This window comes from Caretta caretta, chromosome 17 (assembly GCF_965140235.1).
Source record: "Caretta caretta isolate rCarCar2 chromosome 17, rCarCar1.hap1, whole genome shotgun sequence".
In the NCBI taxonomy this organism is placed as follows: Eukaryota; Metazoa; Chordata; order Testudines; family Cheloniidae; genus Caretta; species Caretta caretta.
Genome location: NC_134222.1, coordinates 3,036,873 through 3,107,150, shown reverse-complemented (window position 1 = coordinate 3,107,150; position 70,278 = coordinate 3,036,873). Strand labels below are relative to the sequence as shown.

The following is a 70,278-nucleotide window of genomic DNA, read 5'->3' as shown; positions in this document are numbered from 1 at the left end:
AGCCCTAGGTAAAGAGGGTAAGAGCAGAATTTCTGTGAGGGGTGAATTGTTGCATAGAAAAGCCCCTAGGGAAAGGAATCCTCATGGAGTTTTTGCAAGCAGTTTACTGCAACTGAAGGGTGTGAAAATTATTTAATCAAGAAAGTTTCAGTTCCTAACAGCCAGAAATTTTCTGTTGTGAATGGATCCACTGACTTTCCTGTTGAAAGATCCAGTGTGGATAGCTTTGAGAAGGTCTCAGATGGAGTGAAAGCTGTTAAGAAAGGTATACCGTCCTATAACCAAGTGGCTGTGTTTGGCCAGCTTGTTGGGGAGACAAGGTTGTGGAGAAAGGGATGTCTCCATGCTAGTTCTGTAAGTGAACAGTATGTGGCCCAGGTCAAGATGGGGGCCCTTGACCAAGAGAGCCCGAATTGCAGCCCTCCAGACTGGAGCTCTGGGAGAAAACCCAATCCCAGTTTGACCCCCTGGGGTTTTGGGGTGGCCAAAGGGCATGGGCTGCAGAAACCTTCCCACATGCAGCCTGCTAGTGCTATCGACCACCCCCGACCTAAGGGAGGGCGTGAAACTGGAAGGGCCTGGTGTAACTCCTACCAAGGAATGGGAGAGATGCTGGGGCATCCATGGGAACATTGGTGGCTTCGAACTTCCCCAGGTCACCGGGTTAAGTGACCCCGCTCATTTCGATCTCGAAGGGGGGAGAGATGTGACGAAGTGGGCCTGTTCTTAATGTTTCCTCCGAATATTGTGGGGGTGCCTCAGTTTTCCCTATGCAGTTCTTAAGTATCTAGGTGGTGGGGTAAGGGTGTATGATCATTGCAGAGCCCTAGAGGGCAGGTGTGTGCAGGGGTCTGGACACAGAGAATGGCCGACACCCTGTTTCCTGGCAACTGATGGCCTGGGCCCTTCCCCCCCCTGCAAGGTGAAAGCTGAAGGGTTGGAGAACAAAGGAATCAGGTACCCTCCTGGCCCGGGAAAGGAACAAAGCCCAGAGGAGGAGGGGCTGGAGGGAGTTTCAGTTTGGGGCTGGCTGGGACATGGAGTGAAGGGCAGACGTGGTTGTCTGGCTCACTGCCCCCAAAATGGACCCAGCTGAGGGGTCCCGTTCTCTGCACCTGCAAGCTCTGTTTTAGACCATGTTCCTGTCGTCTAATAAACCTTCTGTTTTACTGGCTGGCTGAGAGTCACGTCTGACTGCGAAGTTGGGGTGCAGGACCCTCTGGCTTCCCCAGGAGCCCCGCCTGAGCGGACTCGCTGCGGGAAGCGCACGGAGGGGCAGAGGATGCTGAATGCTCTGAGGTCAGACCCAGGAAGGTGGAAGCTGTGTGAGCTGTGTGTCCTGAAGACAGGCTGCTCACAGAAAGGCGACTGCCCCAGAGTCCTGACTGGCTTCATGGGGAGCAGTTCCAGAGCATCGCCCAGGGACTCCGTGACAACGTGGTCACCAGGGGAGATGAGACACCCCCCACTTGGATTTTTCCTACCCCGCTGCCTGAGCAATGGCGGAACTGAAGAAAACAGCAGTACTTGCCTGAGCCCTGCCCACAGGCCAGGTCACAGTGAGAGGCCACAGCACAGCATCACGAGGCACCATCCATGGAACAACATGCTCATCTCCACACAATGACTGTCCCGCTCCTGTGCTTGGATCAACTAACAAAGCTGGCATTGAGGTCTCGTCAACAGGCTTCTGAGTTAACGATCCCCCCGCCCCCGCAACACACGGGAGCAGTTCACACCTCCCGCAGGGTTGTTTTCAGTGGGCTGCAGGCTCAGATGAAGACTTCCTACCCAGCCCTAGGATCTGGAGACTACTGACTGAAAGGAGGGTTCCGAGACAGCAGCCACGAGGGACAGCCCTATGGTTGCCAAATTACTGCAAGCCAGCCGCATGTAAATTGTGGTTGGTAACTACAGGGGTACTGGAAGATATGAGTTACCAGTAGTGATCCATTGCTTAAGTTTGGGGGAGGGAAACAATAGGAAAATACACTGATACTTTGCAATCTTGACTAGTTTGTTAAATGAAGGGTGGGAGTTCTTGCCTTTTGGATACGAGTCTCAGATTTAACTTGCCCATGTAAAGAAACCCCCAAAACTGAACACAAAGATTAGGAACCGATTCCCATTGCCTGCTTTCAATAAGAATAGCTAGCAAGTCTTAGAACAACAGAAAACTTGGCATCTACAGCGACCCCTAACAGCCCAGCATCCACCTTTGCCTCCCACATTGCGATGTCCTGAGGATTTCTGGCACTCTGTTAAACTCAGAACCCTGTGTGTTTAAACTCCACGAGAGCTACCAGGCACTGCTGCTCCCTGATTTGCACATGCAAATGATTCTGGTTAGCAAACTGCGACCTGAGGAGATTAGGGGGTTAAAACTAGACCCAGCGGATGCGACAGAGATTCTTACACTCCTGCTGAAGTGTCACCCTGAGCCACATCTGCACACGGCCTCACACCCTGCATGAACTTGAGATCACCCTCCATATGGTAATTGCTACTCTCCAATTGCCACACAGCTGGCTTTGGGGGCTGAGAGAACACTCCCGTGGGGCATTCCACCCCACTGAGCCTGACTGACAGCAGAAGGGGACAGTCTCCCCATATAGTGACCCTGACGAGAAGCCCCAAGTGAACAGGTTCCCCTCCCACAAGTGAGGAGTGTTCACCCATCACCACTGCTGAAAGTGGGAAGTCTATTGACGTAAGCTGGGACCGTATAGATCATTGTTGCAACCAAGTTCCTGTAGTGGCACCAAATCTTGTATAAAGGGGGTCCAAGAAGGTGTCTAAGACCAGGTGATGGTTGGCTGGTTCGGATGATGCTGTCTGTTTGCATGTGTCATTTTTGTATTTCAAGATATAAGTATTGGCTCTAGACTGTCTGTAGTTCAAACTTGTGCTCTGCTTCTGGGGGACACCCCAGACGAGTTGGTGTCAGCTCTGCCTAGCCTGCTGGACGGCCCATTAAGGACCATCAGCTATAACACTGACCCACTGAGAGAAGGCAGACGGGACTCAGCAAGGCATGCAAGGACCTGCCTATGGACAGAACTCTGAGGTGTTTCCATGCCTTGTGATGGGCAGCTGGTCTCTGGGACAAAGAAAGCAGAGACCACACAGCAAGAGACTATAAAAAGCTGCTGCAGCTCCTCCATCTTGTCTTCAGTCCTGCTTCATACCTCTGGAGGGACTTTGCTACAAACGGAAGCTCTACACAAAGGACTGACAGACCCATCCCAGCTGGGGATGTTCTCCAGAGACTTGATTTGAACCTGCCGTTTATTCCATCACTGCTACAAGCCTGAACCAAGAACTTTGCCATTGCTGTATGTCAGTGATTCCATTTCACCAATTCTAGCTCTCATTGATATCTTTTTCCTCTTACAAATAAACCTTTCGATTTTAGATTCTAAAGGATTGGCAACAGCGTGATTTGTGGGTAAGATCTGTTTGTATATTGACCTGGGTCTGGGGCTTAGTCCTTTGGGATGGAGAGAACCATTTTTCTTTTACTGGGGTATTGGTTTTCATAAACATTCGTCCCCATAACAAGTGGCCCTGGTGGTGATACTGGGAAACTGGAGTTCCCTGGAAACAAGGGAATTGCTTGTGTGACTTGTGGTTAGCCAGTGCGGTAAAACCAAAGTCCTCTCTGGCTGGCTGGTTTGGTTTGCCTTTGAGGTGGAAAAACCCCAGCCTTGGGATGTAACTGCCCTGCTTTAAGCAATTTGTCCTGAATTGGCACTCTCAGTTGGATCCTGCCAGGACCCGCATTGTTACGGGGGGGCTGTGCTCTGGCAGAGCAGCGGGACAGCTGGCACAGTATGGAGCAGACCAGGCCCTCCAGCCCTGCTGGGAGCAGCATCGCTGTCGAAGCCGAGGGCTGGAAGATAAAATGGCCGGTGTAGCCCAGCAGGAGCCTTATGACAGGATGAGGGGTAGAGAGGCGACAAATGAGTGATGGTCCAGGGAAGGATCTTGCTAGGCGAGAACCCAAAACCCTAAGCTCTGCTGGGATGCACGTTGCAAACGAAGGGAAATTCTGCTTCCCTTCAGTGATCAGGCAAGCGGTTCTCATGCACGCTATGGGACCACCGACCCTCCCCTTCACAGCCCTGCTGCTGCTTTGTGCTGGGGGCATTATGGGACAACGGCTGCCTTCCACTCCAGCACCCAGTGCTGGCTGTTGTTGGAGGGAGGACACCAGTCTAGCGGGGCTGCCGGCCTGGTCAGTGACACCAGCCTGCGCGCGGGGCCCTCAGGGCGGCACATACATTCTGCGGCACCAAAGCAGAGCCCACGGCCGACGTTGCTGCTTAGTGTTTATTAGAGGACGACTCTGCTGTGGGGGCCAAGAACCGCCAGCTGAAGTCACTCAGCCAAGCCCCCTGGAGCTTGGCCCACCAAATAACCAAGAGCACTGGTTTTCAGCAAAGGCGGCTGCTGCCCCCGCCCCATGAGGAGGATGCTAGGCAACCTCAGTCCCACAGCATCAGGAGTGGAAATCAAGTCAAAGCGATGGAGCTCCCTTCCTTGGACACCAGCACAAACTCGGCACAGGAATCGCAGAGCACCGACCCTGCAGCAGAACAGGAAGGGACAGAGGGCAACCACTGCACCGCGGCAAGGCCCTCTCACCCTCCAACAGCTTTCTGTGGTTTGCGGCCAAGTGGCATTTTCCGTGCTGACACCTGACTGGGCAGGCGGCTATTTATACCCCATCAATCCCCACTAAATTACCTGGAGTCCAAGTCAGAGTTAGCTCGGTCAATGGAGGGAGACAGCTCTGTTTCTGCAGCCCCTGGCCTCTGATCAGGGGTGTGACATTGCACTCCATAAGGCTTTATAGAAATATGCTTATGAATGTATATATATATGACATAACTGGAATAAGTTTTATGCTACATATGCCATGTAACATATCTATGCAAAGGTTACGCTCTACTGAATATATTCATCCTATTTGTATGCATGTGTCATTGTTGTATTCGAAGTTATGAATATTGGCTGTATACTTGTTTGATTTTAAATAGTCTTAGTAAGGCATTTGGTCAGTTTCTTTAGAAAGGAATTTGCAAGTTAAGTGCCCAATCAAGAAGCACTTAAAGGACAATGGATCTTGGAAGGCTCCAATCTACATAAGAAGTTTACATGAGGACGTTCAAGGTAGCATGTGAACCATGGCTGCTACCTGTAAGTTTTGAGTCATGCATGGACATGTGACTTGCCCTTGTGACTCCAAAACTCCATCCTGTAGCTGGAATTCTACACAGGAGGAGGGAGGGGTATCCACCCACAAAAGAAAAACCCCTGGAAGACACCTCCATTTTGTCTTCAGTTGGCTCAAGAGATAGCATCTCCACCCCAAAGGATACCTGAAAGAAACTGGAACAAAGGACAGTAACCACAGGGGGTGTGAGTGAGTGCTGGACCCAGACTAGAAGGAGACTAGTCTGTAAAAGGAAGCTTACTGGAACACCTCTGACGGTGAGGTTTTATCTGTATTCAGTTTTCTTACTGTATTAGGCATAGACTTGCGTGTTTTATTTTATTTTGTTTGGTAATTCACTTTGTTCTGTCTGCTATTACTTGGAACCACTTAAATCCTACTTTCTGTATTTAATAAAATCACTTTTTACTTATTAATTAACCCAGAGTATGTAATAATACCGGGGGGGGGGGGGCAAACAGCTGTGCATATCTCTCTATCAGTGTTATAGAGGGCGAACAATTTATGAGTTTACCCTGTATAAAGCTTAAAGGTAAAACGGATTTATTTGGAGTTTGGATCCCACTGGGAGCTGGGCATCTGAGTGTTAGAGACAGGAACACTTCTTAAGCTGCTTTCATTTAAGCTTGCAGTTTGTGGGACATGGTTCAGACCTGGGTCTGTGTTTGTGACCAGCAAGCATGTCTGGCACATCCAGGCAGGGTGCTGGAGTCTCAAGCTGGCAGGGAAAGCAGGGGCAGAAGTAATCTTGGCATATCAGTTGGCAGCCCAAAGGGGGTTTATGTGATCCAACCCGTCACAGGGGGCCGGGCCCATTGGGTGGCATTTGTCCATTCAGAACTGAGAACCATCAACTCACCATACAACCTACTCACAACTGCCAACCCAGGATCGACTGGAACTGGGCACTTGACAACAGCCAGCTCCCTATTTCATTACTGATCCCCCAACCCGCGCAGTCCCCCACCCAGATCTCTCCTTACCACGCAGCCCACAACAGCCAGAGACACCCTAGCCAACTCCTTCAACCAGAGGAGCCATCAGGAAAGCTGGGGAGGTGGGCTAGTGTCGCGGCTGAATCCCCTCCTTGCAGCTTTGAGTGAGTGAGTTACTCGTCCCTGAAAAAACGTTAATTCCGTGGACATCTTTGATCCCCAAGTGCTTTGCGAGCTGGGCAAGCACAGCCACTGAAATGCAGCCACCTCAGGGCGACAGCTGAACCGCACACAGCATTCTGCACAACAGGGATGAGAGGGCACATTATGGCCAAGGAGCCTCGGAAAAAAACCCTAGGGCCCTGGGATTTCCAGTGTCTGCCCACAGCAGACAGGCCCTGGGTGTTGTAATCCTGCTGGAGGAAGAGAGGGAAATTTCACAACTCGGGTTAAACAATGGAACGCGTGGGCTGGGACGCGCTGCCTTCCTTTGGAAGCCTGGGTTGTCACAAGCTCTCAGACACACACACACACGGACCCGACAGCCCGAGCCTAACAGTGCAGGCCTGGCCAAAGCTGATATGTGCAATGCCAAGCAACAAAGGAATTGCCTCGTTCCCTGCATGATGCTCACACCCCAATGAGCAATACAGACACTGTTCCACACAGCCAGGCTCTGGAAATGGGGCAAACTAGGGGAAGTCAGAGGAAGTTACATCCCTCCATCAAAAGGGGAACAAGGACACCCAGAGCTACCACTTTCCAAGCAGACTATAACTTCTGCCATCTGTTCTACTCTACACAGGGTCCTAAACTGCCCTCGTCAGGTAGTTTCTGAGCACCTCTCAGTCATGCATTAAATGGCATCACGTGACTGACATCTGTCTGATGTGGATGATTTCCTTTCTTCTTCTCCCCAGGGAGAGAGCTGTGTGAGCGGCGGAGCAGCTTGCTCCTCCCCTCCCGGTACGGCCCCCCTGCTCTGGGTTTGTGTCAGAGAAGGCCGGTGGGAGCAGGGCCCCTGGGAAGGTTTGGGGTGGCTCTGAGTTCCTGGGGGGTTGTTCCGCGGTCTGGGACCGGCCCCGCAGGACACTCTGTTTGCTGCCCAGCTGGGCTCTGCCCAGGTGGTAGAAAGTTCCAAGGGACCGAGGAGTTATGGACCTCGGTGCCCAGCCCGGAGCCGTAGGCCCTTCTAGATACGCTGAGCCCAGGCCGCTGAGCGCCTCGAAGATCGGGCCCGAGACCCCTTGACTCTCTTCTGTGGGAGGCCAGCGCAGAGAGCAGGGGACGGGCCCGGGTGCTGCTGAGAAGAGCACCATCACACCATCCCAGAACACGGCTCTGCCATTGCCCCCTGGAGCCCTTTATCCCTGACACACATGCCCCAGCCTGGCTGTGGGAATGAGACAGGGGCTGAGATGCAGCCACTGCAAGATGGCAATCACTGGCCTGGAGCACCTGGCCCGGACGGCCGTTCCAGCCTAGAGCAGCAGAGTCTGATGTGGTCTTCAGCGGGGAAATGCCCCGGAGCCTATTTCTGCAGCAACACAAAGCAGCTCCAATAGCCAGCATTTGTTTCCTTGACATAGAAGCTGCTTGCACACAGGGACACTTCTGCTCAGAGCTTTCCCCCCACCCATGCATCTAGTCTTCACCCTTTCTGGAGGGGAGGACAGCAGGAGCCCCTGGCCCCGCTGAACCCCTTTACCGCTGGCCTCCAGCAGCCTCCTACCCCACACTGGCAGATTGGAGGGGAGAGCCACACTAGCAAGTTCTCTGTAACACTCCCATCACAGGCTTCAGAGTGAGCAGCCGTGTCAGTCTGTATCCGCGAAAAGGACAGGAGGACTTGTGGCACCTTCGAGATTAACCCATTTATTTGGGCATGAGCTTTCGTGAGCGACCGCTCACTTCGTCGCAGGGTTTGCTCAGAGAAATACCACCTTTCTGTTCCCAGGGCCTCCCGGTTTCCAAGCAGGCATGAAGCCGTTTCAAAGGCCCCAGAGGGGATTGAGACCGAGAGTGTGGTTTTGTTCTTTCCTGGAAGTGCTTTAATTAAAACACTACAGCTGTCTGTGTCCTCCATGGAGACAGCTACAACGGCATTAAAGGGGGAACTGTCCACAAGCTTAGACTCAGAGAGGCTTCTTCCGAACCAGAAGGCAAATCCCATTCACAGTCAGGAGGTGTACATATCATAGCCTGGAGTGAGAATCCCTCAGGCTCCCAGCAGCTCTCCACCCAAGGATCTCAGTGTGTTTCACAAACATTCCTACCACTCTGAGGTAGGTATCATCCCCATCTTACAGGTGGGGAAACCGAGGCAACTCGCCCAAGGCCAGACTGCTAGTCAGTGGCAGAACTGGGGGGAAAAGCCACAAAACGTCAATTCCATGAGACTCATCCTTCCCTGGGTCCTTCTGCTGTGTGAGGTACTCAGGAGATACACAGAAGCCCTTTTGTGTATTTAAGATTTTGTGAACTGGATTTTCTGGCCCTCCTTTTACTGAGGCCACGGGGAACTTTGCAAGGATGGGCACACCCAGGGGAGGACAATCAGGGGGCAAAGGGTAGCTCGGCATAGGGAATATGCAGAGAGCATTTCCTGATATTCAGCCAGAGTGACATCTAGGAGGCTGTGGAACGGTCCCGCTAAAGGTAGACGCCCCATCGCTTGGGCTGTTCAAACTGGCCCAAGCCCTGCACAAGGTCCTGGGACTGGTGCTCAGAAAGCAGGGGAGCAGGAGTAGGGACAACTGGTACTTGGATTCTAATGATTACTTTGTAGGGCTACTCGCAGCCCACACATGCTGCATGCAGCACTGGGCCCCAGAAAACATGGCACACAACACACGGAGCTCTCCAGCTGCATCGAGGAAGGGAGGGTTGTGGAGACTCACAACGAACCTGGGCGCCCGAGTACATTAGCAAAGGGAGCTGCATGGCGCGTGTTCACTGTCTCGCCGCACCCTCTGCAGAACTAGACGCGCTCCCAGGCTCAGCAGGGCTCCGATGCGGGCCGACTTCGCTGCGGTCAGCGGGAGCTCGGGTTGGAGTTTTCGAGGTGCTGACCAACCCGGCGCAGTCCTGCCCCAGGCTACCAGGCAGCCACGTGACCCAAAGGCGGAACGTTTCCATTACAGAAACTGGCGCTGTAGCTAGACCCAGGGCTGCGGGTTCAGCTTACCGCTTGGCCTGCTGTAACTGGATATTCTGGCCAGCACCATCTTGGATTACTATTGCCATTGCCCGATGGCCCCCACCCCCAGCCTCTCCAGAGCAGGGGTATGCGCTGCGGAGGGATTTTGTTTCAAGAACAGAAATGTTCAGAAGCCTGTGGCTCGTGCGTCGCAGCGCCCCCCGACGAGAGACGGTACCCGAGACGCGCCCCCTCTCCAAAGAGGGCGGGCGGCTCGGGCCACCGGCAGCCAACCCAGCCAGCAGCCGTGCCTGCTGCCACCCCTCTAGCTCAGCGGCAGAGTTGCTCGCAATGGGCATATCCCAAAAGGGGTTCAGAGCAACACTGTACACCACTCCGAGATCACTGTGTGCGCAGGGGGGGCCGTTCCACGATGCCTCACCCAATGCACGGCGCGGCGAGAGGGGGCAGCCGCCTGCAGCGGTCCCTCCTCTCTGGCCCTCGATCTCCTTTTACCTGGTGTAACTCCACTGGCATCAGCGGCGTCATTCCCGAGTGACACCCGAGGGGGGCCTGCAGTCAGCATCTCCTACTGCCCTGAGTACGTCTCATGAGACCAGGCAGCCCAGATGTGTTGGCAAAGTGCCAGCCTGGAGAGGACGGTCATCACTCCAGGGGCTCTCTCAATGGGGTCACCAACTCATAGGCATTGCACTGAGCCTCTCACACCCACTGCATAAAGCTTGTTTCCCCATTTCTAATGATCAGCCCTCCCCCCACCCCAGCCTTCCAGGAGACTGCCTCTGCCAGCCAATCAGATGATAACAGGACAGGGAAGCATGTAATAATCCCGTTCTCCCGTAGCTAAGCCGCAGGGCATTTGCCTCACTTTGTATCTGGTTCTGTTAGAGGGTGTCCCTATAGCAGATGGAGGCGAGGTCTTCCCAAAGCAGAGGAAACCCCAGCAGCGGTCAGGCTCCCGAAGCGGGTCCCTGGCAGATTGACCGCAGCACCACTGCCATTCCCCGCATGCCACTCGTCTCCACCGAGGGCAGGGCGAGAGCCCACACCCTCCGCTGCACCCAGACCGCCTGTCGGCTGCACAATGCAAGGCACCAGATTCAGCTGTGAAGGCAGCTGTTTATTTCACAGCACTGATGGGTGGAGGAGAAAGAGAGAGGTCAGGGAGGGTAAAGATGAAGGCCAGCCTGGCTCCTTGTTCTAACCATCTGTTTGCTGACACCAGGATCTTGTCAGTCAGCATGGTCAGAGCTGACACGTGTGTTACCCAAGATGCTGTGTGGATCATATGACGGTCACACGCATTTCACCCAAGCGATAGCTGGGAACAGAGACGTTTTACAGACATCCTCATTTACAAACAAGCTAAGTTTGTGATTAATCCGATTTCAGCAAAACCTTTCATTTCCTCCACTAGCCTCCATCAGGACAATATATGCCAAAGCTTCTTCCATTGTTTGCAGTGTTGTTCTAGCCAGGCTGGTCCCAGGAGAGGAGACCCAAGGTGAGTGAAGTCAGAGCTTTCATTGAACCAGCTCCTTGTGGTGGAAGGGAGACGTTTCCGAGCTTCACAGAGCAATTCCTCAGGTCTGGGAAGCTCAAAAGCTTGGACCTTCCACACAGAATCAGGGAGCCAGAAGGGACCGCAAGGGTCATCTCCTCTAACAGGAGTCAGTCCAGTAAAAGACAGGACTGACCTAGCTCCTCTCAAAGCTTCTTCCTGCAGACTCCTCTCTTCCCAGCCAGGCGGCACTCCAGAACTGATCTGCGACACAGGGATGTATTGCCGTGAAGTCGTATTAGCAGGATGGCTGCAGATTTACTGTGCTCAGATCCACTCAGCACTGATATTAAAGTAGAGCCGCATTAAGCTCAGAGCTTCGCATTAAAATAACGAGGGCTGCCAAGCCAGGGCTACTATTAACAAAGCGACAAATCATCCCAATTGGCTCATTGGTGAGAGAATGAAGCAGCATCAGTGTCTGGAATACTCCGTGCATGTGACAAGACAAAGAGACATGACAGAGGTCTCTAAAGAAGAATGATACACTATCAGGGTTGGAAGGGAACTCAGAAGGCCATCTAGTCCAACCCCCTGCTCAAAGCAGGACCAATCCCCAACTAAATCATCCCACCCAGGGCTTTGTCAAGCCTGACCTTAAAAACCTCTAAGGAAGGAGATTCTACCACCTCCCTAGGTAACGCATTCCAGTGCTTCACCACCCTCCTAGTGAAAAAGTTTTTCCTAATATCCAATCTAAACCTCCCCCATTGCAACTTGAGACCATTACTCCTCGTTCTGTCATCTGCTACCACTGAGAACAGTCTAGAGCCATCCTCTTTGGAACCCCCTTTCAGGTAGTTGAAAGCAGCTATCAAATCCACCCTCATTCTTCTCTTCCGCAGACTAAACAATCCCAGTTCCCTCAGCCTCTCCTCATAAGTCATGTGTTCCAGTCCCCTAATCATTTTTGTTGCCCTCTGCTGGATTCTTTCCAATTTTTCCACATCCTTCTTGTAGTGTGGGGCCCAAAACTGGACACAGCACTCCAGATGAGGCCTCTGGGCAGCACAGAAGTGAAGCAGCTGTAAGTGAAAAGGGGATCTAGACACCCAGCTTTATTGTACTCTCAGCTTCTGCTTTTAAATGTCACCCTCTCTCGACTGCGTGCGTTGCCGTCAACACACAGGCTGGCCCGCTGGGTGTGACAAAGGGAACGGCTGATGCAGGAAGGAAACATTCAGGCCAAATCTGGACCAAGCGAATCATCATCATCTGACATCTCTACGGTTCCTTTCAATTGAAGGGCTTTGCAAATCATATGCACAGAGGAAACCGTTCACACATAGCTCTAATGCAACCACATCTAAGGTGAAAGGCAGCAATTCGCTGCTCAACTGGAGGAAGAGGAGATGTTTTAGCTAAGGATACCGTGACAAACATCTTCCTTTACAAAAAACAGTGCCATGAGATCTGTAACTGAGCAGACAGGGCCTTGGGCTTTCAAGGTCTTGCCTGAAAGAACCACACACAAGGAGAGAGGAAACCCAGTTTAGCTCACATGGAAAAAGGAAGAGCTGGGCTGGATTCGACACTGCGAACCCAGGACTATGCCATGGAACCCCAATGGACCAGCCTTGATTTGAGGAAATTCCCTTTGAGGAAATCCAAGTAGGCTTTGGTGCCTCCATTGCACAGTCCCCAGTAGTTTGAAAGTCTGAGGAGCCAAGGCACAGACCAAACACCCACTTAAGGGGTTTTCCAACACACAGGCCAGGTGTCAAGCCGCTGATCAGCCCACCAAAAACTTACAAGGAGCTAATCACAACCGGGAGAAGAGCCCAAGGATTCAGTGCAGCACTGAGAGGACCCTTGCACACACCCCCTCTCCTAGCATGCAGCCTCTCAGCTAGGGACGCTCCAGTCCAGCCCTTCTACATGGGGGCCGCAGAGGCATTCTCCAAAGGCGAGGGAGGCTCCAGGCTGGAGGCAGAAGGGGAGGGATGTGGAAGACACAAGCCATTAAAAGCCGCAGTCTGTTAATGAAAGTAGATGGTTGCAGAGCTTTGGGAGCAAACACCACCTGGCAGACAGCTCATGCATTGGAGGCCAGCCTGGCCTTTTGCTTCCTTAGTAGAATGCAGTAAACTAGATGAGGTTTATTTCAAGCAATAGTAACACACCTTGCCCATGCAAGAGCTCTAGGCACCCTGACAATCATAGAATCATAGAATCATAGAATATAAGGGTTGGAAGGGACCCCAGAAGGTCATCTAGTCCAACCCCCTGCTCGAAGCAGGACCAATTCCCAGTTAAATCATCCCAGCCAGGGCTTTGTCAAGCCTGACCTTAAAAACCTCTAAGGAAGGAGATTCTACCACCTCCCTAGGTAACGCATTCCAGTGTTTCACCACCCTCCTAGTGAAAAAGTTTTTCCTAATATCCAATCTAAACCTCCCCCACTGCAGCTTGAGACCATTACTCCTCGTTCTGTCATCTGATACCATTGAGAACAGTCTAGAGCCATCCTCTTTGGAACCCCCTTTCAGGTAGTTGAAAGCAGATATCAAATCCCCCCTCATTCTTCTTTTCTGCAGGCTAAACAATCCCAGCTCCCTCAGCCTCTCCTCATAACTCATGTGTTCCAGACCCCTAATCATTTTTGTTGCCCTTCGCTGGACTCTCTCCAATTTATCCACATCCTTCTTGAAGTGTGGGGCCCAAAACTGGACACAGTACTCCAGATGAGGCCTCACTAATGTCGAATAGAGGGGAACGATCACGTCCCTCGATCTGCTCGCTATGCCCCTACTTATACATCCCAAAATGCCATTGGCCTTCTTGGCAACAAGGGCACACTGCTGACTCATATCCAGCTTCTCGTCCACTGTCACCCCTAGGTCCTTTTCCGCAGAACTGCTGCCTAGCCATTCGGTCCCTAGTCTGTAGCTGTGCATTGGGTTCTTCCGTCCTAAGTGCAGGACCCTGCACTTATCCTTATTGAACCTCATCAGATTTCTTTTGGCCCAATCCTCCAATTTGTCTAGGTCCTTCTGTATCCTATCCCTCCCCTCCAGCGTATCTACCACTCCTCCCAGTTTAGTATCATCCGCAAATTTGCTGAGAGTGCAATCCACACCATCCTCCAGATCATTTATGAAGATATTGAACAAAACCGGCCCCAGGACCGACCCTTGGGGCACTCCACTTGATACCGGCTGCCAACTAGACATGGAGCCATTGATAACTACCCGTTGAGCCCGACAATCTAGCCAGCTTTCTACCCACCTTGTAGTGCATCTACCCACCTTGCAGTGCCACAGCACACTACACCCAGAAGCATTGAAAAACAAACACTCCAACAGGAACAAATTAATTCAGTGCAGCCAGACAATGAATCAGCAACAAAAAGGTGAGTAAATTAGTAAATTATGTTCTTTTAACTGTCCCAGTCATGCTAACGCAGGATTAAAGCACACTGACAGACACAGTGAGAACTTCAAGGCATCTGGAATGACAGACCTTGCAAAGAAATAGGGCAACATGACACAGAATAGCTATTAGCCAATTGCATCTTTAACACCGTAAGACGTCTCGTAGCATCCTCTCTGTTAGACTTGCAAACTAACATTCTGCCAAACCACTAGGAGACACACAAGCTCAGCATTAATATCTGCCACTTGTCACGCTAATGTGGAGCACGGCCACCCCACAGCGTCTCTTCACTGGTTAAAAGCTGTCTTGGTCACACCTCTCACAGTCACCGCCAGGCTCCAAGGGTCCTTCCGCATCCAGTTACCACATTCCTCTACGATAAAGTGCTCAGTAACAGAAGTGACCTTTGAACACGGAGCTCATCCCCTAAGCTGTGAGCCTGCGTATTGGGCGGAGTCCCAGCACTCACAGGCCAGGAACATGACTCCCCAAGGAGTATTTATCCCCATCGTTGCCAGTGCCACACAGACTAGCCCCAGAGAGAGTGCCAAGGAATTAACATCACCTGTGGCCAAAGCAGCCCCTTTCTGAGCAGGGCACTGATCCAGTGTCCTGGTACACATATGGAGTGGAAGGATATTAGACTATAAATAATGCACACTCAGGTGATCTAATAACGGAGATTTTGGAAAACTCCCAGAGCCATCTCTGCAGCTTTGGGGCATCTCTGGCAGGTAACACAGGGCCAGCACCGAATGGCCGTTTGGGGCAATTCCCCTAGCAGTTTTAGGAGATGCTGAGACCAGAGCCAATCATGCTGACCAACACTGCCTCCCTCGACTCCCCATATGTCCTCTCTCGTCTTGCACTCGGATTGTGAGCTGTCTGGCCCAGGGACCATCTTTTTGCTCTGTCTGTACAGCGCCTGGCACAACAGGCCTGGTCCAGGACTAGGCCTCCTAGGTGCTATGGTAACACAAATCCTTTCTCCCCACCACAACCTGCCCCAGTGCGACACAACCCCCCACAGCCCAGGCAGCAATGCCTGTGACTTGCACTCCCGTACCAACCACAGGAGCAAGGTGGCCCAGCCTGCACCCCCTTCACCAGGGAGACGCAGGCCAGGGGCGGCACGGACAGGGAGGGGGGCCACGCAGAGGAAGGGCTGCCACCCGCCTACCTCCCGAGGAGCCGTCCTCGTGGTCGGAACTGTGGTAGCTGCAGTCGCTGCCTCTCTCCGGGGAGCTGCAGCTGGAGGAGTCCCGGCCAGGCGCATCCAAGTGCCGCTTGCGCCTCCAGGGCAGGGGGGGCTGCTCTTCGTGCTGCACGGGGGAGCTGCGCCCATTCGTCCCACTCAGCGAGTCCAGATCCCGGCGGCACTTGGGCCACCTGCCCCGTAAGGGGGGCAGCCGGTGGTGGGGCCTGTCCAGCTCCTCCCCAGACCCCCGGGGTAGGGTCCTGAAGCCTAAGAAGATGGGGTTCGGGAGGAACTTCTCACTCAGGTCCACCTCCTCATCGTCGTGGTCAGCGCTGCCCTCCCCGGGGCCAGGCATGTTCTTGGCGTAGGGCTGCCGGCCGCGGACCTCCCTTAAGATGGGCATAGGGCCTCTATGGGCCTCACCAGAGGAAGGAGGATGCTGAGCAGGGGGCTCACTGCCATGGGCCTCGCCAGCGATGGGGACCGGGGGCTCACCGCCATGGGGCTCACCGCCATGGGGGCGCCCAGTAGGGGGCTCGCTACCATGGGCCTGGGAAGGGATGGGGAGGGGGGGCTCGCTGCCATGGGCCTGGGAAGGGATGGGGAGGGGGGGCTCGCTGCCATGGGCCTGGGAAGGGATGGGGAGGGGGGGCTCGCTGCCATGGGCCTGGGAAGGGATGGGGAGGGGGGGCTCGCTGCCATGGGCCTGGGAAGGGATGGGGAGGGGGGGCTCGCTGCCATGGGCCTCCCAGGGGACGGGGATGGGGGGCTCGCTGCCAAGGCTCTCCCTGGGGACGGGCATGGGGGGCTCGCTGCCATGGCCCTCCCTGGGGACGGGCATGGGGGGCTCGCTGCCATGGCCCTCCCTGGGGACGGGCATGGGGGGCTCGCTGCCATGGCCCTCCCTGGGGACGGGCATGGGGGGCTCGCTGCCATGGCCCTCCCTGGGGACGGGCATGGGGGGCTCGCTGCCATGGGTCTGGCCAGGCGGGTGCCCAGCTGGAGCATCGCTGCCCTGCTCAGTGGCCGGGCCATCTGGCCCCCCCTCGGTGCTCCTGCCCACAGGGTGCTCATGCCCGGGGGGCTGCCGCCTGCCCTGCCTCCGGGCCCGCGGGGCTGCCTTGTGCTGCTGCAGCTGGTGCTGGATGGCTGCGGCCAAGCTGTGCACCGCGTGCCCCGCTGCGCCCCTCTTGCCAGGGGGCATGTCCGGGAGGGGGGCGGGCTCCTCTGCCTGCCCCTTCGGGGAGGGGGCCGGGGGCTCCCGGGCCAGCGCCGCCTCCAGGTAAATGACTTTGAACTTCTCCTCGGCCAGCGCCTGCTGCAGCAGCCTCAGGTTCCCCCGGCAGCGCTCCAGCTCCAGCTCCATGTCCCGCACCGAGCCCAGCTGCATGCGGGGCGCCGGCTCCCCAGGGAACTCGGCCTGCCAGTGCCGCGCGAACTCCGCCGGCTCCCACATGCTGCCCGCGCAGCAGCCCCGAGCCCCCGGGGATGGGCGGCGGGGCTGGGTGCGCGCGGGGAGCGATCCGATGCCCCGGGGATGGGCGGCGGGGCTGGGTGCGCGCGGGGAGCGATCCGATGCCCCGGGGATGGGCGGCGGGGCTGGGTGCGCGCGGGGAGCGATCCGAGCCCCCGGGGATGGGCGGCGGGGCTGGGTGCGCGCGGGGAGCGATCCGATGCCCCGGGGATGGGCGGCGGGGCTGGGTGCGCGCGGGGATCGGAAAGTTTCTCTCTCTCCCCCGGCAGCTTCCGCTCCGGAGTCCTGCTGGGGCCCTGACGTCGCGGCCCGGCCCGGCCCGGCCCCTCTCCCGCACAGACCCGCCTCCCCCTGGCCGAGCAGGCGGGGCCCGCGGGGAGCGCCCCGCCCGGCGCAGGAGGCGGCTCCTGGGGCTGGGGCTTCCCGGGGACCGCGGCGGAGCGGAGCCGGGCTTTGCCCGGGGAAGCGGCCGCACCGTGGGGTGCCAGGCCTCCAGCTTGGCTGCTGGGCTGGGGGCGCAGGGGAGGGCTGCAGCATCAGGTGTCAGGTCCCTTTTGCAGATGGGGAAACTGAGGCACAGAGCAGCTAAGTGACTTGCCCGTGGTCACCCAGCAGACCTGTGCCAGGTCTCCTGGGTCCCCTCGTTATCCGTCCATTAGGCCACTCTGCCGGAAACGGCCAGGAGCTATTAACCGGCGCCCTGCCCAGGGAGAGGCTGTGTGGATGCTAAGCCAGGAGCGCACTGGGGCCCAGTTCTGATGCCCCAACACGCGTTGATTGCGATGGGTCTGCCATGGAGCACAGGCAGCAGAGTCTGGCTCCAAGCCACCACCGTGCAGGGAACTGTCTGCAGATCCTTTGGCTGTAACCCTTGTGGGCCAGCGGAGAACCCAGAGCAGAGTTCGCACCTGGTGTTTGTTTCCCCTCCCTTCCAGCCCTGCTGTCGGGACTTTGCTTCTCCAAACGTAGGAACATTCAAAGCGGTGTCACTCTTTAACCTGACGCCAGTTACCCGAACGGCGAGGGGAACGGTGGAAGGCACTTGGACTGTCACCCCGGTATCTGGGCGCTGCATGCGCTGTCATGGATCTCTGCTCAGAGCCCCCCGGCAGGCAGGGCTCTGCGACACTAACTCACTTGTCCAAGGTCACACAGGAAGTCTGTGGTGGATCAGAGAGCTGGGGGCTCACAGGCCCAGCCTGGTAACCTGACCACACACCACTCCGCTGGAGTAGGCAATGAAAGAGCCTCATGATCTTTCATGTTTGGCACCTTCCAATACCCCCGCTGTCTTGCTTGTACCCCCTGGCGGCACTGTATCCAACCCAGGGAGAAGCCCCCCAGGGCAGGAGTTCCATGCATGCCTATGGTTCTGCAAAAGCAATAAACTCAGCTGGCCCTGGGCACCAATCAATCCCTCCCCCAGCCCATCCTAACGGTTGGAGAATAACCTCCATTCTCATCGTCCAAGATCAAGCAACTGTTTGGCACAAAAGACGAGTTTTGCACCACACCCTGAAGGCTGGCTAGCCCACAGATTCCCAGAGCAGGGGTAATGGTACTGGACAGCTGCAGTCAGGGTCTGTGCTGTATGTCTTGGAAGCGGCATTTTCCACTGGCTTCATTGCCCGCAACCAGAGCCACTGTTTGTAAAGCATTGTTGTGACGACGCGGGACTGTTCTTAATGTTTCCTCTGAATCGTGTGGGGGTGCCTCAGTTTCCCCTAGGCAGTTCTTAAGTGTCTAGGGGGGGGGGTAAGGGTGTATGATCGTTGCAGAGCCCTAGAGGGCAGGTGTGTGCAGGGGTCTGGACACAGAGAGTGGCCGACACCCTGTTTCCTGGCCATTGATGGCCTGGCCCTTCCCCGCTGCAAGGTGAGAGCTAAAGGGTTGGAGAACAAAGGAATTCGGTGACCTCCTGGCCCGGGAAAGGGACAAAGCCCAGAGGAGGAGGGGCTGGAGGGAGTTTCAGTTTGGGGCTGGCTGGGGACATGGAGTGAAGTGCAGACGTGGTTGTCTGGCTCACTGCCCCCCAAAATGGACCCAGCTGAGGGGTCCTGTTCTCTGCACGTACAAGCTCTGTTTTAGACCATGTTCCTGTCATCTAATAAACCTCTGTTTTACTGGATGGCTGAGAGTCACGTCTGACTGCGGAGTTGGGGTGCAGGACCCTCTGACTCCCCAAAGACCCCGCCTGGGCGGACTCGCTGTGGAAAGCGCACGGAGGGGCAGAGGACGCTGAATGCTTCGAGGCCAGACCCAGGAAGGTGGAAGCTGGGTGAGCTGTGTGTCCTGCAGACAGGCTGCTCACAGAAAGGAGACTTCCCCAGAGTCCTGCCTGGCTTCGTAGGGAGCAGTTCCAGAGCATCACCCGGGGACGCCGTGACAATTGTCACGGGGTAGCTGGCTCTTCACGGAGAGCTGGGAGCAGGTGGTTATGAATGACAGCAAGTGGCTCAGCTGCAGGTCGGGCTGGTGAGAGAGGGTTGGTGATCAGGCTCTGTGGGCTGCCGGCTGGAGAAGGCTTTGGCCAGGCAGAGTGAGATGGAAGAAATAATAAATGATCCTGGAACCAGGCTAGGAAATGCATGGAGGAAGACTTTATGCAAACAAAGAAAAAGAAAGGGGTAGATTCTCTGGAACGAGAAGACCCAGCAAGTAGGAGGGCAGGAAAGGGAACCAGGGGAAATCACATGCTAGTAAATTCCCTAGGTAAGGACAGAAAGATGGGGGAGATCTAAGGATTGCAGAGTAGATCAAAAAAGTGCTGGAGATACAGTAAGAGCTAGGGCACTGGCTGGCAGGGACGTGTTAGTGGAATGTAAAAATACAGACCAAGCAGGGAAGTGCCAAAAGACAAGGGTGGTAGGTCAACTAAAAATAAGCTCTCGGCTACCCAAATTCCTCCCAGAGACTGCAGTGGAGGTATGTAGTATGCCAGAAGAAATGTCAGAAGAGGAAAACAAGCAAGACAGAAGTGAAGATAAGGTGATTGCTGCTAAGAGGCTACTTAGCAGAAGAGGAAGTGATAGCCAGCACTTGACACCTGTGCTGTCACCTTTAAAGGAAGGATGCCACCAGGCAGGATAATTTTAGGGTATCTGATGTTCTGGACTAAGCCCTGGATTCCTCCACCCGTGAGATGCTACAGGTGCCAAAGGTAGCACATAATTGCAAAGGGAAAATATGGTGCAGTAAGCGTGGAGGTAAAGAGTCATTCTGTGATAACTGGGAGGAAGGGACAAAACAAAAACGGTGCAGCTGTGGAGGAAAACACAGCTCAGCACGTGGGGGATGCACTGAGGCAAAGTGTGCTAGAGAAATACAACCCCCCAAATTACTCATAACTTCTCATATGCAAGAGCTGCTCGGAGATACATAGATATGGGGAAAGGGAATAGCCCGCAACAAATGAACGGGAGAGAAGTGACGAGTGACACTGGGGTAAGGAGAAGACATAGTACTTATACAAACAGAGTCATTGTGTTTCTGATTGAAGTAATAAATTGTACATCTCAAGCAGGGAAGAAAACAGAAAATTCAAATAATTAAAGCTGTGAAAAAGGACTTCTGGGTTAGCAACCTATCAGTGGAATGACTTCCTACCTTCCTAGGTGAAGGAAATCTTGAACATTAAAAGAATGGTGGTGACGTCTTTCAGCTGGAATGCCCAGAGCCTAATAGTGCCTGGGCAGGAATTAGAGCAAAATATTGTTATGAAAATAAAGCCTGATACAATATGCACGCAAGAGACTTGGCTAATAGGAAAACTAAGCCATAAAATCCCAGGATATGGCAGAGCTAGAGAAACAGAAAAGGGTGGGGGTGTTCGCCCCTTCATTAAGGAGAGCCTGAACTACCTTGAAGTAGAGGTTAAAACCCTAACTACTGAGTACAAAACAATTCTGTGCCTTTAACACTTCGTAGTATGTAGAACCCATGCTGGAAGTAGAGGCTATGGACCTGGAAGCATTCACTGCAGATGGCACCTACCCGTTTGTTAAGTGTGATGATCTGAACAGTCACAACAGATTGTGGGGAGATAAGAAAAATGATAAAAATGGAAAATATTGAGAGCAATTCTTGGAAGAGGAAAAAGAACAGGAGGACTTGTGGCACCTTAGAGACTAACAAATTTATTTGAGCATAAGCTTTCGTGAGCTACAGCTCACTTCATCGGATGCAACTGATAGCTCACGAAAGTGTATGCTCAAATAAATTTGTTGGTCTCTAAGGTGCCACAAGTACTCCTTTTCTTTTGCGGATACAGACTAACACGGCTGCTACTCTGAAACCTGTCTTTGAAGAGGATAATTGAGTAACATTAAACGCTGGTGCACCTACCAGCCTCAATACAGCTGACGGAAGCCTGGATCTGGGAATAGCATCTAGCACCGTAGCAAGTGACGGCTGCTGTGAAATGTGCAGGGGAGGGAATGGGTAGTGACCATTTACCCATGTTAATTACTTAGCAAGGAAAAGGAAATACCAATATGGAATCTCAAAAAAGCCGTGTGGGAACTCCTTCGAACCAAAAGTGGGGAACATGTGACTGAGCAACGTATACATGACGTTCTTGAGTAACGCTACCAAAGGGATCAGAAAGACAGGCAGACGAGCTATTCCTAGGGTACCAACACTACTTAGAGACAGGACAGGTGTTCCCTGGTGAAAGACGGAATATGAAACAGTAAGTAGGGAAAGGAATAAAGCAAAAAGAAATAATCCTTAAATAGTGAGGACTTAATGAAATATTAAAATGGTAAGCGGGTTGCACAAAGGGCTCTAAAAAGAGCAAACAGAGGAAGCTGGGGAACATCCTGAGGGGAAATGAAGATACCAATGCAGCAGAGATGTATGAACAAATTAGGAACGTGAATGGAATGAAGAGTAAGAGCCCCAGAATACCAAGCCTTGCGGTTGCAGGACATGGAGTAATAAGCTCCAGCAAAGAAAACGTGGACATTCTGGCCACCATGTTTCCCAAAGTCAGTAATGAGTAGGAGGAGAAGCTAGAACTTTGGGAGAGAAGACGAGCATTCCTGAAGGATAATTATAAGATGATGATGAAGAGGTGGGAGGAGGACGTGGATATTATTTTAAAGTAAAACTTTAGCATGTGGGAACTCCAAAAAGTGATAAGGAGCAAAAGAACCGCACCAGGCAAGGATGAAATAAACTCTGAAATGTTTAAACATCTACGTGAAAAACGTGAGGGTGATACTAAAATTAGGTGATAACATCATGGAGAAAAGGTGAAATACCTGAGGCCTGGAAACACGCAATCCTAGTCTCGGGGCAAACAGGGTACGTTGACCTCAAGATCGGAGTCATGCGGACCAGCAGCCCACCTTGCATGGTCAGGTAAAGCCACGTAAAGAATGGACACAGAGATGCGTAGCACACCCGGAGAGGAAAAGGTTCGTCCATGAAACACAAAGTGGGTTCGGAAGAGGGAGGTGCAACTGATGACACTGTAAGAACAGAGCTAGAAGAACAAAAAAGCTTGAGAACCAAAGAATCCAATATAGTGACCTTCCCTGGCCAGAGGAAAAGCCTCCAATGTGTTACGGAGAGAGGGTATTATAGGGAGAATGTACACATGGGTAAGGGACTTCTGATGCAAAAGAACAACACAAGTGCAAATAGGAAAAGCTTTTTCCAATGTATTCTCAACTGCAAATGGAACTCCACGGGCGAGTGTAATTAGTGCAACCCTCTTTAACACCATCATAAATTACCTCTGTAAGGAGATGAGTACGGGAATTGGGATCACATGATTTGCTGACGAGGAAGCCCCTACGACAGGTTGAGGTGCAAGTGTCCCCAGCCCCAGGAAGTAGGTTGGCTCCTGTCAGAAATGTGAGAACAGGCCATGGTTGAGCCAAGTGGTCTGTAGAGTAGAAACCTGTAGGAAATAGAGAGGCCCCTGCAGAAGGCCCGGGCTTGGGGGAAGGGAAAGTTGAAGTACTGAGTTAGTTTTATGTGGAAGAAATAAAACCAAAGCCCTGAGGAAAGGGCCTGAACCAGATTCTGAGTGTGGTGTCCCTCTTCCTGGGCTGAGGGGACAGGCCCATAGTCTATTATGCTCTTGGAGGGGGGAAAACAAAGTCCTATAGGACAGTAAACGAGTGCAAACTAACAGAACAAAGCCTGTTTCTGAAGCAAAGGCAGGAATCTCTCCTTGCTGGGCTCTGCTGCATCCCCCAACTGGTTCTGAACCTGAGACCAAGTCAACAAGATCACTTATTTGCTCAGGTTTCAGAGGAACAGCCGTGTTAGTCTGTATTCGCAAAAAGAAAAGGAGTACTTGTGGCACCTTAGAGACTAACCAATTTATTTGTACGCATCCGATGAAGTGAGCTGTAGCTCACGAAAGCTCATGCTCAAATAAATTGGTTAGTCTCTAAGGTGCCACAAGTCCTCCTTTTCTTTTTATTTGCTCAGCATCTCATAATTATTTTATTAACAACACATGCTCCAGCTCCCACGGCTCAGAGGAAGCCAAACGAGACACAAGCCGATCACATGAAGAGTGCAAAAGAATGAAACCAAATAAGCCTCTGTGCAAATACCCAAGTAGCTGGAGCTCTGCAATGCAGAAGCAGGGCCAAACTCACTTGTGGTGTAACTGCACTGGCGTAACTGCAAGTCAGCAGAGCTCCAGTGAGCTTGAACTGGGCCCCCTGGGTTTGTTGCATGGAGTGTGTCTATACTGGTGGGACAGCTCAATCAGCCCCCGAGCCTGTGCACAGCATGGGATGCAAGCAGCCACGCAAGGCAAGGCAATTAAAGTGACCTAGGAAACCCAGAGAGGGCTCTCCAGGGCATACAGCCACCAAGTCAAAATGATCGCATGTCAGCATCTCAAGGGGCAGGGGCAGTAGGGCTGTGCGCATTTCTGGAAGATCGCTCCATAGCAGCAAAGAAGTCTTGCTATGGCAACCCTCAACCATACGTGCGCACCGCACAGTGGTGTCGCCAACTCCCACACAAAGCTGCTAAGGCGGGGCCTACCGCAGCAAAGCTGGTTGCTGTCACTTGCTACCAGTGGTGAACTGCAGTCTGAGCAGTTACCTGATTACAGGATTTTCCTACAGATGGAAAGCTGCAAATGCACACACATGGCTGGGGGGCAGAGTCCCTTTTTACACTGCTATAGTCCTTTTGATCCGCAGTGCACGCTGGCTTTTTCCTGTCCTGTCCTATGGCTCTTATCCTGAGTCCTCCCGTTTCCTTCCCGCGTCTTTCCTTACAGCCCCCATTAAATCAAATCGATCTATTTATACACTGACCATCCCAGTGCCCAGGCCAACATACAACATCCAGAAAGGACTCCGGAGGAGCTTCAAATGCTCTCATCACCCTCAGTGCAGGCGTGGCTTGGAGGGGAGTGGTATCTCAGCGAATCCAGCTGCTCGGGCAGACCCAAACTGTGTGCCAGCATTACCTCTACAGAACCCGCCTGCAGGGGTCGCAGCATGTGCCTCGCCACGTGGCCATGGGACTTTTGGAAGCCGTGTAGACAGCTGGACCCTAACTGCCCTGGCCACAAAGTGCCCCATTGCTTGTGCTCATGTTGCCTTTTACCCTTTGGTTTTCCGGGGCTCAGTGCTTTTCCCCACTGATGTTTCTGTCGCTCTCCCTGCATGTTTCAGGCAGCTGTCTGCTTTCATGCTGATGAGGAGCAGAGAGGATGTGTTTTAACGCACTGAGCAAGCTGCATAAGCAACCATCCCTTCTCCTTCAGCCTGTACGTACTGCTTGGACGTCACACTCCCCTCCTCCCACGTGCCGCACTGTAACTATGGCCAGGGGCTTTACTCAAAAGTCTTTTGCCTTCATCTGGCGCATCAGGCTTGAGCCAGTGCCAGACGGAGGGAGCCCCGGGTGCTAACTATCTATTAGTTTAGCACTTTTGGCCTTTGGGACTCCAAACCAGTGGTTGATACTATCTGTGTGTTAACTTCACGCACAAAAGCAATGTCCTTACCCATGCCAAGCCGGGCGTTAAACACCCATCAAGGTAACAGATGATACGGCAGAGCCGTTTCACTTTATCAAAGCAACTAATTAAAAACATCCTTTAGGAAATGACTTGATTGTCTCTTTCTGGAGAAAGCCCCCACAGGTCCCCCGCCGCTCCACACCCCCATCAGATAAAAGACAGCTTAGCCCCGCCTGGCCCAGGCACCCATTGGGCAGGCGCTGGCCTCTAGCTAGTAATGGCCCTGACATATTCAATTAGCCAAAATCGTTTTCAAATTTTTTTTTCTAGCAGTTTGCAGGCAACCTGCTAGCAGGGGCGAGAAGTGAGCAATTTAGGAGGCTAAGTGGTTTCTTGGATCCCCTTCCAGTGCTGATGGCGTGGGATTTTATATTTCTCCTCTTCCTTATGTACTGGAGCTGGCTGACCCCATTTACTCCTTGGTCGCCCTCCCTCTCCCACCCCTGAGGTCTCCCCGGTAGCAGAGTGGGAGGCACGAGATGGAGAAGCCCGGTGACGATGCCCAAGGGATGAGGAAGTGTCTGGTACTGGCAGTGGCCTAGGCGGTTAGTAAAGTAATTAATGGCACAAACCATCCATCTCTTTGCTGAACCAGGCTAAAATTAGCCCCCAAGAAGCTGGGGAGCTAGTGCATTGCAAAGCCTCCCTAGCACAGCCAGTTGTGTGGGCATGTGTTTGCCAGGCACCCCTCCTCACCTGAATAATGGCAAGCATTTCTCTAGCGGCCCTGAGGCCAGCGATTTGTGGTCCCAGCCTCTGGATGGACTGGCATTTCCACCCAGGGTGCAAAGGGCTTTCTGAAGGCAAAGCCTTGAAGAGGAGGTGCAAAGGCAGCCAGCGAACTCCTCGGGCTGGAGCAATGAGGGGACAGACCAGGCCCACTTTTGCCAGCTTTGACTCACGCTGGGAAGAGATGATTAGTCTTGGGCCCTGGAATTTCCTGCCCTGGTTCACAGCAGCTGGTCCAGCTCTGGCACCGATACAGCCCCAGCACCACAGGAATTAGGCAGGGCTGGCTCAGGCATTCCCACTGGGTACAAACCCAGAGTCACCATGAAACCACGTGATTCCAAATGGCTAGTGACAGCCACAGGAAACCCCAAACTCCTAGCTCTTCGGCTCCCCGCTGTAAGCTTGACATGCGGCCAAGCACCCCGACGAGCACAGGGCATTCACGCTCCCTGCCTCTCACACTGGGCATGGGCTGAGGTCACGAAAGGATGATGTGGGGCACAATGGGCACCAGGAGCCATGTTTCCACCATACTGCCCCGCAAGCCCAGGCATGCTGTGCTGGTTATCAGTGTTGTCAGCAGCCAGGTGGCTAACTTTACCTGTCAAGGAATCCAGGGACAGAGACAAGTCGGGGGGCTGTGAGTAAGGGCAGCATGTGGAAAGAAAGGGGGAGCCTCTGACCCCCTCTGAACTGTTGAGTGCAATATAAGGCTCAGCAGAGCGTGGCCTGGCCCTACGAACGAACACCTGGAGAACTCTCCTGCTTTGTTTCATTAGCCCCTGAGTGCCTAGGGCCCCCTTAGCCCCCCGCGCACGCTGCTCCCTAGGGTGCAGCAGTCAGCTCTTAGCAACGCCATTGCCACCTTGCTCCAGCAGAGGGAGCCTGAAGGAAACACAAGCCCAAGCCCAGACTGTGCAGGACTCCAGCAGCTCCATTCCCAGCGCCTGGCACCTTGGGGGGCGTTTGCTAGGTGCCGGGGGCAGGGAGGGCACTAGGTAGGGCTGCTGCCGGGAGGGGAAATGCACAAGAAGCAGTGCCCGGAGCTCCTGGAGTGCTGCAGGAAGCAGGGTGCTGATGGGTGCCCCAGGGGGGATCCCCTGGATTGCTGCAGCGAGTGGGGTGCTGATGGGTGCCCCTGGGGCAAGCTCCTGGAGTGCTTCAGGGAGTGGGGTACTGATGGGTGCCCCAGTGGGATCCCCTGGATTGCTGCAGCAAATGGGGTGCTGATGGGTGCCCCAGGGGAATCCCCTGGAGAGCTGCAGGGAGTGAGGTACTGATGGGTGCCCCTGGAGGAGCCCCTGGAGTGCTGCAGGGAGTGGGGTGCTGATGGGTGCCCCAGGGGGGAGCCCCCAGAGAGCTGCAGGGAGCAGGGTGCTGATGGGTGCCCCAGGGGGATCCCCTGGATTGCTGCAGTGAGTGGGGTGCTGATGCGTGCCCCAGGGGAATCCCCTGGAGAGCTGCAGGGAGTGAGGTACTGATGGGTGCCCCTGGGGGAGCCCCTGGAGTGCTGCAGGGAGTGGGGTGCTGATGGGTGCCCCAGGGGGAGCCCCTGGAGTGCTGCAGGGAGTGAGGTACTGATGGGTGCCCCTGGGGGAGCCCCTGGAGTGCTGCAGGGAGTGGGGTGCTGATGGGTGCCCCAGGGGGAGCCCCTGGAGTGCTGCAGGGAGTGGGGTGCTGATGGTTGCCCCAGGGGGGAGCCCCCAGAGAGCTGCAGGGAGTGGGGTGCTGATGGGTGCCCCAGGGGGATCCCCTGGATTGCTGCAGCGAGTGGGGTGCTGATGCGTGCCCCAGGGGAATCCCCTGGAGAGCTGCAGGGAGTGAGGTACTGATGGGTGCCCCTGGAGGAGCCCCTGGAGTGATGCAGGGAGTGGGGTGCTGATGGGTGCCCCAGGGGTGAGCCCCCAGAGAGCTGCAGGAAGCGAGGTGCTGATGGGTGCCCCGGGGGAGGTCCCAGTTTTTCAGCCTTCAGACTCTGAATTTCTTTCCTAAGCAATTTGGCCTTTTACTGCGGGGCAAACACCCCTGGCCTATTTTGCCAAATTCTCTCCACAGTAGGGGCCTGGACAGCTCCAGGGCTGTGGACAGCTTGAGAGTCCTTCACACTCAGCTCTCCAGTCTGCAAGGAGCGCTGCTGCCCTCTGGCGTCCGCCTCACAAATCCACTAAGGCAGCGGGTGCTGTTTGCCCCCCGCAGGGGCAGTCTCAGCAGAGCTGGAGCAGGAAGGGAGAGAGAAAAAGAGCAGCACCCACACCCCCCCACTGCTGCAGATCACACCTGGAGACCAATGCAGTCAGGAAAGGGTTAAGTGTGCACCTCTCAACTGTCAGGAGTGTTGCCTAGTGGCTAAACCAGGGGCCTGGCAGTGCCAGCTGCTGCCTTTTATTGCTAGCTCTGCCCCCACTGGCTGTGTGAACTCGGGGCAGGGAAGTGAGGTATTATAACGGCTCCCCACCTTTGGAAAGCACTTTCGGAACTTCCCGTGGAATGCCCCGTATCTGAGCTGAGCCGCACAAAGTCCCCGGAGCTGGACAGCCGAGCAGAGCCACGCTCCTGAGATGCAACTGCCCTCTCCACAACAGCCCAGAACTGTCTGGGGGCAGCAGGACAAATGGCCTACGCTCATCGGGGTCCGGTCACGTGACCTGGGCAGATGTCGCTGCTCCAGGCACGAGATGGAGGTGGGCGGGTGGGGACTGCGCGAGACCATAGGTAGCCCAATCTCTCCAGAGCAGAGCCAGGGCGCTGCCTTCCTCTGCAGATGCTTCATTCCAGCTTGAGCCGACCCCTATCCACGTCAGTGTTACACCTTGCCAGCTCCCTGTTAAATGCCCAGTGCGGCTTTGTCTCCAGTGCAACGTTCTTGGGCACTCCCACATGTTCCTGTCTCTTCCCCGAGATGAAAGTGGACACAGAGGCCCTGGGCTAAGAACATGGTGCTCGTGGTGCGGCATGTGCCCAGGGGGCTGTGGCACGGACTCCTCTCAATAGCTGGACTCCCCAGTGTGCAGTATGGGCAGCGATGGTACAAGCAGACCCACCAACACGCCTGGGAGGGATGGCTATTCTCCGGAGGGGCATTCGTGCTCCGTCGCTCCAGGGCCTCAGTCAGTGAACCCAACCACCCGTGAGTCCACACACGACACCAGCGAGCTGTCAGCTGGCACTCCTGCTAGTTCCCTGGGATAAGGAGGGAGGTCACTTGGGAAGGACGCCGGTGATCAGAGTGGAAGCAGGGCCAGAGCGACCTATGAACGTCACTTAGTAATAGACCGGGCAGCGTTGCAGCGAGCAGGCCACAACTAAGGCTGGACTGTGCTTCGGGCCATCCCTGAAGCATACGGGATCCCTCCAGAGCTCAGCTCCCCTCTCGCCTCGCTTATGCATTTGCTCCCGTCTCTCCGCCATGCCAGTAAAACGTCTGCCTGTCTCTTTGGTCTTCTCAGATCAGGCAGAAAGACAGGTGAAAGACCAGAATGCTTGGCACTCAGCCTGCATGGTCCGAGAACAGTGAGGGGCCGGTGACAATGCCAGACGTCCTAGGAAGGAGATACGGATTTTTTCAGCTGCCAGGAGCCAGCTCCCGTTGGGCACAGGCCAAGGAGCAGCGAGCGCTCCTGAGGGGTCGGGACCCCTCTTGGCAGGATGTCGGAGCAGGAGTGGTGTGCAGCAAGCAGCCTGACTGATGTGTGGCAACGGATAATTACGGCTCTTTCATCAGCTGTCAGGGAGATGAGCCTGGCTGAGCCTCACAACACATTTCTGGCTCCCTGTCTCAGCTCGTAAATCTCTCCAGCAAGGCGTGATAAATCAGCGGGCCAGCTGAGTGCTCAGCCCTGGAGAAGGAGGTCCCCATCGGCCTGCCCACCCCAGTAATGGGCACGTAGATAGGAAGCATCCAGGACGAGGTGGGGATGGTCTCAGAGCGGCGCGCTAATTACAGGCAGCGGATGGCATCCTGGGGCCTGTGATTTATTGTCTGGCCTTCCCCTCTTCCGAGTGCTCGGGGTGGAATCCTGTGGAGTGGGGCCCTGCCACAGCAGAACCCCGGAGAAGAGAGGAATGGGGCGCTGAGGGGAATCCACCGCACAGTCCTCCTGGGAGCAGGGCAGCATCATTGTCCCAGTATTGCCAACCCCAAATGGTCAAAAATCCTGAGTCAGGCTCAGCAAAAATCACAAGATTCTGTAAAAATAATCGATGTGGCGTTCTTCTGCTTTTTGAGCCTGTAGGGTGCACTGGGGTCACAAGTTGAAGCTTTGAGGGCTAGAAATGTACTTTTTCTCTAAGAATGAAGGCTAAAATCATCACAGATCCACTTGACTCCAGGAGCTGGGGCTTTAAGGAAAACTATAAATACCATGAGACTCATGACAAAATCATGAGCGTTGTCAACACTGCTTAAGTGTCCCCACTTTACAGCTGAGGAAGCTCAGGCCCAGAGAAAGACATAACTTGCCAGTGTCCTACAGCAAGACAGTGGCAGGTTGAAACAGAACCCAGGAGTCCTGGCTCTCAGTCCCATCACCCCTCCTTCCCATGATGTGCTTCCTCTGCCCCTTCTGCAATGCCACACTGACACCAAAGCACAGTTCAAAAGTGGGCTGCCCAGTCGGCGTCCTCCCGACACCAGGCGTGAGCAGCATGTCCCAGCCCCGCTGGGTAAGGGTGGCATCTCGGGGCTGCTGCACCCCATGAAGTGCCATAGCTGGAGGACAGAGGGAGGCCCCTCTGCCATGGAATTCTGATTGCAGCCAGCGCCCCACTTCCCCCAGGAAGGGAAAGGAGCCACCAGTAAAGGCCCAGTGGCCCCAGCCATGTAATCTGAGAGACTGGTTTGTATGTCAGAGGACAATGCCTGGGGGATTAATGCTGCTAAGCCGGAGGGGTCTTGACTGCCCCCCAGGGCTTGCAGCATAGCACCCAGGGGCAAGGCCCTAGGATACACACTCCCCAACAGGTCACCTCGCGCCAGTGCTGAGGCAACTGTGTAAGAGTTCCCTGAAATCTTCAGTGGAGGTGGCTGCCCGTCGCCCCAGACCTGTAACCACTAGGCCATGCCCTGTCTGTATCCAATTCCCCCTCGCCTGGGTACTCCCTGGTGGTGGAGGGAGCCTCAGTTGAGGATGAAAGAATCAAGTGCCCCTACTCTGCTGCACCGCGGGACGTTCCCCCACCAGTGCCAACGCCCCCCGCAGGAATCCATCGGCACTGCACACAGGTTCTGGCCCGCACTTCTGCAAATGGGACAGGCCTGGGAGAGGTACCTTGGTGCCTCCCGCAGGAACCGCCGGCTGCTAAATCCTGCCCCCAAACAGAACCTTGCTCACAGCTGACCTTGGCAGGTGATTCCTTTGGGCCAGGAAAGCTCCTGCTCCTGGGCAGAGTGAGATGCCAGCTGGACAGAGAAAGCCATGGAGGTGGGAACAGGTGCGCTGTGGCGAGTGAGGTGATGGCTCTGAAATATTTGCAGAACTTTGCCTCACTTTGAAGTTCTGCTGTCCCGCCTCTTCCCCCGAGGCCCCCAACTTCTGATTTATTGACCTCCGTTAACACAGGCACCGAAATTAGCTGCCGCTTCAAAGAGCTGAGAGCAGAGAAGGGCAATAGACAAATAGCTGCCCGCTAATTGTAGCTATTGATCAAACTCTGTTTGAGATGATTAGATAAGGATGGATGGACAAAAGGGGGCCGTGATCGCCAGGAACCCCAGCAATTTGTCAGGCTGGCTCCTGCACCATTTTTCAAGATGTTACCGTGGGCTCATACAAGCAGTTAATAGCCGAGCACTAATTAAATTATCGGCAGAGGGCAGTGGAATTAATTGCTTCAATGGAAGGCGGCCGTGTGGCGGTTTCTCAAAGATGCTGCGTCTGCATGGGAGGCGGCAGCGAACCTGCCTGGACAGCACACTGGCAAGCCAGGGGATGAAATGTTCTGATCAGTCTAGGGATTTTTGTTTCCAGAGTGTGTCCCAAAGGAGTCCAGGGGGATTCCTTCACCTAGGATTGGCCAGTAGTCGAGTGCCCCCAGGAAAATGGGAGCGCCGCCCTTTCGTGCATGATTGCTTGGATGGAGTGAGCAGGCAGTTCTCAGATGTGCTTTCCCAGGGTCGTTAGCATGGATTTTTGGGGGTGGGGGCGAGACAAATGCACCACAATCAAAACATGAGGGTTTTCACGCTGCAGGGGGCGGAAGGGGGGCTGTACCTCACCTGGCAGCCAGGGAGCCAGGTGGTGAAAAGGTGGCAAGAGAAGGAGTGCAGCTGAGTGGTCAAAGCTCAGGAAGGGAGTCAGGCGAGCTCACCTCTGTTCCTGCAAAGTTTGTGATTTGCCTATGCTGCGGGCTGAGCTCCCCCTTTGCAGACACTGGCTGCTGCCGGGTGCTCGGCCATTGCAATAGCAGCCCTCGGTTAGGAACAGAACTCTAGGCCCCTCTATGGGAAATCCTGGCCATCACTGCTTGCATTTGCCATAGGGTCGAGGAGCCCGAGTCATTGACTAGGCCCCCACTGAGTTAGATGCATGATTTCCCCATGCTGGCTGGCAGATCAGCTGTCGGCCCTCCATGCTGGAGAAACCAGGGGGTGCTTGGGACCTTCCCTCAGGAGCCCTGTCTTCCCGGAACAAATCCTGGAGACAGCTCTGCCCCCAGGCTCCCAGCTCGCTGCTGCTCCGAGAGGCCAGGAAGGCCTCTGGAGGTAGGTAGCACTTTTTAGCTCTTTTATCACCTGTCCCAATCCGCCCTGCGACATCTTTGTTTCCTGTTCCACCAGGCAGAGGGCGTGACTAGGCCCCCAGGCAAATTCCTCTGCCCCAGCCGTGTGCAGGGGGTGGCTGAGTGGTCAGCCCCCTTGCAAAGGGGGAGAGGGGATGTTGTCTACCCCACTGCTCCCTCCCCCAAAAGGCCAGGCCCCTAGTGCCCAGTGCGGTTCATGCTTCCCTCTCATTCCAAGCGTTGGCTTGGGCTGCAAGGGGAGCCAGGGCCAGGCCTGCAGGTAACAGCTCTTGGCTGCTGTTCCTAAGTGCACTCAGTGCTGAGGGGTGCTGGGCCGAGGGGGTCTGGCCAGCCCCAGAGCAGCGGAGCAGTGCTCCCTTGTCGTGCCAGCGTGTTTCCAGACAGCCTGCAGGGGCACCCTCGAGGGCCCAGGGGTCTCCCCGGCCCAGTCCCAGCCGTTTGACCCCGTGCTGAGAACAGGGCCCAGCAGTGCCAGCTGTGATGCCAGTCCGCGGAGAAGACCTGTTTGCCAGGAGCTGGGCTCCACCTGCCCCTCTGTTACACAAGGGCACTGCACAGATGGGAATTACTGAGGCGCTGAGCTGGAGGTGAAAGAGCCCCTCTCTTATCGGCAGTCCCCCCAGGGCACCCAGCCCCGTCTCTTGGCGCTTGTCAGAGCGCTGCCCACTCAGCACCTGCCAGCAGCCCCAGTCAAAGCCCCGTTCGAGACGTGCTCCTGGTTCACACCGGGCATACCTGCACGCCCAACACCCACACAGGGCTGAGCTGCTCGGCCCACTAGCCTCCCGCCCTGGATCCAAGGGATGCTGGCCGAGGGGAGCCCCCACTGGGGAGAGGATGCAGCTGGTGAAAAGCAGGGAGCCGACCCCTAACCGTGCTGTTAGGAACCCCTGAGCGGTGTGGGGGGGGAGGAAGAAGAGGCCTGAATCATGAGATTGTATTGCACCTCCAGATGCATTGTGGGAGTTGCATGCCATTTACTGCAATACCTGGGACCAGATATGACTAGCTGCTCCCTGGAGTCACAGCCCCTGCAATTAGCCAGCTGGGGCAGGAGTCTCAACAGCAGGTCCAGGGGTCCCAGCAGTCTGGGGTGAGGAAGGAGCCCGCGCTGCCTTCCAAACCTTCAGACCGTAGGCCCTGAGGCAGAGAAATAGGCGGGCAATTTGGAGAGACGCTGAGGGCCTGGGTGTCAGGACTCCCAGCTCTCAATCACGGACGCACGCAAGGGCAAGCCACTGCCCCCCCTCTGTCCCTTGGTTTCCCTCTCAGTAAAGGAGAGACAATAATACAGCGTTACACTGATGGGCGCAGGAGAATAGCTCAGACAAACACGGCCCTGCCACACAGGGACTGCAAGGCACCTTGAGGTTCTGAGATGCAAAGAGGTGCTAATAGCAATTGTATGCGAAATGGCCACCTGAGGGATATGGCCAGCGCTGTGTGCTCACTGGACCGTGTCTATCAGAGACAAGCTGGGGGGGGACACACCTTTTATTGGACCAGCTGCTGCTGGCGAGAGAGACCAGCTTTCCAGCTACACAGCACCAGGCCCAAGGAACAGCTCTGCCTGGCTCCAAAGCTTGTCTCTCACCTGCAGAAGTTGGGCCAATAATGTGACCTCCCCCACCTTGCCTCTTATGTCCCAGGACTGACCCAGCTCCAGGAACACTGCAATCCGATGAAGTGAGCTGTAGCTCACGAAAGCTTATGCTCAAATAAATGTGTTAGTCTCTGAGGTGCCACAAGTCCTCCTGTTCTTTTTGCGGATACAGACTGACACGGCTGTTACTCTGACACCTGCAAACGTTGTCTATCAGCAGCATCTGCACAGGAGAGCTCCCCTGGCCGCTGAAAGCAAAGCCGTGACTGGACCGGGATGGCTCCATCAAAGCTGTTCTAGATCCCCATGAGTCTGCCTAGCCCAGGTGAGGGTCTCTGGCAGAATGACTCAGGCAAAACTTGCAGCAAACTGAAGCAGCGACTAACCCTACAAATGGAGGGCCCCTTCGCAGCTAGGGTTGTGCCTAGGGTTATCTGCGAGCTGACACAGCCCTGAAAGATTTACAGCCTGTGTGCTCCACACCATACAGCCAAACAGGCCGAGCCCCTCCCTGCTTTGCACCCAGCTTCTGGCCCAGTGCAGCCAGGAGCCGGTCAGGAGAGAAACACAAAGGAGGCGATTTGTTCCGGAGGATGAGGAAGGAGGGGGAATATGTGTGATCTTCCTCACTGTGCAGCAAAAGGACAAGCTCAGCTTGGTCTGCACTGTACAGGTGCTTCCCTGCTTCCTGTCATCCCTGACCTAATCCAGCATACCTGGAGGCAGGTAATAAAGGGCCCAGGAAAGGAACCACGTGGTGCAATGCAGCTCTGCCTTGGAGAGTTTTTAGCAGGAGTGTCTGGCAAGCCCGGCAGGAGTCCAGAGCGCAGGAGAGCCACGCTTTGCTTCCCAGGAGCAGAGGGGAGAGCAGCAGAGCCATGCCCAGACCAGCCCTGGGGAAAGGGACAGTGCAACTGCAGGAGCCCGACAGCGCACGAGAAGAGCTGGAAGGAGTTGCTGTCTCCGGGGCTCACCTCCTGGGAGCGGGGCAGGAGCTGTGGGCACCCCAGGGTGGCGAGGCCACCACCTGCCCGAGCGACCCAGCAGAGGCTAAGCTAAGGAAGAGGAGTAGGCCAGTGCGCTCCAAGGCAAGGAGGATTGCTGCCAATGTCAGAGAGCGGAAGAGGATCCTGGACTATAACCAAGCCTTCAACGCCCTGCGGCTGACCCTGAAACATGACCTCAACGGCAAGAGACTCTCCAAAATCGCAACCCTACGAAGAGCCATCAACAGGATTGCCTCCTTGTCCATGTCCCTGCACGCCAGCCAGAGGTGGCCCTGTGACCACAAAGAATGCCGCATCTGGTATGACGGGCCCCACCAGGAAGGGAGCGCTAAGGGCAGCCAGTCCCAGCTCACCCACCTGCCCCCGGAGCACAGCTACCCAGATGCTCCCAGCTTCCAACACTGCCCTCCCTCCCCTCCGTATCCCAGGTATTCCCCCGAGCCTCCACTCCAGCCCCACTATGGAAGCCCAAAGAAGGATTATTTTATAGCCAGCCCTGCCTATTACTCCAGTGGGAACTACTACCTCGGGGTCAGAGCCATCTGCCAACAAACACACATGGACAACTTCAGAGATTCTCTCCCAGGGCCAGTCCCCTGGCAGCTGGGAGACAGCCAAGGCTCCGGCTACCAGCAGTCTCTCTCCAGGCACTGAACGGGATTCCTGAGCAAGGAAAGCTGCTGACTCCTGCTGCCAGAAAGGTAACACCTCTCCCAGCCGGACGGGATAAAACAAATTGGGGACACAAACTGCTGTGATGCCGGGGAGCGCGGTGCCATGAGGTGAGCCAAGGACGGGATTTCCAGCACTGCCGGCGTGGCTGAGCACACATGCCCTTTAAAATCAAAGGAATGTGGGAAAACCGGGAACCAGCAGAAGTGGATGCTTTGTATTTTCTCTAGCAGGAGTTCAGACTATTTATCCCTGCAGTAAATCTAAGGTTTCTGTTCTGCAGTTCTTCCTGGGTCAACCCTTATTTATTCTCTCTCTCTTTCTTTCTGAGGAAATGTGATTTAAAAAAGACCAGGGCATTTATTCAGGGTTGGCAAAATGGCTCTCCCTCTCTTATTAAAACCCTTTCGTTGTGTGGCAGCTGTGACTGTTTGAGGAGAGTTATGGAAGCAGAAGCTGGGAAGGTTCATTGTAACTTGTGTTTTTTAATGGTAAACCCGCAGGTGCCCATCTCCCCAGGGTTGTGCCAGGGAAGGCCTAGAGGGGCTCAGGACTCGGTTTTCGCCGTTTGGCAATGATTAGAAGGATGGCTTTGGCCAGCAGAATGATGAATTTCTGGCCAATCCACGTGGTGAGCGAGGAAAGCGAGAAGCCGGGTGCAGAACACTCCAGACAATCCCGGAGAGGGTGAAAGCTCAGCAGGTCTCAGGAAAAGCAGGGAGAGAAGAGGGTGCAGGGGAGAAGGGCCGGTTCAGAGCGTGGGATTGAAACAGCCCAACAAAGGGCTTGTCCATTCGCAGCCCCTGGCCAGAGTTTCCATGCGCAGTGTGCGTGTTTGAAGCTGTGTGCTTGCCGTGGTGAGAGAGAAGGTGAAGTGGGGGCTGCTGGCGAATCTGGGCTGGCAGTCTCTGGAGCCTCGGGGTGGGCAGGAGGGCAGAAGAGAAAGTTTGGAATCAGATCTAAAGAGCAATGCAAATGTACGGGAAAGGCCTGGCCCTTCCCTGCAGCTGGGCCATGCCTGGGGGGTGTAGGCCAACGGCCGGGGGTGCACAGAGAGGCAGGGAGGCTCGTGCTGCAGGGGGCTCTTGGTTCTGACTGGTCCATCTTTGTTACATTCCCTCACACCCCCGGGTCCCCTTCTCGCCTTGTATCTTCACTATCTCAGCTCGACTCTTGCAGTGATGTTTTCCCTGTGTTGAGCAGCACCCTGCACTGCCCCAGGGTGGGCCCTGAGGCAGGCCCTGATAAATAAAGCTCCTCACCCTCACTTGCTTTTCCAAATCTGCCCCCAAGTGCCAGCCCCTCCTCCTCCTTTGCAGTCTGGACCCTTTCCATGCTAGCGCTTCCCCCAGGGCCAAGGGAACCCAGCCTGGCCCTTGGAGTGCTCGGCAGAGGGAGAACAAACCACGATTCAGTGGCTCTGGAGAAGAAATGCTGCTGAAAGGTGTGGACAAGAGGCACTGGACTGCCAATAGTGATTGCTAAGCACTGGGTGATTTGTCTTGGGGGTGGGGGGAGAGGACAAGCCACCCCAGAGAAACTCAGAGCCTGGCCTCGACGGACTGACACTGGGTCCAGAGTTGGGGTTCCAGCAGACGGAGCAGGATTTGTTTTGACTGCCCAGCAGCAGGGTTTCTGCCATGACCCGGGGGTATTCACCAGCCACCTGCAAAGCAGCCGGATTCAGACAGGAGCTCTGTCTGCCAGCTCCCCGAGGAGATACCTGCATGGGCCCTGCAAACCCCCTTAGATCAGGAGCTCTTTGGACCAGCCAGCCGCTGGTGTGAGAATTAGGCCTGTCACTCGTGTGTAGGCCTAGGGCAGGGGGCAGGTATGCTGGGCTGGGAGCCCAGACTGAGGGAGCTAGTTCTGTGGCTAAGGAGCGCTGGCAAGGTGTTGGGTCAGGCCACTGTTCCCCTCTAGGTGAGACTCCGGTGCCAGGAAAGGGCCTGTGGTGCTTATGGCCTGGGAAAGCCTGGTTAACCGCAAGCAGCAGCCTTTCCTCGTCTATTTCTGCTATTGCGAGTGAGGCTTTCATTCCTTCCAGGTACCTGCTCAGATACTACCTCGAGGGAGAGACCCCCACCACCCCGCTCTGCTGCTTGTCACCAGCAATGGTTCGGGAGGCTTGATCTCATGAATTATAGAATTCAAAACAGGGCTCAGCCAAAACCAGATACATGTCAAGGCCCTCTCCGGAGAGCCCCCCCTCCAATCCTGTGCCTCTTGGGGCTCATTTATCACACCCAGTGCACTGAGTCCAGGGGAGCTCCAGGTTGCAAAGGGGGCTGGTTGCTTTGCTGAGCCCTTGGGAAAAGTAACTAGTAGGACAGCCCCCAGTGCTCAGATCATGGGCAGTCAGGCAGAGACAGATATAGAGCTGTGTCCAGAGAGGAAGGCTGGGCGGGATTCAGGAGACATTGGTCCCATTTCCAGCTCTGCTACAGCCCCCCATGTGACTATGGGCAAGGTACCTTGTGTCTCTGTGCCTCACTTTCCCATCTGAAAAATGGGAGCACTAATACACCCTTTGTCTTATCTATGGAGCCCTTTCTCTCCCGAGATGTGCCCCGAGCACAGTGGGGCCCTGACTGTGCGTAGGCGGAGGGAGAGGAGACACAGAGGTGTACAACTGAAGGCTCTGGAAAAAGCCGGAGAGATGAATGCAGAGAGCGCGGCAAGGATGGATGCAGGAGCAGTGCGGGGTGGGGTGGCTCCCTGATTAGCAAGAGTGCAGAGCGGACAGTTTGGTGCCATCCAGACTGTTTTGTGGCTGATGCAGAAACAACTTTATCTGTGCCACTAGGTGGCACTCGGCACCTCTTAAATGATTCACGCTGCAAAGAGACGGACTAGGTGGGATTGCAGTAACCCCACAGAAGTATTTTAAATACCTGCATTGTAAAGACGTGAGGCTGTTGGCACCCCCCGCCCCCTGCTTTGCCTCCCAGCTTTAACACTACTTGCAACATGGCAGATTTAGTTATTACTAATTCTGATATTAACAGGATGTAACCCAGCCCCACGCTCTGCTGTCCTGGCAGGCTGCCAGACATTGGGCCAAATTCTGCTTTAGTTTACATGGGAGTCAGGCCAGTGAAATCAGTGAGTTACTCCAGACTGCCACGTGTAACCCAGCAGAATCTGGCTCGGTGCTGTTTCCACAGGGCCTCCCCATGTCTCCCCTCACTCAGGGGAAGGCAGGGTTCGCCTCTGCCTGGGTTCCCAGAGGCACTGGAAGAACTCTGGACTGTACCTGAGTAATGGCCCAGACATCTGAGCCCGTGGACGCTGCCCCGGCCTTCTCTCTTTGTCTCAGAGTTCAGCCCCTCACCCCCACATGTCCTGGCCTCCCTAACGGGGCAAAGCGAGGCCTTGTCTTTGCTGCAGTTCTGAGTATGGGGCCTTTTCCTTTGTCTGGCTCTCCGGATCTCCTCTGAAGACTGAGTCAAACCCAGACAAATGAGGAAGGAGATTGGTGGTGAGGGTACTAGCCCGCGGCTTGCAAGAGCTGGACTCCCGTCCCTGCTCCGCCACAGACTTCCTGTGTGACAGTGGTACGTCACTTAGCCTCCCTGTGCCTCTGTTCCCATGTGTCTGGCACTGCCTTGCCTCCCATGGGCAATGGGGGGATAAAAGGGTGCAGCCCTCCCCGAAGGGCTGGGCATGACAGATCCCTCCAGCAGCCCACTGCCCCTGTGCTCCTGGGACACCCTTGCAATAATCACGGATTCCTCCCTGCTCTGACCCATTCTCCACCATGTCGTTCTTCCCCAAGGCCCAGTGTCATGCTGAGCCAGTAGCTGCCCTCGGAGCCCAGGAGAGCTGCTCTTCTGGCCAGCAGGTGCCAGGACAGCCTACAGAGCAACCCCCGGCACTCCCTCCCCACGGACTGAGCATTCCCATGGGAACACGACTCAACAGCTTAGGACCAGCCAGCCAGGGCTCCAAGGGCCACCCGCATGGAGAGTTTAGGCACCAGTCTGGAATCTGGGCAGGATACTGGGATTTTCACAAAAGTACCTTGTAACCTTGTAACCTGACTACAAACGCACAAACAACCTGACCCCGTTGGGCTGGCGTTGGGTCAGGGAGGCTCTGATCGCCTCCTACCCATTGGGTTGGCGTGGCAGCGGTCATTCTCTGGCTGTCTCCTGCCCGTGGGGTTGGCAAGGCGGGGGGGGGGGAAGGAGGGGCACACAGCCACTGCTACACTGACCCCACAGGCAGGAGGCGGCCAGAGACCGATCAGGGACACGAGGAGTGAGCTGCCCTCATCCAGTCGAGCCACAAGAACGAGGCAGCGGCCGTGGCGCTGAAATGGGGAGGGGGACGGGTCAGGTTTGGGCTGGGTCTGAAAGCAACTCGCCTCTCTCCAGCTCTGGTAGGGTTTGGGTCGAGCAGACTGCACAGTGCCTCCAACCATCAGCCTGCAGCCTGGGTCAGCACTGAGCAAGAGGCTAATGCCACTGCCTGAACTGCTGAAGTCTGTTCTCCTGGGACAGCTCCTGTCCAAGCCCTGATCGCAGTTAGTTTTCTAAGCAAAGCTGGGCTCTGTCCAGAGCCCAGAACCCACATGGAGAGGCACGGACGGGCCCTGAAGCCAGGCAGCAACTGGTAGGAATACGTGCACGAGTGAAAATGAACCCCCTCCCGAACACTGAGTGGCCCCCAAGGGGTTCCCGATAACAAGGCAGCATCTGTGCGAATGCTGGGGCTCCGGAAGGTCTGTGCCTCCTTGAGCCGCGCTTGTCCCTGGCTGGACCTGACCCAGTAATGCCAATCCGCTGTGAGAGGAGACACTGGCAGGAAACCAGTCCCCTCGCCACGTGCAAACATTCTGCCTTCCCCTCTGCAGAGACAAGAGTCTCCTGACTCCTGGAGCAGGAGGAACAGTTAGCAGCCACAAGGCCCTAGGACCTGTCTCAGAGCTCACTAGATCCTAGACTGAATCACCATTGTGCCTTTTGTGTCACTCCCAAAGGGCCAACAGCAATGCAATTCACCTGGGCATGGAGACAAAAGGCCACTGCAGTGTATCTCCACAGCAAGACGGGACCCCACCCGCACACAAGACCTGTCCTCTGCATGCTCTGCTGGGCCCGTAGAACAGTGGGTCAAGTTCCAAGTCTTGGCCCAAGGTTCTCCATGGCCTGGGCTCAGCATATCAAAAGGATCATGGTCAAGAATCCCACCACTCAGACCCAATGGGACTATCCACCACATGGGTAACGCTCACCTGTGTAGGAGACAGTGCTTCCCTGGGGACTGGTCTCAGATGGTGGATTAAGGACCATCCCAAATTCACCACCTCCTGCTGCAAGTGCCAGGCGTTGTCCTCCGACTGGCCCTCTCCAAAATAAACACAGAGCCCCCCCAGACATTAACAACAACCCCCCCCGAAAGCAAATCACTCCACGGCACCCCAAATTCCCCCCTTAGGGAGAGGAGGAGAGAGACTGAGCCACACGTGAGAGACGTTAGTCACATCACTTCATGCACGACTGGGTGGTGCTCAGATACGGCAGTGCTGAGGGCAGGATAAGAACCTCTGCTGCACAGAATAGAAAATCCCTCCACCTCTCCCCCCAGACACAGCAGAGAAGGGACCAATGTCCAAAGCACCTCGTTACCCTGTGCACATCAGAAGGTCGGGGGCTGCTTCCCACAACCCGTCAGCCAGGGTCCCAGTAACCCACCTCCCTCCAGCTCCATCTGCGGGTGGCGCACTTTCCCCAAGCACTAACCAGCCCTGCAGGAGGAGTTCAGGGAAAAATCCACCCACTCATGCGAGAAAACAAATATACTTTTGCCTCGATGCAGTTAGTGCTTGATAATATATTTATAAGGGTTCCCAAGCTTGTCTCCGCCCGGAATTACAAAGTATTAGCTTGAACTGATTGGACGATACCAAGTGCTGCAACTGCAGGTGGGTGATTACTGGGATTTCCCAAACAGCTCCTGGGAAGGCTGTGTCAGCCTGATTCTCCTCTCTCTTACACTGGTGTAAATCAGTAGCCATCAGAGTCAACAGAGTAGAATGGACTAAAACGGGTGTAAGAGCAGAACCAGGCTCCCTAATCCCAGGAAGAGTGTAGGGAAAGGGTGCCTGTGTTTTAGGCATGGATGTTACGTGGGGGCTCAATTGCTTTAGCTTCTCACCGAGATGGTTTAGAGGTGACTTGATCACAGGCTGTAAGTCTGTAGGTGGGAAGAGGATAGCTGGGGCTAGCAGACAAAGGCTCTTGTCACATTCCAGCTGGAAAGGAAGTCCACATTTTTTACAGTGAGGGTAATTAACCCCAAACAATTTACCAAGCCATGGCGGGGGGATTCACCCTGGTCTGAAATCTGTAAATCAAGACCAAAGGTCTTTCTGAACGAGATGTTATAGTACAAACACAAGTTACTGAGCTTGCTGCAGAAATGGCTGGGGGGGGGGGGGGTGTCCAGACTAGGTGACCACAGGGTCCCTTCTAGCCTTAACAGCCACCAATTGTTAGTCAAAATTTCTACAATTTTGTCCAGCATCTTTGAGCCTTTTTCCAAGGGAACACTAGTACATGCCACGGAGGCATGGTGCTTCCTGGTGCCCTGCCACATGCCAGCTGCCCGCCCTGCAGAGTGACGCTTCCTGGCTGCCATCTGAAGCTTCTAAAGCCTATTTTAGTGGGAAGGGTTTCTGAACCTGCCCCCCTGCGTCCCACAGCATCTGCCCCAATGCTTCTGCTCGAGGAGGCGTTTAATAAAGCACAAATTGCACTGGACAATAGGCTGGCTCCAGCAGCGTTTCCTTCATGTTCAAAGCTGCTCAGCTAACGGGAAACCCATCCGTTATGTTAATCCTGACACAGTTCAGTCAACAGCCCTCCAAGCTCAGCATCTCAGCATAAATCAACAGCAGCATGCAAAGACAAACTGATGGGCTCACTTGGCACCCGCTGGCACAGCTACTGTTTGCTGTGCCCACCGACAGGAGAGGGAGCTGGCTGGACACCAGTGATCCCTATGGAAAGAGAGCTCCTGGCCAATGGGGAGGGCTCAGGAGGTGCCCCAGGCCCACCACCAGCTCTGCACATGTTAGTGGGTGCAACCCTCCAGCTGAGGAAGTGGCTGGTGGAGCCCTTCCCCTCCTTTAGCATCCACCTTCTCCACCACACTCCTGCGTGCATAACCAAGACTCCCGTGGGCATCACGGGGATGTAAGGTACATGTATCTGCCTGCCAAATACACACTGTGATGCAGCAGGGCGGGGGGAGTGTTGACCTGGGAATGTGGCAGGGGAGTTGCACTGGGGATGGGAGACCTGAGAGCCTGTCACCTGAGCCAGGAGGGGGAGGGGGAGGTAACACCTCTGCCCAGGAATGTGGACAGAGGCTGCAGGAGGGAGCCTGCTGGGGGGGGGGGAGGTGGGGTTTAGTTTCAGTTTCGAGCTGGGTGGAGGAACGCAGGGAACTCCAGGGCTGGGGTCTAAGCTCCCTGCTCCCCCAGAACTGAGGGGTCCTGGTGGTACCCACAAGCTCTGTTTTGGACTGTGTTCCTGTTGTCCAATAAACCTTCTGTGAATCCCAGGAAGAGGGGTGCAGGCCCCGGACTCCCCCACACTGGGTGACACACACCCTGCTCCTTCACACCCTAGACATACATGGCAGCCTCCCTGGGGCCCGGCCTAACTGTGTCAGCTTTCATTGGCCCAGCTTCTGCTGGTGAGAGGGATCAGCTTTGGAGCCCCCCCCCCCCCCAGCTCTTCTGCAGCACTGGGTGTCGCTGGAAAGCTTCTCTCTCACCAGCAGAAGTTGGGTCAATAAAGGCTGTTAGCTGCCCCCCTGGTCTCTCTCACATCCTGCGCCCCGCGCAGCCACCACGCTGCAAACAACGAGGGCAGCCCCATAACTAGGATCCAGTGACGCCCCCCTTAGGGGACCACCCCAGAGGCTGGCAAAACTCAATTGCCCGGGGGCTGCCACTCTCTGGCTCAGGCCGATTTCCAGCGCGGTCCCCCCTGGCGATGTGGGCAGGGGCACAGCTGGCCCCACCCCAGCGGGAGCCGCCCTCGCAGAAAGGGGCCAAGCTGTGGTGGGAGGGCAGGGCCAGGAGGGGATCTCACACCCGAGCGCTCCAGCAAGGAGGCTCCCCCGCAGGACAGCGATCGAGAGCAGGGCAGGGCAGCCCTGCCTGGGGCGGAGCAGCGGGACCCCTCCGGCTGGCCGGGCTACAGCGCTTTGCCCAGCCTCCGCAGCCCGAGCGCCCCGCGGGGCAGCTGCCCGCTGCCTTGCCCGCCCCGCCCGCCGGGCATGGCGATCTAGCCGGGCGCAGGAGCGAGCCGCGAGCCATGGCCAGCAAGAGCGAGGCGCAGTTCGAGAAGGCGCTGGGGGGCCCGGCCCTGCCCGCGGGCTGCCAGGAGACGGAGCAGCTGCTCTTCGCCAGCGAGGGCAAGGGCGAGAAGGGGGTCCGGGGCTCCAAGTCCTTCTCGGGGACCCTGGCCAGCGACAAGTCGCTGGAGACGGAGCAGAACGGCCACAGCCTGCCCTACAAGGCTGTGTCCGCCGGGCACCTGGAGGCGGCCCCGCACTCGCCCTCCCGGATCAGCCTGGGGCGGGCATCCTCCACCGCCACCACCAGTGCCCAGGAGCAGGGCCGGCCGCTGGATTATCTGGTGCTGGCCATCTTCTCCTGCTTCTGCCCCGTCTGGCCCATCAACATCGTGGCCTTGGTCTTTTCCATCATGGTAAGTGCTGAACGCCCGCCCGGGGGGTCCTGGGGCGCCCAGACCCCCCCCCCACTCCTCTCCGGGGTCCTGGGGCGCCCAGACCCCCCCCCCCGCCTCTCCGGGATCCTGGGACGCCCAGACACCCCCCCACACACACTCCTCTCCGGGGTCCTGGGACGCCCAGACACCCCCCCCCCACTCCTCTCCGGGGTCCTGGGGCGCCCAGACCCCCCCCACTCCTCTCCGGGGTCCTGGGGCGCCCAGACCCCCCCCCACACTCCTCTCCGGGGTCCTGGGGCGCCCAGACACCCCCCCCCCACACTCCTCTCCGGGGTCCTGGGACGCCCAGACACCCCCCCACACACACTCCTCTCCGGGGTCCTGGGGCGCCCAGACCCCCCCCCACACTCCTCTCCGGGGTCCTGGGGCGCCCAGACACCCCCCCCCCCCACTCCTCTCCGGGGTCCTGGGACGCCCAGACACCCCCCCCACACACTCCTCTCCGGGGTCCTGGGGCGCCAGCCACCATCTCTGCCCCCCCGCCCCACAAGCTTGAGGGGACGCTTCTAAACTCCGCGCCCCGCTTTTCCCTTCCAACCGAGCGCGCTGCGCCCAGCAGCCCGGGCTGGACAAGCCGCTGGGGCGATGCGCTGGCTGCCGCGCCCTGGCTGCACGGACCGGGCACTTCCCCTGCGCGCCTCGGAGAGGGGAGCCCCGGCGGCCCCCCGGCACTGCCCGGCCTCGGGGCGCTTCCCTCCCCGGCACTCGGCAAAACCAGCAGGACCCCGCGCCCGGCCCCTCCCGGGGCGGCTCCCGCGGTGCCTCCCCGGCCACCCCGCCTGCGGATGCGCCACACGCGGCTAGCTGCGTCCCGCTGGGCAGTGCCGGGGGCAGAGGCCGGCAGCGCGGGGCTAGGGGTTGTTCAGCCCGGGGAGGCTCTAAGGAACTTGGCTAGCGGGGGAGGCGGAGCCCCACGGGGCCGCCAGCGGGCCCGGCCCCAGAGCTCGGAGCGGGACAAGCCTCTCTCTGGACCCCAGGGATGGACGCTCTGGGGCTGGGGAGGGGGCAGGCGGCAGAAGGGAACCCGTCGCTGTCTGAAGGGGGGGTCACAGCACCCCCTGGAAGGAGGTCGGCCCCTTCCCACAACCGCTCCCCCCAAGTGCGGCTGGGCTGGGGTGCCCTGGTCAGGGCTGGGCAGGCTGAGGGCCCCACCTGGGGCAGGCCCTGCTGCTGAAGCAGGAGTAGCCGCAGGCTGACTGGGGGTGCCCTGGCTGGGGATGTCCCTTAGCCAGGGTTCCCCAGCTACAGACCCGAAGGGAACCTGGAATCCTTTGTATCCTGCCCAGTTCAGAACAGTTTGTTCCCCCGGAGCTGGGGGTGCCTCCGGGAAGGGGCAGGGTGTGTGTGTGTGTGTGTATTTGGGGGGGAGAAATGCAAGGGACTCAGGGACACACAAACCTCCCCAGGGCTAAACCATCCTGGAGCCCAGGCTAGAGCCCTGCCGAAGCACGCTGGCTGTGCGGAAAGCAGAGAAGGGTAAGAGAATCCAGGCAGGCCCAGGCTCCCACAGAGGAGCAGCAGTGGGAGGGCAGAGAATGGGACAGTGATTTGAGGTAGGGCCCGAGGGACGAAGAGCAAGCCAGGACCCCTTTCAAACCAGCTTTGCTAGTTCACTCAGCATCTGAAAACAGCCGGGGAGAGTTCCATACCAGCTTCCTCTGCAGCTGGAGGAGTTAGAAAAAGCAAGTTCTTTTAAAAGAAGAATTAAAAAAAAAGGCTGACAGGATATAGTGGTGGCTTGATGAGCCCCTGGGAGCAGGGTCCGTTCATTCCTCACCCTAGGTGACACAGAAAGGTGGCAGAGCATGACCCGCGTCCATTCCAGGTGGGCCTTGGGGACAGTGCTGCTGAGACTGGTCATGCTTTCCACCCACGAGGGGCAGTGAACTAGCGCTGGAAGGGCAGGGGCAAGGATTCAGTCACAGTCAGGACAAAAACCACAGGGCCAGCTGTTGTGCTCACCGACAGGGGACCCAGGGGCTGTTTGTCCTACATCTAGGGTCTAGATTTGGCTCAGGCAGGCTTGAGATCAGTTTGTTTCAATGGATTTGTGCTGTCTTCCCACCAACTAGCCATGTCAGGCCAATGCTCTGGGCTTACAGCCTGCATGTTCAGAGAAGACCACTGAAAATCCACAAGTCATTCCTCCCCATAGCGTCGGCTTTGCGGCTACGGCGACATTTCTCCACTAAAAGAAGCCCATCCCAAACCAAAGCCTTTCTGGAAAATATCGACTTACGGACGATGCCTGATCCCCCTCCACCAACCAGTTCCAACTAACGCCGACACCAGTAAGGAAGCACTGGGAAGACATGACGCCCACAGCCTTTTACTGTCGTGTTCATGACCCCTTCTACCCCATCTGCTTCGCAGGGCAGGGGGTGTGTGCCTTCAGGGGTCTGGCTACCACCAGCAGAGTGGGGTCCTGGTTGTTATTTAATAGGTCTAATAGTATAGTAACAACAATAATAATTCTCACACCTGGTCTTTCCTCCCGTCTGTTTGTTAGCTGCTGTGTGGCCGAGTTACCAGAGCAGAATCAGAGCTCCAGCAGTTTCTGTTCAAGTGCTGAGAGATTAAACAGGAGCCTTTTGTTCAAATAACTATAGAATAAAAGTGGCCCATTGTTTTCCTTCCTTTATTTTTTTTTCTCAACTCCTCCCACGTGGCTTTCCCCAGGAGAACGCTGCCAAGCAGCATGGAGCCTGGCCTACGGACCAGAGGCGGGCCGGGAGCACATTCTGTTTTATGAATGCCTACTTTGTTCTTCCAGTGCATCTTTCAGTTGAAGCTCTAAAAGGCTCTTTGAAACATTAACTCTTGAAGCACCATGCTGCCCAGGGAGTTAAGTCAGTATCTTCTCCCCTGAATACTCAGCACCCGCAGAGCTTCTGAATCAGCAACTCATTAATCCTCATCTACACACCCTCTGAAGTAGGGAAGTACATTATCCCCCTGACCCAGAGAGAAAGTGATACCCAGCGACTTTGGCAGAGCTGGGACTAGAACCCAGGAGGCTTTATGCCTGATCTCTTACACTAAGCACTAGTCCAGATTGCCTCCAACAAGGTCAGTTTAGGGATTTTACTGGTAAATAACAACAATCCCTAAAACTGAAAAGAGCCTATTTCCTCCTGCTCCACAAACAGCCAAACTTACCCCCCAAAATAGAAAGTGGGACTTCATCAGTCCCTTTCTATGGCTTCCCGGGCCAGTTTCTGGGCTCAGGTATTTCTGGGCTCAAGGAGCTGATGACATCTGGAGCTCTTCACGGAGACTGATGCAATTCCCACATTCCAAGGCAGAATTAGCCAGTGTGAGAACAGGGCAGAGCATAGCTAACAATTCTCCCGCCCCTCCCTGCACGCGGGTGGCTCAACACGCACACCTTGGGTTCCAATTCGCACCGCCCCAATTAGTCTGGAGGAAAGAACCACCCATGGGCCCCTTTTATCCTTTTAATTGTGCAATACGGGCAAATCTCCCCTTTGAAAAATCAGCTCAGGGAAGGCAGCAGCCCCAGAGCTCCAGCACGCTGCTTACTGCACAGAAACGCACCGCGGGGAACGTGCAGGCAGCGGTTCCCCAGAAGCCGATCAAGATGTAGAGAGGGACGTGGTGTCAGGCACTAGAGACAAGCCTTCCGCAGAGACAGGCCTCCGTCTGGAAGAGGAAGCGGGCTCTTTGCAGAAGCCAGCTGGCGTCAGTTGCGCAGTGGAGAGCCTGCTTAGCCAGGATGTGGGCGAAGATGGACTCACCTCATTTGGCTCTGTGGGATAGTGGAGTCTTGCTCCACACACTCAGCCATGAGCCACTTAACTCCCAGGTATCCCTCCGCCGGCTGAGCCTTGTGTAAAGTAGCTCCACACTCTTCCTTCTGGGTTCCTCAGCAGTTCTATGCGGCGGTGATGGGGCTCAGATGTCAAACACCCGCCCCGTTGGAGTGGGGGAGGAACCGAAGAGGAAAGTTAGGAAGTTGCCCATCCCTAGACATAAGTGCAATGGGGCGTATGTACCTTGGTACGTGCAAGGGACGCAGGAACATATCACAGCCAAACACTCCTCGTCTGCTGAGGAGCGTTGTCCCAGCCAGAGGGAGCACGGTGGATGGCGCTGCATCCGGCATCACGTAGTGAAGTGCCCAGATCTGGGTTCAGTCCTGAGGGAGGAGAAGACTGCTCAGCATGGAGAGCTCACGTTCAGTATAGCCCTGGTACAAGCAGGCACAGTTCCCGGTGGCTTCAATGGAAGTTTCACTGGCTTTCGTGAGGGATGAATTGGCTCGCTGTGGCCAGCGAGGTGTGAACACCCAGATGTTTGCTTGATCAAGCACATAAAACTTGGCTGAGCACATGTCCAGCAGGGCTAGAGATACTCCTGAGGCCGTTCTGCACCTAAAAATTCTGCGCACAATATTTTAAAATTCTGCACGTTTTATTTGTCAATAACTAAATGCAGAGGCTCCAGCATGGCAGTGGGGAGCACAGGCCACTGGCTGCACGAAGGTGGGAGATCACCCTGCAGCTTCCCCACCCCGGGGACACAGACTCAGCGGTGAGGCTGCACCCGACCTGACACAGCACCAAGGCCTGGGCCTGCCCCAGAAACTCCCTGGGGCCCTGCCCGCCTGCGCCAGGTGTGGGTGGGCAGGCTCAACCAGGCAGGTCCAAGTGTGGAGGGGCTCAGTGTGGGGGAGATCCGGTGTGGGGTGCAAGGATTCTGTGTCGGACAATCTGGGGGCAGGCAGCTCAGCAGGGGGTCTAGGTGTGGGGGGATCTGGATGCACAGGGGCTCGTTGGGGGGGGTTCCAGGTGCAGGGGCAATTGGACACTGCAGGGCTTTCCAGGTGAAGGTGGTTGGGGCTCAGCGGAGGAGTCTGGGTGTGGGGGTCTCAGCAGGGGGGTCTGGGGCTGTGGGGCTTGGTGGGGTGGGGGGTCATTGGCATGGAGGTTTGGATGTGAGGGCTCGGTGGTGCGGGGGGGGGTCATCAGGGTGGGGGTTTGAGTGCAGAGAGCTCAGTGCGGGGTGGTCTGGGTGCAGGGGTGGGGGTCCAGAGGCAGGGGGTCTGGGTGCAAGGGGCTCCAGATGCAGAGGTTGAGATTCAATGGGGTGGGGTTTGGGTATGGAGGGCTAGGAGGGGTTCTGGGTGTACAGGGTGAGGCTTGGCAGTGGTGTCTGAGTATGGGAGATTCGGATGCACAGGGGTTGGGTGGATGGGGGAGCAGCTCCCCATACAGTGACCCCTTCCCCCCCCAACACAGCAGAGGAGCAATGGGGGCAAGAAGCAGGGGAGGATGCTGAGCTTCCTGCAGCTGGGGGAGGTTTCTGGGGGTGGGTCTGTCACAGCTCCAGCCACTCCTTATAGGGGAAGAAGTTGTCCCATCTTCTTTTGCCTCCAGCCCAGCCGGGACTAGCAGCCAATCCCAGCTCAGGGTTAGAGCCACTAGCTGGGGTGTCCCCAGCCCTGCAGTGATTTACCTCTCTGCTGGCTGCTCTGGGTGCCTGAAACAATGAACCTGCTCTGCTAAGGAGTGGTGCAGGGCTGCTCTTGCAGCTTCCCTTTGCTTCCTTGTCAGAAAGTCGTTTTTCTGCAGGGAAGCAAAGAAATCTGCGGGGGACATAAATTCTGCGTATGTGAAGTGGCACAGAATTCCCCCATGAGTAGCTAGAGATATGGCAAGAACCAGGCTCTCCAGAGGCTTTAGGCACTTGGGACCAGCTCCCCTTGGGGGCATGCTCCAGACTGCTTGCAGCCATAGCGGCAGCTGGCGGACATGCTTACAGCCCGATCATTTTTCTCCAGTTGTTGTGGGGGCTTGCACTCTTATATTTTCCGTGAAGTCAGTGCTTTTTCGCACAAGGCCTCTTCCTAGCACTGAGCAGCAAACAGAGAAGAAAGCATTGAAATGCCTTTGGAGTTAGGCTCATAAATCACCTTTCAAATGCTGCACTCAGGTCCAGCAGGTCCTGTGGTCAGCAGAAACATCATCTGCCCATCTCCCCCTTCCTCTCCCAGAGTGATCTCATGGAATGAGTCACTTCTGGCCTGGCTGCATAGACACCTGAGTGCATCTTTTTCAGTCTCCCTATTTGACAAAGCTGAGGACTGGCTTTGGTGATGCTGATCTGGGCCTGCGTTAATCGGTTTCAGTTCCTTTCAGCCCTCCCATTTCAGAGAGCAGAGCTAACACACACAAATGGAGATGGAACCGTTGGGGACCAGCCTTGCTGCCAATTGCCAGTGCAATGAACTCCCCTCCCACCCCGCCACCCCTTCTACTGGGAACATGCATGAATGAGCATGGACTAAGAGACAGAGAGAGGAAAGGAGAGAATCTTTGCGACAGCTCAGTCGTCCAAAACGGAAGAGCCTGTGTGCATCAGAGCCCAGGCTACAACTGGAAGCACTTAGTCTGCTAGACACACAGAGAGATGCCCCAAGGAACACTCCGGGCTCTCTCTTACCCCCTCTCCTGCTGCTCCTATGGTGCAAACCAACCGTAAGTTTCTCCAAACAAGGGGAAGGCATTCAGGGCCCAATCCTGGGAGAGGCTGCATTGGAAAGAGCAAATGCTCTCTGTTCTTGTTGCCTCATTCAGCCCCTCGCAACAGGATGCAACAAACAGCCCCTGACGTTACACAGTGCTCACTGGTAAAACCCCAGGGATGGTCAGGGCTGGGCTGCTTTTTTCCACTTTAAGGCACTACTCTATGTCTAGAGAGCATCTCCAGGGCCCAGATCTCTTCACACACTACACATAAGAACATAAGAATGACCAGACTGGGTCAGACCAAGAGTCCATCTAGCCCAGTATCCTGTCTTCCAACAGTGGCCAATGCCAGGTGCCCCAGAGGGAATGAACAGAACAGGGAGTCATCCAGTGATCCATCCCGTCACCCATTCCCAGCTTCTGGCAAACACACATGCAGGAAACCTCTTCCCCTTAGCACTAACATGCCGCTCCCTCTGGGCAGAGGTGTGCACAGAGGCTGTTTAACAGCGCACAGCACCACTCAAGTAGCAGGGTCAGAGAAATGAAGACGAATGCCCCAGCCAACTGGAACTACAGAGGGAATACAGTGAGGCTCAGTGCAATTAATGCGCAGCACTTTGTAACTGTAATAAGTGTTATCGTCAGAGAACAACTTGGAAGGATTCCATTGATGATGTTGCTGGTTTTATCTCCTAAAATGTTCCCACTAGCATGTTTCAAAAAGAGTCACATGCTAATTATTTAGTCAACATAAAGTCAAGATTCACAGTGCGTTCCGACACAGTCATTCATCATTTCACAGTGGTTAGTTTTTAACACTAAACTGCCAGCTACAGCCACTCCCACACACTCTGATTAGTCCTCAAGAGGTTCTTACGTTTTAACAAACTTCCTCCCGGCAAACATTGATTAACGGACACAAATTACTCATGTTTTTACGTGGAAAGTGAAATCCACGATGACTGACATTTATCAGTTACAATCAAACCCTTCCATCCCAATGAGTAATATATGGACAGCGATAAATGCTCACAGAACATTCCATGTGAATGCTTGTGTATTTTTCATAACTTTTCAAGAGGAGCTTAGAGAAAAAGGATCCAGAAGCTGTAGTGATGGACTTCACTCCTTGTTTGTGTTTTGTTAGGGAACGTATAGACCAATGCAAGCGTGTTTCTCTGGAGTCCAACATACATCTGTCACGGAGTTCCTGGGCGATGCTCTGGAACTGCTCCCCATGAAGTCAGTCAGGACTCTGGGGTAGTCGCCTTTCTGTGAGCAGCCTGTCTTCAGGACACACAGCTCACACAGCTTCCACCTTCCTGGGTCTGACCTCGGAGCATTCAGCATCCTCTGCCTCTCCGTGCGCTTCCCACAGCGAGTCCGCTCAGGCGGTGCTCCTGGGGAAGCCAGAGGGTCCTGCACCCCAACTTCGCAGTCAGACGTGACTCTCAGCCAGCCAGTAAAACAGAAGGTTTATTAGACGACAGGAACATGGTCTAAAACAGAGCTTGCAGGTGCAGAGAACGGGACCCCTCAGCTGGGTCCATTCTGGGGGGCAGTGAGCCAGACAACCACGTCTGCACTTCACTCCATGTCCCAGCCAGCCCCAAACTGAAAAACCCCTCCAGCCCCTCCTCCTCTGGGCTTTGTTCCTTTCCCGGGCCAGGAGGTCACCTGATTCCTTTGTTCTCCAACCCTTCAGCTCTCACCTTGCAGGGGGGGAAGGGCCCAGGCCATCAGTTGCCAGGAAACAGGGTGTCGGCCATTCTCTGTGTCCAGACTCCTGCACACACATGCCCTCTAGGGCACTGCAATGATCATACACCCTTACCCCACCACCTAGATACTTAAGAACTGCCTAGGGGAAACTGAGGCACCCCCACACTATTCAGAGGAAACATTAAGAACAGTCCCACTTCGTCACAACATCTTCCCCTCCAAATTACACATTTGTTACAAAAATCTGTGCCTTTAAAAATCCCAAATGTTAAAAATCTGTTAACGAACAGTTAAGGGATTCAGCCAGTCCCGCTACTGCCCTATAATCCATCGCACACTGTCATCCCACCTGATTTAATTTTGCCACCTTCTGTTCAGTAATGCAAATAGGCTGTTGGATGCATACTGTTGATTTTAGATATCCTCTATTCCATGTGCAATCCGGCTTCTGAAAGGAAAAAGATCCAGGCTGCGTTAGGTTATGTCGGAGTTCCGTACGTTCTCCTCAAGTGTGCTGGGCTGCTGGAGCAGAAGAATATTTGTCTGACTGGAATTGGAATGACTGATTGATTTGGGTTATGAAATGGGGTGCTTATATGGTGATGTAGGTCTGTGCAGACCTTGCAAGTTGTATTTTAACTGTTTTAAATCTATTGTGTAACAAGTCACATATCTTTGGTCACCACCTTTGTTGTTTTTGTAGCGACTAATGAAGTAACCATTAGTGGTGTTTAGCGACACCGTATATTGGCTACAGAACCTTGGATAGGAAATGGGCTTGGATCGTCTAGTCATTTGTTAGTTTGATTTTTGCATAGATTTTCGCAAACTTTAAGGGTGAATGGTTAGGGTTAGGTGGGATGATCACGCGTGATGCTGGGTTATATGGGGGACTTGCTGGACCTCTTAATGGTTCGTTGCTGGACATTTTCACAAGGGGGGGTTTGTCTGTTTTTTTTAAAGGAGCAGAAGTTGGAAGGAAAGTGTGATCTTTGGACTCTATTGAAACTCATGCTTTCAATCTTACCTCTTTTACCTTTTTGTCTAGAATTCCATCTCCTTTTTAAATGAGTGCAAAAACGTAAATCAGGCTGGTGCACAGCGTCTGTAGGAGGGGAGCCCCACTCTGACAGATCTTCTGAGGTGCCCTAAATCAGGGCTCTCCTCCTGAAGATCCTAGCATGTTCGTGGGAGGGGGCGCATGTGCAGCCAGTTACAGTTGCATAGAATATAATAATAGTAAAAACCCTAGCTCTTATCGGCAGACCTCAAAGCGCTTCCCAGTCTAATGGGTTTATTGTCACACCCCTCGTGTGAGGCGGGGCACTGCTGGTATCCCCCCGTTATAGACGGGGAAGTGAGCACAGGCTGACTCGGCCTTGGCTACGCTTGCGGCAGCATGTTGCGTGTGTGTAGCTACACGTCACAGTGAGCGGCGGGCTGCATTCCATGCGGTGGTGTGTAGGCGCTGGCAGGGGGGAATGGCTCCAGCAGCAGGACACGACACTACTAAAAAGAGCCGTGCTGGGGGAGGAGGCTGTGCTTGGGCATGCAGAGAGCCATCTAGGATTCGGGTGGGTTTGTGTTCTACCTGCCTAAGCTGTGCCTTGCCACCTACTCTGCTGTTTCTACCCGGGCCAGCTGGGCGGGCAGGGTCTGTGCTCTACACGCCCCCGACGCGACTTGCCCCAGGTCACGCAGGTGTCTGTGGCAGAGCAGACGTCTCCAAAGTCCTAGGCCAGCGCCCTAACCACTGGACTGCAATTCCTCCATGTTCCACCATCGGGTGCCGTGGATAATGGAAATGCTTATATTTTACAGCTAGAAAATCCCAAATGTTTAACTTTTGTACTGTTGGTAAAAGCCTGTGAGAGCCTGGCCTCCCTGGCAGAACTCACCTTACTGTCAGTAGGGCCAGAATTTCACCAAAGGCCTCTGCACCCCTTTAACACGTCCCCAAGCCTCCCACACCTCCCAACAAGGGGGACTTTTCTAAACACCAGGCTCTGAAATTCCTTATCTGATTTTTTCTCAATATTTCCCAGAAACAAGAGGCACAAGGTAGGGTTTCAGGGGATTGGTTTGCTTTGGGGAAAGATGGGGTACATACTGAAAACAGGGCTTTCTACTGAGCAGCCAACATCTTCCTTGGCCCTGGAGGTGCCCTCCTGGCTCGCCACTGCACTCGTCGCTCATGCTGAGGCTCCGTGAGTAGCCTGATTGTAGTGACATCTTTGCTGTCCAAGTGCCTGGCCCTCTGCTAAATGCCAAGCCTCTGTTCCTTGCCTAGCATGCCCAGGCCCTGCAGCCGAGAAGCAGGAACTTGGCCCTTGCGCTCTCTTTCAAGCAGCAGTAACCTGGTTCCCTCATCGGGGATGACCCAATTTTGGCCCTCGTGTTTTTCCTTGGAAACCAGATTATTGCTGATTACAAGGGGAAGATAACAAGGAAATTGCTTAATCGGTCACTGATTCTGAAGGCTAAAGCTGCATCTAATTGTACTGTGGGTTACATGTGGTCTGGCTGGTCCTTTGCTTGGCACTCAGGCCTCGGAGCACAGTTAGCAGAGGTGGAGTTCTCTGATCAGCAGCTTTGCAGAGCACAACGTGGTGGTTAAGCAGCCATGAAGGAGACCCCAGGGCGCTAGCCAGAGTACCGTGGGAGCTGCAGGGTGTCCGGCTTTACCGAGACATTGCTCGCCACTGTCCGTGCATTGCTATCCAGTATGGAGCCTTTCCCCACTAGCTCTGGGGTCAATTCCAGGCAGGGACCCAGCTGACAGCTGTTCCCTTGTAGTCGCTGCTCCTCAAGCTCTGGAGGGGGACCTGGAGTTTTAGCGGGGCAGGCAGCCCTCCCGTTCAGCCCCCCAATGACGTCACTCCTCCCGGAGCCTCAGCAGGGGCAGGACACGAGGGAGGCCTGCCCTGCCGCTACCCAGGCTGCAGCTGTTCTGTGCGCGAGCAGAGCAGCTTCTGTGGCTGCCGGGGGTCATCCCTCTCCCGTACGCATGTGCTAGAGGAGCCCCCGGGAAAGCCAGCCAGGGCCACGGCCACTCTGCCACCGGGCAGGGGGGACCAGACTCGGGAGAGGCAGCTCCACAGGAACCATATAACGCCCACCCCCCAGCTCTCTGCCAGCTTCAGACAGTGCTGGGGCCTGTCGTCTCCGAGCTGCCGCTCCCCCTAAAGACGGGAGCTGCTGCAACCTGCTCTACTTATACAAACTAGCTGTACCCTCCAGGCTCCCATTAAGGTGCTACGGCAGGCCGGTAGTGGGACAAAGCTGGGGTGGGACGAGGCAGCCCCCATTCAATCTCTGTGCAGCCTTTATGAATGATCCCTATAGAGGAGTTTCCAGGCACCTCCCCGTGACTCCCCCCACCCCTGCTGTACCCTGGGAACCAGCAGGTTTAGTTACAAGGCAGGGGCCGCCCTCTAGCAGACCGCATTCAGAAATCAATCAAGCAGCAGAGTGGAGAAGCTGGGGTGGCCATTCCCTCCCTCCCTGCTGCCAGCACAGGAGCAACCATCACTGCAGGCAGAGTTCATACAGCGCACAGCTGCTGCGTGGCCCGGGAAGGTCAGCACAGAGATGTAGAGTCCAGCAGAGAGGCAGAGTGCTGGAGCATACTCCAAAGCAGTGGTTTCCAACCCTTTTTCGTTTGCAGACATCTACAACATTTCGAATAGAGGTGCAACCCCCTTTGGAAATCTTAGATAGTCTCTGGCATCCCAGGTCTCCACAGACCACAGGCTGAAAACCACTGCTCTAAAGCAAGATGAAACCCAGCAGTTCCCGAGCATTAAGTTAAAGCCCATTCACTGTTCACATGCAGGCAGCACCAGTAACACATAATCTTGCGTCTGTGTGGCAGACCGTCCTCACCAAGGGGTCCCACTCTTCCTTCAGGGTGGGCCTCCAGCCCCGGAGACTGAGCCTCTGGGCTCCTGCCCTCCTGCTTTACACCGGGAGCTCTGCCCAGGAAGTCCAACTGAAGCAGGCTGCTAGTGAGAGATGTGTACGCTCTGCAGGGACCAGTGTGCCCCCACAAGGATTTCCAGTGACACTGAGGAGCCTTGTGAGAACACAGCTAGGTTTCTTAGGCAGCTGGGACACAGTGTCGGACGTCCTTCGGTTAGCACAGAGAAATAAAGGTTAAGACATAGTCCATCTGGCCAAGCCAGAGCAACCCGCAAGTCAACCTGCTCTGGCCTCCATTCCAGGCTCTCTCTGGCCCCTTTCTCAGGCCAAGGTGAGAGCGGCTGGGCCTCTCCCCAAAGTCAACCATTATCCCCTTCCTGTCACCTCTCAGTCCTTACTTCTCAAGATGGCCTCTGCTCAGCTCCCCTGCCAAGGGAAGGGGAAACCTCCTGCCTCTGGCTTATTGGGGGCTAGGTGTTAGTGTTCTGGCCACTGAGGTTTTCACTGTCTTCATGGACTTTCCACTGATAGGAGTCAACCCCGGCCTGTCTTTTAATGACCTGTTTGGTCCACCCTGCTAGCTAGGTGACACCCTTGCCACGTCTCCTGCGCTGCCCCAAGCGCACTCTTCATTCTTTCGCACCCACTGGTTAGCAATGCAACATACAAGGGGAAACTGAGGCACAGAGAGGCATCCAAAATATTACAAAAATTTCCCACTTTGGCCCACCTTGCACAGCTGCAGTGTAGGCGGCAGAGACAGTGCACGGCTATGGAGACTGCAGTCTGCTGCTCCTCTCTCAGCAGCAGGAAGTGGGGGTGGGGTTAAACCCAGGTGTGTGTTTTCAGTTATGTAAATTTCTGGAGGGTGGTGACTGTGATTCCCTTAGAGGTGGCCCCTAAGTGCAAGGCCCCACTGTCCCAGAGTTGTCTAAGCGAATCACATTGGGGATTGAAGCTCCTAAAAACACAGGACCCTTCCCTTTGAATCAAAGCAGAATCTCCGCTGGCTGTGGTCATGTTAAGCCTCTTAGCCCCTATGGGCTGTATTTGTTAGACACACACCTAGACAATTACACACCTCCCTTGCTCTGGTCTAACTTCCGTCCTGTGCAGAGGAGCAGAACACACATGCCAGCCAGGACTTTTCAGGGCAGTTCAGCTTCAGAAGCTACTGAAGACTGCTGACAAACTTGGATTGCAAGTCAGGACACTCACACCAGGTGATCCTAATGCAGTTGTCTAGACGCAGCTGCGAACAGAGCAGCTCCCCTTTTGCATGGGTTAAGGCTGGTGACAGACACAAAGCAGCCCCTGAGCTGGAACCACAAGCACTGACAAGCGCTTGTTTGTGTCTTCCTTTCTGCCAGTCAAGGAACAGCGGACAGCAGGGGGACATGGATGGGGCTCGGCGACTCGGGCGCATGGCCAGGTTGCTCAGCATAGTCTCCATTGTCCTGGGACTCCTCATCATTGTGCTGTACTGTTCGCTCAATTTCACAGGTAATGCCTCTTTCCCTCTTCCCCCACTGGCCAGCTGGCGCACGAGCACCATGGCACCTCCGCGCCTGGGCCCACACTAGAGAATCTACCGGCTAGGCCCTAGCAGCACACCTGAAAAACACAGTGTGCCCACATGCAAGGGACACGTCCGTGTGTGAAATACCACGAGGATGAGACTGCAGGGCTAAATACCAATCTAGCCTGAATGTTTCTGTGCCATTGTGGACAGTACAGGCTGAAATAGCTCGGACAGCCATCCCACAATGCACCGGTGGCCCTGTGAAAAACCCCAGAATCCCCTGGGAGATGTGCTGGAAATTGGAGAAATGCATTGTAACAAACAGCTTAGAACCTACTTTCTCCACCTGTGGGCTGCACCCAGGTTTCAGTGGTTGTAAACACCTTCTCTTGTGCCTGCAGAGAGGGGGAGCCCACAATTTTAGGGGGGTTGTAACATGAGGGCATGGTCTGGGAAAGATGGGGACCAATGGTTTAGAAGAACGGAAGCATGTACCTGAGGCAGAAGTGCAGCGATTCAGACATGAATCTGCATTCTTGGAGATCCAGCCCAAAGTGCTTCCAAACAAACCAATCCACAGAGTCAGCACCATTTATACCACTGCTGTGCTAGGTCACAGGTGTGCTGACCTCACAACACTTCAACTCCCCCAAGGACCGAGCTGGCCTCAGTGGAACCACACAAGAGCGGGAGGGGACGTAACTTAATTTGTAGAGGCCGTACTAAGACTCTCTTTATTTCACAGTTTTTCAGAAGACCAATTAGCACGAAAATACCTGGAAGAAGAGGAAGACGTCTTTCCTTCCCAGGGTTTTAATATTACCCTTGCAGCAACCATGTTACAATTTAGAAGGGCGGCCGGAGGAAACATCTCTTCTGGAGCGTCGTCCAAGGGAGTGCATGCATTTATTTCACAGCCTGTTGGAAAATGATTTCATACCAAACAAAATGACTGGATAACACAGCAGCTCGACAAGGACTGGGAAAGAGGTTCAAATCCCAAGGAGAGGTGGAATGGAGGGAGATCCGCTACCGCACTCCTGATCAGTAACAAAGATGGTGGGTGGGAGGGAGAGTATGACAAAAAGGGGACAAGAGGAGAACTTCATGAATGAGGTTTATTTAAAGAACCTGAAATTTAAATTTTTTTAAAAAGGAGAGAACAGGACGTTTTGAGGAACCTTCTTTACAATTTTGGGACAAATCCTGTTTTTTGTATCGACAAATTCTCCATCTCTACGAAAAAGCTCAAACTGCCATCGGGAGATTAAATCAATTCAGTGAGGGAGAAAGGAGAGCGCCACTACAGGGGGACATCACATGCACCTTTCTGCAGCTCTGGCCAAAACCACAGCGAAAGGTGGAGGATCTGGTGGGGGGGATTTTGTATTTTTGATTGGGGGGGGGGAAGCTAACGACCATTTGCATGCCTCTGGGAACGTCCTGCTCCATGTCTGTTTGTACAAAGCTCTTCCGTCATTCCAAAGCATCCCAGAGCTGGGAGAGCAGGGATTCTGCTGCATGAGGAATGCCAGCTTAGCAGGAGAGTCCCCCGCACCCCAACCCCACACTGGGGCTTTTATGGTAGGAACTGTCTCTTCTCTTCGGAACAATCCATTTCTACCTCTCTGCACCCCAGTGAGGTAACGTTTGTGCAGGCGGGAATCTGAGGCAGCAGCGGTGCCCAGGACCGGAGAGCAGATTCTGTCCACTTGAGCATTTATACCATGTCCATCATGGCTGGAGCAAAGGCCTAACCCAGAGCCCGTCACAGTCACTACAAAGACACCTACTGGCCTGGGGGGTAAATTTCAAAGGCCCCACAGGGAGTCTCTCATTGCACCCTCGCTCCCCTTTGACAATCCTCCCAAATGCCTGTTTTAGCCCCTCTTCAGCTGTAACCACCCACGCAGCTTGGCTCAGCTCCATGAAAGGTCAGTTTTTAAGTGCGTTACATACAAATGACAGACTTCTGCTCGGCAGGGTTCAAAATCTTTGTCCATGGCCTTCCCATCACCTTCCACAACACGTGTTTCACTGCTTAGCTTTTCCCAGCAGCTCAGGGCCTGGGATTTTCCTCACAGTCCGTTCCCTGGCCTCACGCCATACTTCATCACCTCTGACTCTGTCCGGGCTGGGTTTTGTTGCTTTTAGTACACAACGTTCTGCTGCCCGCCTTGTGTGACACTTCCTCGCTTGAGGTTTTATCCAGGTTTTGTTGATGGCTTTGTGCCAGCTGACCCCCCGATCTCCGATTGGTGCTGTTTGCAAACTCACCAATGGGGGTTATACGAGAGCTGCAGTTGGGCACACTTTGACCACTCCATCATCCACATTTTACAAGCCGGTACCCAGCCACACCCTTGACTGCTCTGCGAACGCTGGCATTCCCAAGCCTCAGCAGAGTAACACACTTCTCCTCCCTCACACCCCTAGTAGCAATTTTGAGTCTCTTGGGAAGCTCTGAACCAAACCCGCTGGCAGTTAGCTGAGAGAATTCCCTTGCCACCCATTTCTGTGCTCCTCATTAATATGTTTTCTTTTGCTAGGCTGGCTCAGAAGCTCGGTGACAGTAACACAGAATTCCCTGGGTACACTAGGAACATGCTTCTCCGGCTAGAAGCAATTCTTAGGATGCAGAACCATTTGACTTTTTGCTACATTACCCTGCTTTCCCGTGCTATGTTTTCCCGCATCTCCAGGCTTCAGTTCCTGTCTCCAGCACTCGATTAGAAACTACCAACTTCTAGAACACAGCCCAACTCTTTTGCAACATCCCTCTTGTTATCTGACTTTGAGTGTTTGGCACTTAGGGAGAGCTCCGTGAGTTTAAGCAAGGAGGGAGCTGAGGGACAGTAGCTTATTGCACTCAAGTATGTTTTGATTTCCCTTTTCACATTTCATGCAGAATAGGTTCTCGCTGAGCAATGCCCGATGCACGAGGTGTAAACTCACAGTGTCTGAGACATCCAGCTGCCTCAGGCAGCCAGATACTTTGTCCAGCAACTCATCAGAAACCCTTGGTTGGCCACTTAACAGGACTGCACGTGGTATTCATTTCCCATGCAGATCCCCATAATCAGCACATACAGTTCACAGAACGTGCCTTTCAGGTTCATTATCTCCTTTCTGACTTGCATAATGACACGGCTTCCTCTTCAGGCATCTTCCTGTCCTTTGCTCCCTGGCCCAACCCACTTGTAACTGACAAATTGCATTTTGGGAGTGCTTAGAAATTACAACAAAAAGAGCCTTCTGGAATGGGAATAGGTGACACTGAAGGAAAACTGCAGTAATGAGTTACAATCCCTTGCAACCAAGTATTTATTAAATAAGAATTTACATGATACTTTATAATTATATAGCACCTCCCCTCGAGGAGCGTGAAGTGCTTGGCAAAATTAACTAACTAACCCTCAACTCCCATGTGAGGTAGGTAAGTATAACACTATCCTTATTGTACAGATGGAAAAATTATGGTATAGGAAAGTTAAATGACTTGCTAAAGGAGACAGACTGTAACAGAGCTAAGAAGAGAAACTAGTTATCCTGTCTCCCAGTCCCCAGAAGACCATCCTCCCTCTCAATTTAAGTATATAAAACAATATATATTTTCTTGGTATGGATTTTACACACACTGCACTTTCAAAAGGGAAGGTGGATCCTTAACCATGAATGGTCCCCCATGGGCAGCTGCCATTTTAAAGATCCTCTACAGAAGACATTCCTGTCTGACGAAGCGGACTAGGACAGAGAAAGCAGAATTCATCTGAATGCATGAGAAGGCAAGAGCTGCCTTAGAAAGAAAATTGCAGTGATAATTTGTTGCATGCATTCAAATGGGATTTGCTTTCTATCGTACCCTACATCATCAAACTGTCAGGACAACAGCTTCCTGTCTCACTGTTAAATATAATAAAAAAGAAAAATGAAGACACATTCCTTCAGTGATTTACTCTTCTTTCTAATTAGACACAGGATTAGATTTTTTTACACTACTCCACACTTTAAAAGCCATCTCCCTCATTCTCGTCTTGTGCTTAGATCCAGTCAAAAGTCTCCCGAGAGCAGTGCTCTAGTCAATCACAATCATAGCATGTAGCCACAATCCATGAAAGCATGGCAGTCGGGGAAGAGCACCAATACACTAATGCACCACGTTGCGGTTAAGTGGCTTCCTTTGCTCAATATATCCATTCACATACTTTGTTGCCCTACCCTAAACGCCTCCTCTCCCACCTTGGGATTTACAGATTTCAAATGCTGTTACTCAGTGATGCCCCATCCTTCGTCACCATTTAGCTATACTCTGTGTACACATCAATATATTTTTCTCAGAAATTTCCCCTTAATAGTTCCTGAATTCTTTCCAGTTTCAGGATTTATCGGTTGCTGAGGAGTAATGATGGTTGAACCTAAAACTGTTCAAAATTTCCACTTGGATAAGGGCTGGGAGTGTCAGGAGAGCGGTTCTCTGGGGAAAGGTCCTGTCCTTCCTGCTAACAGTGTAGCCAGAATAGTCCCGCGCACGGTACAGAGGTTTGAGTGGGGTTCAGTACGAGTTTGTACTTAACGAGAAGCACTTGGCTCATCCCTATACCGGAGGCCCTGGAGCTGTATGCAGTAGCATAGAAGCAGGCTCCTTGGTATTTTCTAGTGAGGGATTCTCCTCCCCGCTCTGCAGCATGATGCTTCTGCATTTGCAGCCCAGAATTGTATGGACTTTTCGGCCACACTCTCTCATAGCAAGCTGCTATCCATTTTGCTGTTTGCTGTCACTCATGGGTCATTTAGCATTTCCGTTTTCCTCCTCCCATCGGATTTTTGTTTTGGTGCAGTTTCCCCCTCCCCCGACATATTAGCTTGCATTTGTTCAGGAAGAATCTCTTTTTCAACCCCTATTTCTCACTATTTTCCTGCCCTGACTCATGTCACAACAGTGCATGATGGCGTCATGCCCAAGACACTGCTAAGTATCCTTCCTCCTTCCCTTAATATCTGCATCACAAAGTGTGGCCGCAGGGAATTACAAGGACCTACATACTTTGAGGACTTAAACCAACAATGGGAAAAAAACAAAATATTCTCAGGCATGCTGAGATGTATTGCTGCTGATTTAAGAATGATCTAGTTCGCCAGAGTGGTTGAGTACAATCCACCTTGTTTTCTGCATCCAATCACCACTGACTCACTAGTTCCACTGAGTTCATATAACAGAGGAAGAGGATCACACACTAGGTAGATTTGCCCCCTGCACACCCACCCTTGTGACTCTGCTCTTTGTTAACTTGCTACTGCCCCAGCCTCAGCGCACACACCTGGCACAGTTACAGGTGTCCGGGCTACGAAATCCTCAGGGTTTGGTCAGTTTTGCCCTGCAGTACAGTCTTTAATTTCGCACGCAAAATTCAAACCCAGCCTACATTAAGAGAAGCTCCCTGCTCCAGACGTCATTGCTTGAATCCACATGAAGCCCAGAGGGTGGAGGCAGAAGAAACGAATGGAGCCGTGGAAATCCAGTCTCACCTGCTGTTGGGAAGAGGCAGTAGGATGGGAGAGGTCTGGAGAGGCTGGAAGGAGGGAAGAACGGGTATAAACTTGAATTCAGGGAGGACTCGAGAGTGCAGGCCCAGGGAGTGACTGACAAGTGTGAAGTTAAACTGCTTCTGTCAGAGTACCAACATATCTGCAGGGGGTGGGGATCTACATATCTCTGCTCCTGGTGCTCCTGGGCTCCAGCTTATAGGCATGTCACGGAAACCCCTGTTGGTCCCAGGGATGCTAAGAGGAAGGTAATAGCTCACTGTGAGGCCCAGTGCAACTGAGCAGAGAAGCTCTCGGTTTTGTGTCAGTGTGCTGTAAGGCCCCCGCACCAGCTGCTTAAAAAGGGCTGAGAACTCATGTACTAGGCAACTTGGTTACAGTTACTCGTTCACTGTCAGTTTCACAGACAGATTCTGCAGGAGAGGCGGGATGGATTGTAGCACAAACAAAAGGAAGAAAGAGACAAAATTCCCGATGTGAAATTTGGTCCTGTGAAGTGAGGAGTTGAAAATGGAAGAGCCCCAGTGACCGGGTTAGTGAGTCCAGCCCTAGTCCTGGAGTGTCAGACACCTGGCGAGGAGAGCACTGGATTCCACGTTTAATTATGGTCTGTTGGCCGGCATCTGAATTCAGGACTTTATACCCTCAGATCCACAGCAGGCTCCTCACTGACGACACTGGGAAGTTTGCATGAAGATCAGTCTTCATGTGATGAACTATCCACATTCCCCTTATTGTCTCATTCACTGTCACTCCGGGGGTGTGTGTGTGATCTGCCCCCCTTTAGGCCATTGCTCTTTCTGCTCTGCGCTTTAATTTCTTCCCATCTATCCTCTCTCTGCTTCATTCCTCCTCCCTGCCTGTGAAAGTCTGCTCTCTTCTTCCTTCTGCATTTCCATGCCTGCAGCAATTCCCAAGTCCCATGAGCTTCACTCCCACTTTCCTGTTCCAGCCGCTAAACTGCCCAGTAACGGAATGCGTCATGCTGACAATGAAGTGTCATTGCTGGGCTTTACAGTTGATGCTCCAATGAGATTAACAGGGCACAGGGGAGTTCACACCTCGGAGTCATTGGTTTCAGGCTGTCCGCACACTCAGGCAGATGTTGCATCAGGTACCCTTCCCAATGTGAACCAAGTTTATCTGTGGAGCCCGGAGGGCCAGAAAGTTACTTGTTTCTGAAAATTAAAGCTTAGATTCTGAATAATCTGAGTATGTGAGGCTGCCTGCAAAAACAAACAGGTGGGTTCCATTTGGGCCATATATTTGGCATCCTTGCCTTAATCTACGTAAGTTTGGTCCTTACAGCTTTATGGAACCAGTCATGGCTCAATAGTTATGACTGAAATCAGCAAGCCTGCTTTAAGCCCATTTTTGACAAATATATTTGTTTGTTAAAAACACAACCAAGTTTAGCCAAATGCTTGGCCTCAAGCCAAGGCAGAAAAACCTTTTCAAAAAGCTGTAGCAAGTTTTTTCTTCAAATAATTTTTAATTAGCTGGTAATGAAAAATCAAATATCTATATAAATAATCATGACAAGGAACTTGAGAAATGGAAAACACGGTTCACCATGCCAATCTGATCTCATTTCTGAGCAGGGACCCTCTGTTTCAGGGCTTTTTACATGAAGACAAAAAACTGAGAGCCTTTACAATGAAGCCCAGGATGTATCCCCCATTGTCACACTCCCAGGTTCATCCTGTTCTGAAGCCAAACTGTCTGGATCATGCTTTGTACAGGTTTACAGACTGATCCTTACAAATCGCCTTGATGTAACTGGAATTCCAGCTTGGAGCTCCTTTTTGGTGATGTTTCTTTTTCTGCAGGATGCCGTGATGTATCTTATATACTTTCCTTCGTATTTCTTGGCATGAGAACAAACAATAAAATGTAACATGCATGGTCAAATGTGAGCGTGCTTGTTCTGTCTAAATGAGAAAAGAGCCAGTGGGTACCGACATGGAAAGAAAGCTGCAAACCTGGACTTTAGTCCTTGTACCTGGTGATAAAGACGTTGCAGGGAGGAAAACTGAGAGGTAGGGCAGATGGAGGAAAGAAATAATCATAAGGGTCCAACCAGGCTAGTATTCTGCCTGTAGAAGTAGGCAACACCCAGTGTTTCTGTGGAAGGTCTGACAGATCTAGCCACTTGTGTAATGCTGTACTTCTGTTTGGGTGCATGAGCAGAGAGAATCATTCCTGCCTGCAGCTCAGAAAGCCACAACAGCTAGTGGTTAAACAGGGAACTGTGAGTCAGGAAGCCGAGGGTCTAATTCCTACCTCTGCTTTGTGGACATTCGGCTGTGTGACCTTGGGCCAGTCTCTCCCAGTCTGGCCTTCAGCTTGTCCTGAAAGTAGGAAGAACATGCTCACTTCCCAGGTGCGTGGAGAGGATACATTAAGAAGTGGTATTCATTGCACTGTGCCCCATAGCAGAACGTTAGCAGGAGGCAGCATGCAAGGAGGGTTGGGGGGTTTAAGTAGCTTTTACTCACTAACACAAATCTCTCCTGTTGGGAGTGGGTGTCAAGAAACTTGCCCTGGAGATACATTTGGAAGGCAGGCAGGGAACTGAGACGTCCCATGGACTAACCCACAGCGAGCTGCTCTCCGCAGCAGAGAGAGAGGAGGAGAAAGAAGCTTTGGGGGGCATGCGCTGGCCCTGAACCCAGGCAATCGCTTTAGCAGAGCATGCTGTGGGTTCCATGTCACATCTCTGGGCTTGGAGTGTGAGCACAGAGACTGCACTGGTCTAAATACCTGGGAGATCAGCTTAACAAAAGGAAAAACGAAACCGTGCAGCGTTGGTAGCTGGAAAGGAGCTGCTGGGCCACGTAGCCCACACCTCCCTAGAAGTTACACCATCTGTTCCTAAACGAGCTGGGAGAAGAGACTGAACAGAAGCAGGTGGGTGGTTGCTTTAAATAACTCAGGACCCTGCAATAGATAGTACTACTTAACATTTATATAACGTTTCCCAGGGGATGGTAAGAGCCTTATTCCCACTTTAGAGATGGGGAAACTGACCTGCTGTGGCAGCTGTCAAAGTTTGACTCAGACTCACAATTTATCAGACCACTCTGTTTTATTAGCAAAGCTGCTCTGCTAATACATTTAGAAGTGAGCCCCGCGAGTGGGGCTTGTGTCTTTTAATTTATACAGTTTTTTGGAGAACAAGTTACAGAGAAGTTACAGACAAAAGAAGAAAAAGATTTTAGTCACCACCCTTCGAGATCCCTGAGACCAGTCACGTATCTTCAATTACCTGCCACCCTTAACAATCTCCTTTAACAGTTTCCAGTTAACTTAACTAATTGCCCTTCACACCTTCCATTCTGATGCCTGCTTCTTAGACATGCTGGCTCTATCTTAATTGCTTCTCCATTCAAAAGCTAACTGTCCCTACATGTGCTCCCTCAGATACTTTGTAACATGTTTTGGCATGCCCTCTCATATACAATGTATCCAGCATGTCCCCTTATACAACGTTATACTTATACAATGTTATACTTCCACACAGCGCAGGAGAAGAATTAATTGTTCCCGATTCCTAGCCCTATCCCTGGGATCATCCTTCTTCCCAGTAACTGGGGTCCTTTTCCTTTTTAACCTCTTCTGCAGAGTGAAAGCATTGCTACTTTTTTTTTTCTTTCCCTTGTGCCCAGCATGACCTGACGCCGGAGACACAGCTGCCAATCTCTCACTCTCCTGTTCTCCATCACATTTACACAGGAACAGATTAACACAACTTGAATATTCAATGCCAAGATGACAGATTAAAGAAGAATACCCCAAGGAGGCAGAACATCCTTTGCATTACTTGGCTGAAGGAAGAATAAAGAAGCCCAAAGCAACACAGAGGTCAGGTTTGACAGCCCTGAAGAGGAGAGGAGGCCAAACTACGAGGTCACTTGGGAAATGGACTTGGTGACGGGGCCTGCTCTGGTAATGCTGCTTTTCCTGTTAGCAGAATGGGGCTCTGAACCATACTGGGTTTTGCTGCACTGAAGCTCAATATTACAACGCATGAACTAAGCAGAAGACAAAATGTTTGAAGCCTGAACTAATTCTAAGTTATGCTCTTGCTGCTCCGTCACACACACACAAACACCTACAGATTCTGGGGCTGACTTTCAAGGGTGACTAGTGATTTTGGGTGCCCTACTTAAGAAGCCGTAATGGTGCTCGATTTTCAGTGAGTGCTGACCCACTGAAAATCAGGTTCCTTTAAGGTTTCTCAAGCTGGGCAGCCAGTACCACCTAGGCACTGTCAAAAATGATGGTTCCCAGCAAGGACTTCTCAAGCAGTCAGATTAGACTGCTGCTGAATGGTTCGGCCCTGTGTACTGAGGCCTCAGTGGAGTTTACTCCTGTCTGATGCCCCAGCTGTTTAAGGTTACTGACTTATATTAGAGCAAAGTTATCAACAATCTGCCTCTGCAGTCTGTCTCTCTCTTGCGCCCAAATTCCTTCATGTCAGCTAAACACGAATGTCTGCTTCTGGCTGAGTCTAGGGTGCATTCCCTCCTCCTGTAAGCGAATCCCCCTTCCCAACATCAAGGTGACTGCGTCTCACCTCCAGCTGCCTTGATGCAACATATCCACTTCAGATCCACATCGGAGTAATAGCACTGAACGGAAACAACCACGTCATCTTAATTCTGTGCAACATCAGCATTGACATCGGGGAAATTCTTCCAGCTGATGGTGAGAGTCAGCAACGGGAGTACATAAGGACCTGGCCTGGAGCACAGAATGGCAGATGGAATGCTGGTGAAGAGACAATGACTACAGAAAGAGCGGTTGGGCCAACTTCCACACCCCAGTGGCCTGAATTACGGAATTACAGGTGAATTACGGAAGCTTCCGCCTCCCCTGAAGTATTGGCACCAACACACTGCTGGAGCCACAATCTCAGGCTAGTTGGACCAGGGCTCCACCACTTCAGGCCGCTCCCCAAACAAAAAGAACAGGACGACTTGGGGCACCTTAGAGACGAACCAATGTATTGGAGCATAAGCTTTCGTGAGCTACAGCTCACTTCGTCGGATGCCTACTGTGGAAAACACAGTATGCATCCGATGAAGTGAGCTGTAGCTCACGAAAGCTTATGCTCCAATACATTGGTTAGTCTCTAAGGTGCCACACATCCTCCTGTTCTTTTTGCGAATACAGACTAACATGGCTGTTACTCTGAAACCTCCCCAAACAAAGGAATCTGCGGTACACAATATTTTAAGCCAAGTCTGCAAGAACTGCAATGAAACTGAGAATCAGCAACTTATCCTTCCAAGGACTGGCCGCGCTGGTTTCGCTCGGGATGCTGTTCAGTCTTTGCTGATTGGAGAGTATGAGAGAGAGAGATGGAGAGCAAGCGTCCAGGACTCCTCTTTGCTCTGACGACCCAGTCCAAATCCTTCAATGCCTTGGGTTGTGCGCGCTAAGACATGCCAGTTACTTTAATAGCAATTTTACATTAAAGAGTTCTTTCCTTCTTAGGGAAGTGAATTGTAATTTCTTCTCTCTTGGAAAACAAAATAGGATGCTCAAAGCTGCAGAGGCAATTAGATTCAATCATCGTGAACTCTCATGGAAAGTGCAACTCTGCTCTCTGTGTGCTGGGAATCTCTTCCTTCTACACAAGGAACAACAGAGGAAGAGGAGTAGCTATGTTGACCAGTAACCTCATTAGAGGAAACATCCAGAGGCCCAAGTTAAAAATTACATATGGCACTAAGTCTGTGCTAATGCTTTCTATCGAGTTTGGAAGATTATATACATTAAAGATGGGAAAGATACATTAACCTTAATCTAATCCATCCCCAGCTAGTGCAGGACTGCTCCCTACAGTGTATTTCCCTTGCCAAGCCAAGATACCAACGGTATAGATGTCTGTCTGTTCCCTTGAGAGACTGTTTTAAGAAAGCTCATGTAGCAAACCTTTCTATTGGACCTGATTAAAATGTCAGTTATTTCTTGTGGGAAATTTTAGAAAACATATACATTTGTTTTTTAAGTATCATGCAAAAAATAAAATTTTTAAATCGAAAACCAAAACAGGTTCAATTTTTGAGAACCATTTTTGGTTAAAATGTTCAAAAACCAAAATTTTATTTCCTTTACTAAAAATCAAACGTTTCCCCCACACCCCTAAAGAACATTTTGGTTTCCATTTTTTCATTCAAAAAATGGAAAACTTTGACCAAAATGTAAGTTTTCTGTGAAAGCTTTTCTTTTGGTCAAAAAAGCATTTTGCCTTCAATGGCTCTGGGTTTTTATATTAATACATTGATCTAACAGATGAAGATTTCAGGCAATTCCAGTGAGCAGCGGCCTGTTTAATTAAAATCACCTAGAAAATGTGTGCGTTACACCCCTAGAACATCTCTTCAGATTCATAGAAGTTAGTATGATTAGAACTGGCTGGTCCTGCTCTTCACATGGCTCCCCTCTGTAGGACGGCACGTTGCTGCCTGTGCTTTCACAACGACTACCCAAAAAATGCAGAGGCTCCAGGTGTGACAAGGAAGGAGCATGCTACCGCCGCAAACTCAAGAACTGTAGGACTTCCCATGTCGACAAACTGGACTTCTCAGGAA

At 53.8% G+C, this 70,278-nt stretch overlaps 2 protein-coding genes across 2 annotated transcripts in view; one reads left to right on the top strand and one right to left on the bottom strand.

Annotated features, from left to right (window-relative positions):
• The window catches only part of ABR (ABR activator of RhoGEF and GTPase), a 104,737-nt gene extending 87,798 nt beyond the window's left edge, over window positions 1-16,939 (bottom strand). Inside the window, exon 1 of the mRNA XM_048823639.2 lies at window positions 15,451-16,939. Coding sequence (XP_048679596.2) covers window positions 15,451-16,924 — 1,474 coding nt within the window. The 5' untranslated portion in view covers window positions 16,925-16,939. The remainder of the gene's footprint in view (window positions 1-15,450) is intronic.
• A 26,576-nt stretch (window positions 16,940-43,515) lies between these two features.
• TRARG1 (trafficking regulator of GLUT4 (SLC2A4) 1) lies at window positions 43,516-65,587 on the top strand. Its single transcript, XM_048823722.2, has 3 exons — window positions 43,516-44,431; window positions 57,981-58,113; window positions 58,878-65,587. Exons 1-3 carry the CDS (start codon window positions 43,712-43,714, stop codon window positions 58,895-58,897), a joined length of 873 nt encoding a protein of 290 aa, XP_048679679.1. The 5' UTR covers window positions 43,516-43,711; the 3' UTR covers window positions 58,898-65,587.
• Window positions 65,588-70,278: the final 4,691 nt, after the last annotated feature.

Coding starts and splice junctions, on each gene's coding strand:
- TRARG1 (XM_048823722.2), top strand. CDS start 43,712: ATGTGGGCAGGGGCACAGCTGGCCCCACCCCAGCGGGAGCCGCCCTCG. Junction 44,432..57,980: donor CCTTGGTCTTTTCCATCATG/GTAAGTGCTGAA, acceptor CCTTTCTGCCAG/TCAAGGAACAGCGGACAGCA. Junction 58,114..58,877: donor CTGTTCGCTCAATTTCACAG/GTAATGCCTCTT, acceptor TTTATTTCACAG/TTTTTCAGAAGACCAATTAG.